This window comes from Dermochelys coriacea, chromosome 11, assembly GCF_009764565.3.
Source record: "Dermochelys coriacea isolate rDerCor1 chromosome 11, rDerCor1.pri.v4, whole genome shotgun sequence".
Lineage (NCBI taxonomy): Eukaryota > Metazoa > Chordata > Testudines > Dermochelyidae > Dermochelys > Dermochelys coriacea.
In genome coordinates, this window is record NC_050078.2 from 73,700,713 (window position 1) to 73,761,660 (window position 60,948).

Sequence of the window (60,948 nt, forward strand, 5' to 3'; positions counted from 1 at the left end):
TCTGCATCAATACTCTTTTTACCATACAGCACCAGAAAGGAGCAAAGAATGCAAAATCATATGGACTGTCATGGCAGGAATGCTAGGGGCATTATGGAAACATCTCAGCACTGGGTGCAAGCTTGAGATGGTCATCCAAGAAAGGGGGGAAGTGTGAAGAAACTCCTAAGTGGGGGGGTTGGAACCTCTAGGCAGTTTGGTCATTGTGACAGCTGGAGATTGGATCTCAAGAGAAAGGGAGATCTAGGTATGGTGACAGAAGGTCCAGCTAGACTTGCCTGGAGAGTAGACTAACTTAAAAAGGGTTAGTAGAGCTTTGAGGAGGGAACCTTAAGAGAGCTCAGCTTGGTGTCCCTAGCCTCAAATGTTCCTCACATAGATAGATCGTGGGACGTTCTGGAGGAGAGAAAGTTTTCGGAAGGAGTGAGGGACTCCCAAAGCCATTCCAGTAACCTACCCCAAGGACAGGTCACAGTACACAGACAAATAGGTCACAGTACAAAACATATGTCTATTTGTAAATAATTCAGAAGCTCAAGCTACTCTTAAAACAGATAGGGTAATATGAGCAGTTTCTATGAATAAAAGAATTTCTTTCATTCTTCCAGTTCCATGGTAGATTATATTTAGCCCTAGTGTAATAAACAAGATCTGTTATTTTCACCTCTAAGACTGGCCTGTGCTGCTAAGTTATTTAGACCCCTGACTGCAGCTTCCAAAGTGACACTACATAATAATTACCACATGCAAGAGTCTATCTCTGGGTTTTCCTGTTCCTGGGGGCAAAAGCCTAAAACCTTTTAACTCTAAAGGAGACCAGGTGTGACTACTGGATGGTAGAAATGGTACCAGATAAGGAGTCATTATATGTGTATGTCTGCTGCTCACTGGAGGGGCAGCAGGTGATCACAAACTCACCTGAGGATATGACACAAAGATAATCTAGCAGCTCCCATTAGGTGTTTGTTTTCATGTTGGATGGTGGATCCTAGATAGACCATGGAAAGAAAGGGTAGTATTCTTAAGGGAAAACTACTGCCCCCACCTCCACACACACAGGATTTTCTGAAGATGACCACACTCCCAGGTAAACAAAGCAGTTCAGATGAGGCCAGTACTGGTGGAATTAGTGAGGGCTTGGTTCTATGAGGAGAGGACATTTCTCCACTGCTCTAGAGAAATTCCCCTAAGAAAATGGTGGGGGTGGGAGAAAAGCATGCATATCATTCTGCCATCATATGGCAGGAAATCAGGAGTCTGGGAGATGAAGGGTTGGTTTGTCTTGGAACAAGTAGAGTTGAAAAGCAGAAAAGGGTATCAGTGAAGATGTACAAAAGACATGATCTCTACCTATGATTATTGTTGAAATGTCCTGCAGGAAACAACATTGTCCAGGTCCCAGGACACCTTCTCTGGGTATGCCCAGAGCTCAGCTCCACATCCTCAGGCTGGAAGGGTATCATTCCATAGCTTCCTTAAAGGACAGGTAGAGATCCACTGTGGCCAAGGCAGCTAGTTCTCCTGGAGTCCCTTTGGAGTCCCAGGTTTCAGGGAAGACCCTTCACTGACAAAGGTTACAAAAGGCTCTAATGGCTCTTTCTGGAGCAGGACTCATTGCAAGGCCCATGCCATATTAGGAATGTATCTGTGTGAGAGCATGCCATGCTCTCAAGTGTAGCTGACAGAGACCATATGGGACTTACCACTGCTCCCAGGAGTGAGATCTCCTGGAGCTCAGTCACTAGAGACCTGGGGCTTTTGGAGATGACAGCCCAAGATTTGAGTGCCCTCCCATGAGTGATTTCTCCAGTAACTGGATCTGGCATCTGCAGCTCATGGGTTTGTTCGACAGGGAATCCAAACTTCAATCTGACAAGGGCAAGGTGACTCTGTCAGGTCCCATTCCCATGAGCCTTTCCTATGGTGCAGTACCATACACTCGGATACCAGCCAGGGAGACAGTGTTGGGACCCGAGTCCCTAGAGGTACAACACTGTGTTAACTCACCCTCCCAGGGACTGTCTTTATGCCACATAGCTGTGAATCCATGTAACACACAAACCTCAGCCATTAGGAAGGCTCCAACTCTGGTACTTCAGCACTAACTTCCTCCCAGGGCTGAAAGAGGAACGCCACAAGCTGGGAATAAGTAGCAGACTCTTGTCCTGAATCTAGGATGCAGCTGCTGCAGAGAGCTCCTGTGCTAAGCTCATGCAATTCCCTGGCTAAGTGCCCTCACCTGCCCCACCTTGCTGTGTTCACGTAGGTCAGGAGCCAGGACTCTTGGGGCCCATCCTTGCTCCACAGCTCTCTGGCCTCTTGGATGCTCAGTCCTCGGGGACAGAAAGACATGGGTCCAACTTGTCATTCCAGTTTTGGTGCTCGTTTCCTTCCATTCCCATTGGTGGCAGTGCAGTGGTCAAGTCTTTTGCTACATCCATGGCCAATGGAAGAGCAGGGCTCCTTCCAGGGGTGAAGTATCCAGGGGGCCCATCACAGGAATCATGTGACCCCTTCAGTCTTTAGGCTCTGGGATTGGCTCCCTATAATGATGGGGCCAAATGCTGAACCCTCCCGCTCCCACTGGGATCAGGCTCTGGCCCTCGGTACCAACTGGCACCACCCCCAGTCTGGTGTCCCTACCCTGTGGCCCATGCTACTGCCCCCCTCCCTTCACTTTGGCTCCTTTCCCTCCATGTCTCCCAGCAGCTCCTCTCCTGTGCCCTGCCCAGCTGGCAGACCCAAGGGGGGGTCATTTCCCCAGGGTGAGGGGACAGAGCTGGGCTCTGGGGTAAGAGACCTGGTTTCATTAGCACTTTCCCTCACATTCGCTCCTAATGGCAGAGGGAAGAGATGAACTCATCATCTAGCTGGGGTCAGTCTCAGATCAGGGGGCTCATGTCTATAGGGTCCCAATGCACTGCTGGGATTGCTTGCTGCTCCAGTGCAGCAGCAGCTGGTACAGCCAGTAGATCTCATCCCTGGCCTGCTGGCTGATATCCTTTGCTGGGTCCGTGATGTAGAGTCCCAGCTGTGCCACGAGGCACCACATCTGGGGGAACTCGGACAGTTCTAGTGGAAGGAAGAGGAGAGGGGAATCCATGAGCATTTCACCTTCAGCTCCCAGTTTCTTCTAGGCCAGGAGTCTCTCTCCTCCCATGCCCTGTGCAGGGGCACATGGGAGAGGAGCTAGAGCCCTAATTCCCTCTGCCTTCAAAGGGAACCGGGAGTAGAGGCACTAGGGTAGGGCTCTGCATGAGGACTCATTCCCCCAGCTGCTCCAGGATGACAAGAAGAGCCCAAGGCCAGGCACAAGCAGGCTGGAGCAGCTGTGGAACACAGTCCTCTACAGACCCAGGGGAAGAGGAGCTTGCCTCAAGTGTATCTGATTCCCAGCTCTGACTGCATCCCCACAGGGCCCAGCCCAGCATACAGCCCCTGCAGCTGCAGATTCCATAGCTTGTTGGAGCCAGCACTGCTTATGCCTGGGGTCAGGAGCCTGGGGCTCAAAGGCCACTTATGTCAAATCCTGGGAGTAGGTTGGTGTATCGGAGGAGGGCGGTGCTGGTCCTCATGGCCCTGACTCTGCTGGGTATCTCTGTACCATACCCAGAAGCCAATGTGCTGTGGGGGAAGGAGGCAGGTCATTGTCAAAAGATAGGCACACATTCTGTACAAATGAGTCCTCATGGGGCTGACATTGCTTTGTTCGGGACTCACTGATCTTAGAGCCTTAGAAGAGGTTTGCAGCACCCAGGACACTGCCTGTGTCCTGCTGGTCACAGTTCATCATTATCTGTAGACTTGCATAATGTTCGCTCTTGGGGCTTGTGCCACCCTCTATGGTCCCCTGACTTGAGAACAGCATGTCAGGAAAGAGAAAGACTCCTGGCCCCCTCCCAGCTCTGAAGTGCTTGGAGGGATGGAGGTAGTGACAGTATGGACAATCCTCCCAGAGTCTCAGTGTCCATGGGAGAAAAGGTCTGATTCCCCAAGGACCCAGGGAGAAGCCAATGACTCTCCTCTTAGGACCATCCCCTGGATCTCACAGGAGTTTGAGGCTCTCACACCCCAACTCAGTCTGGTATGCTGTGAATGGCTACACCACATCAGTGTTATGGGACATGGCCAGCAGGCTCCTCAGCATTATATTCAGGTTCTCTGCCAAGGTCTTGTGCAGAGCCTGCAAAGGAGAGGGAGAGCCGTGGGTCAGCATCATGGAACCCGGGGTACACCTGTCACGGGATGCGGGGGTTCTTTTGGGAGCCTTGGTGAGACCCCACACTCAGCATGGCTGTCCCATTACGATACCTCACTGTGCAGTTAGCAAGAGTTCATGGCAGGATGACAGCTGGCCCCTCAATCCTTGCTCCTAGTAATTCTCTGCTGAGAGCCTGGCACTTAGCAGGATATGGCGGAACCAAGCTGCCGTCAATAGCTCCAAAGCACAGAACGGAAGAAAGGGATTCCCCTCCCTGCCTCTCTGTTAACCCCCCAGCCTCTTCACATCTCTGTCCACCCACCCCCACCCTCTTATCTCAGCAGCTCCAGTAAACTGAGAGAGCAAGGCCCAGAGGCCACTCTGATCCTGGCATGGAGGAGTAGGATGAGGATCTCAGTAGATGTGGGGGTCCTTGTCCATGCCCATGCCCACAGTGAACACACTATGTGTGGTGGCCTGCAGGAGGTACAATTCCAGCTTTGGATGTATTTTTGCTTTCAGCAGACAGGAGCCGGTATTAGGATTTTCAGTGCAGGGCTGAGAATGGCACTAAAAGGGGCATGAAACTGTGAGGAAGTAGGCACCGAGTGGCCAGACTGGAAACTGAGGCACCAAGCAGGGGAGTGACATGGCCAGGGTCAGCAGCCTGTCAGTGGCAGGGCTGGATTAGAGCCTTTTCCCCATTCTCCCCCCAACACACTGGGCCCTACTGCCTCTCATGTGTGAGCCCTATAGTGATCCTCTCCCCAAGGCCATCACAGCATCACTGCAGTGAAATCCCCAACCCAGCCAGGAGAGAGGCACCATCCCCCACTCTGCCAAAAAAGAGAATGGCCATAGTTGGGAGGTGACTTCGGGGATGGGGGTGCACAGGGACTCCCGGCTCTGGGCCTGAGCAGCACAGGGATGGGGGAGCCAAGAGGGAGGCCTGGGTACCTGGGAGCAGGAGAGGATGGAGTTGAGCGCAGAGTCCAAGGGCAGCTCCTCAGTCAGCTCCTGGGAAACCCAAAGGAGACAAAGCAGCATGTAAGATTCAGGTCCCACTGACCCCAGGACACTTCCCAGAAGTGAGGCTGCCCAGCATCCAGTGACAGACAACAGGATCCAGTCCTGCTGGGCCCTGTCCTCCCAATTTCCTTCTTCTCCTCAAACTTGCCACACATCCTTCCGAGCCACCCCATGCCTCCCTACCTGCAGCCTCAGCTGCCCTCCAGCCCCACTATTCCCTACCTGCCCCCTATTAATTATGCCAGAATTTCCCCTTCTCTGCTGCCCAGTCCTCAGCCCTGGAATCCCTGCTTTCTGCTGTCCCGTCCAGCTCCCCAGCCTACAGGGTCCCCTCCTCATCCCATGTCTCCTGTTCTCCCCCCACATGCTCAGAGCTGTGTTTCACTCACTGCAATCTTCTCCACCAGGGCTGCTTTGGAGCAGGGTGGCTCCAGAGTGTCCTGCTCGCTCTTCTGTGTGGTGAAATACATGGGGGAGATGGCATGCAGGAACTGGATCTGCTCAGCCACATCCTGAACCCAGCTGGGTGGGAGAGGAACAGAGAGCCTGTTAGCCAGAGACACTCCCACATTCCATCTAAACTGGCGCTAGGGCTTATGCCCTCCATGGAGAAGGCTAGGAAGAGCCATCTCTCCCCTTTGCTGTAACCAGTGCCTTGTCCGGCACAGACAATGTCAAGAACTGGGATAGGGCCCGTGGGGGGAGGACAACCCAGATTGAGTTGGACAACTGTCCCCTTCTGGGGATCCCACATCCTAGTTGATAAGTGTCCCTATTAGGGACTGTGGCTCATCCCGGACAAACCACTCTGCAGGGATCTAGGATGGAATGAGGGGCAGGACTCAGTTCCTACTTAGCTGGGCAATGTTTGTACCTTGCCTCCACCCTGGAGATGCTCCATGACAACCTTCCTGGCAGCATCCTCCGTGATCAGATCTGTCTCCTCCTCCTGCAACTGGTCACTGGGAGTCATTGCATCGGGGAGAGGGTGATGCCTGTTGCTGCTGGGGGAGAAAGGGGAAGGATAGAGGCACAGCAAAGAGAGAGAATGGTTAAAATGTTCCCCCCTCCCACATAAAGGCCCCATGGCCAGAAACAGCCCCACACTGTCCCTCCAACAGATCCTCTCAGCCCCAGGCTTCCATGGCAGAGAGCCCAGCACTGTCCCAGCCTCCCTGGTAGGTACCCACCCCCAGAGCATCAGGGACTCACTTCCCAGCAGCTCTCCCCCCATACCTGCTGCATGGGGCAGCTATGCAACTCCTGCTGGCATCATTGGGCTCATGTGGCTCACATCAGACCTCTGGGCTGGGATCCCCCCAGGAATTCAAACACTGCCATGGAGCACATGTGAACAGCCCTTTACTCCTCCGCATGCCCAGGGATCTCCTCACCTGCAGCAGAGGAGCACTCAGCCTCCAAGCTCCAGGGAGCTGCTGCTATCTCTTTGGGAGCAAGCAGAGCTGCTGGTGCCACTGCTGGGGCAGGCATTCCCCCATCTCCTGTCCTGGGGAGGTCTCCAGGGAGTGGGCAGAGTGATATTGGCCCACAGGGCTGGGTTCCTGGGGCTGTCTTTCCAGCAAGAGAAGCCTCAGAGATGCATTACCCAGCTCCCATCTTGCACTGGTTCCTGCTTGCTCAGACACAACTTGGGCCACCTCCATCTCAGCCTGGATGCGGCCTCTCCCCCCTCAGACTTGCTCTGGGAGCTGGTCTCCTTCTGGTGAGGAAGATCGGGCTTGTCCATCTCCTGGACTGGCTGGGAGCTGCTTTCCCCCCCCAGTAGGGGCCGAGGGGTCACTGTCTGACTGTGGTCACTGACAGCTGCCTCACTCTGGCTCCAGGGCCACCTGAGGAACTTCCTCCTTAGAATCCTTCTTAGTATGTCCATCCTAGAACTGAGCAGGGAGCAAACATGAGTTGCAATGCATCCTTTCACCAATGGACTTCTCTGCCCCGCAACTGGGCAATTTCCCTTCTCCCCACGCCCACCAAGTGGCCCCTGGACTGGGATCTGCACAGACTGGCAGAAGCTCATAGGACAGGCTGCTCCCAAAGCTCCACTGCCAACCCTGACACTGGGACACCAGGGGAGTCTCACCCATTCAGAGCAGTGGGGTCAGGGACTGAGACCTGCAGTTAACTTGGACAAACAGCTCCCTCCTGCAGCCCTAGACCATGCTCCCTCCCCTGCCTGAGATGGAAGAGAACCCAGGAGTCCAGACTTCCCCTGGGAAACGTCCCTGGCTCAGATTCAGAAGTGGAGTCATGGGGAGTGGAGTGCCTGGGTTCCCATTGATTTCAAAGGGGGTTGTGGGTTATCACCCCCCCCCCCAGGATCTGCCCCCCCCAGAAACTCCCAGCCTGGGGAACAGTCTCCTACATGGGCCCAACCCCCTCAGCTATCCCCAGCCCCTGCCTAGGCAGAATGGGAGTTGGGTAACAGGTCTCTATGGGGTGGTACTGCACTGTACTCGTCTGGCTTAAAACTCACAGGCAAAAAACAACAAACATGGGGATTCTTACAAGATCTTCACCCTGGAAGGGATGGTCTTGAGGCTCCCTGCTCTACAGTCTAGCGGACAATTCGGGTAGCTCTCGGTAGCCTGACCACGAATCACTCCTCAGCCCCCAGGTTGCTGGTCTTTGCTGGGCTGACATATGTGGCCCAGTAGCCACCAGTAGGGTTCAAAGTCTCCTTTTGTATAAGAGTGGGAAAGTCAATGGTGACCTCCCAGGCTGTGATGCTTCACTCTCTGCTCCACTCCATCAACAGCCAACAAACAAATGTAAGACAACCCCTTTGTCTCTGAGTCCTGGCTTCTGATTGGCTCTGGTGATAGCTTCCAGCATGTTCTATCTCCCCCTCCTGCATTCTAGGCCTTCTGGGAAGCGGGATCCTGAGCTCTGCAGCCATCACTGCTGTAGCCCAGGGGCAAGTGCCCTCCAGGCTTAGTGCAATATGTCAGGAACCACCAGCTCCAGAGGGGTTACTTGTAGCATGAGTTATCTGTTACCCAGGGAGAAACTCCAATCCAAGGTGCAGATTCTTGCCCCCATTGGAAGGTGTAGGGGGAGAAAGGCAATGTCTCTGAAGCTGCATGCGATGGCTTTGCAGCCTACTCTCCCAGAACCTTCGAGCCTCCCATCTCAGTTCTGCATCATTCAAAGGGCAGAATCTGGATTGGAGCAGAAGAACACCTGTAGATCACCAAATCCTCCCCTCAGCTCCTGAGGATTTCCTGAGAGGAATTAATGTTTCTCCAAACAGAGCTGCCAAGTGATGTTCAGCTTCTTGCCCCACTACAGAAAATGATCAGCCATTTTGGTCCACCATGTTAGATTTTCTAATTTTAAACCATCATTAATTTTTATTTATTTAAAACCTTAAACTTAGAACTAATTACTGTTTTATGCTAGTCAAAGTGTCCTGATACTGTCACCACCTTAATTACATCAATTGGGAGAAGTAAAATTTTATGGTGTTTTTAAACGCCTCTGAAGTTTTTCTGTAAGCCTCTGTTAAGATGCTGCAAGGTATCTCAGAACATTCAAAGCAAAATCTCTCATTACAGTATGTGGCTCCTGCCCAGTCTCTGTGGCCAGGTATTCCTCCTCCTCTTCCTCCATTGTGGCAAAGTCCTCCTTCGACTGGTCAGTGGGGGGCATTGCATCAGGGACACAAGGGTAGAGGGTGACTCCTGCTGCTGATGGGGGGAGGAAAAAGAAGGACAAGTGTGGCATGAACAGAAGATTTAATGGTTCCCCCTCCCCTGGCAAAGTCCACCCTGGACTGCTCCTCCCACAGAGCCCCTCAGCCTCAGGGCCCCATGGCAGCGAGAGCCCCATATTAACCCTTCCCATAGACCCCTCATCTCCAGTGCCCCATGGAACAGAGAGCCCTACATTAACCCTCACAAACATACCTTAGCTGGTCCCAAGGTCCCCATGACAGAGAGGGCCCTTCACTGTCCTGTCCTCCCAGGGAGGTGCCTAACCATTTGCAAGGAGCTCCCCCCATACCCTGCTGCAGGGGATGGCTGTGCAACTCCAGCTGGTGTCATTGGGCTTGTGTTGTTCAGGCCAGACCCCTTGCCTGTGATCCTCTCAGTAACACTGATAGAGTGATGGAGCAGTTGATGTTAACAGCCCCTTACTCCTCCCCATGCCCGGGGGCTCTCCTCACATGCAGCAAAGAAGCACTCAGCCTTCCTGCCTTAGGAAGACTCCAGGGAGTAGCAACAGTCCTCTCTGACATTGACTGAGCAGTGATCTCCATCTCATGTTCTGGGGAGATGGGGAGGTCTCGAGGGAGTGGGCAGAGTGATGCCTCCTGCTAAGCCACAGGGCTCGGCTCTTGGGGGCTGTCCTTCCAGCAGAAGTAGCCCCAGAGACGTTGCCCAGCTCCCATCCTGAGCTGGGTTCGACCTGCCAGCCAGAACTTGGGCCATCTCCATCTCGACCTGGGTATCATGTCTCTCCTTGGCACCTGCTCTGGGAGCTGGTCTCCTCCTGATGAGGAAGATCGGGCATATCCACCTCCTAGGCTGCCTGAGAGCATGGACAGAGGGACCGCATTGTGCCTGGGGATGTGGCAACTGCCTCCAGGGCTACTTGCAGAGCCTCCCTCCTGAGAATCCTCTTCAGCACATCCATCCTGGAATGCAGCAGGAAGCAGCTGTGAGTCTAGGGCAACGTAATGACAGGTTTCAGAGTAGCAGCCGTGTTAGTCTGTATTCGCAAAAAGAAAAGGAGTACTTGTGGCACTAGTCTCTAAGGTGCCACAAGTACTCCTTTTCTTTTTAGGGCAACATAGCCTCTCACCAATGAACCTGTCTCCCTCCAGCTATAAAATGGGAATCTGATACTTACCTGCTATTATATAAGGTTTATATAAGGTATATATAAGGTTATATAAGATTTACAGAGGGAAAACTGCTCTTCATTCCACACCTAAAGATGTGTTCTTATTGGCTTTGGAAGGTGCCCAGCAGGAAATCAGTAGGGATTCTGTACACCATCAGCAATGTTTTCTTATCTGTCCCCTAATTAGTCCCCTCAAGACTTTTAAGCAGGTTAATACTTCCTGTATATTTATCTTTAATATAGTTTATATGATCTTTCCAAAGTAGTTTAGTCTCAAATATTACCTCTAAGGATTTGAACTTTAGATATATTTCTTCTCCTTCCAGATACAGTTTACATTCCTTTGGAACTTTCCTTATTGTAAATATCTATCATTTGGTTTTAGCAATGAAGAACTTGAAACCCCATGCATTTCCCCACTCAGAGGTCTCTCGTAACACTTTGTTGATTCTCTTAACCTACTGTGAACACCCCTGTATTCACACCCTACACACTATTGTAATGATCTTTATACAAGGCGTGCCTTGTAAGGTATTTGAAAACTCATAATTTGCTGGTCAGCATTGTCCTGGTAAAATATGTGTGGGCAATATTGTATGTAAAGTTATAAGATTTCCCTGTATGATGTTCAAAACACATAAGAACAGCCATATCGGGTCAGACCAAAGGTCCATCTAGCCCAGTATCCTGTCTTTCAACAGTGGCCAATGCCAGGTGCTCCAGAGGGAATGAACAGAACAGTGATCCACTCCCTGTTGTCCATTCCCAGCTTCTGGAAAACAGAGGCTAGGGACACCATCCCTGCCCATCCTGGCAAATAGCTGTTGATGGACCTATCCTCCATGAATTTATCTAGCTCTTTTTTGAACCCTGCTATAGTCTTGGCCTTCACAACATCCTCTGGCAGAGAGTTACATAGGCTGACTGCGTGTTGTGTAAAAAAAAAATTTGTTTGTTTGTTTTAAACCTGAAGCCTATTAATTTCATTTGATGATCCCTACTTCTTCCTTATTTACTTTCTCCACACAAGTCATGATTTTATAGACCTCTATCATATCCTCCCTTAGTCGTCTCATTTCCAAGCTGAAAAGTCCCAACTTTATTAATCTCTCCTCATATGGCAGTCGTTCCATACCCCTAATCATTTTTGTTGCCCTTTTCTGAATCTTTTCCAAGTTCAGAATCTCTTTTTTTGAGATGGGTTGACCACATCTGCATGCAGTATTCAAGATGTGGGCATTCAATGGATTTATATAGAGGCAATATGATATTTTCTGGCTTACCTTTCCCTTTCTTAATGATTACCAACATTATGTTTGCTTTTTTGACTGCTGCTGCACATTGAGTGAATGTTTTCAGAGAACTATCCACAATGACTCCAAGATCTCTCTCTTGAATGGTAACAGCTAATTTAGACCCCATCATTTTATACAGAGAGTTGGGATTATGTTTTCCAGTGTGCATTACTTTGCATTTATCAACATTGAATTTCATCTGCCCTTTTGTTGCCCAGTCACCCAGTTTTGAGAGAGCCTCTTGTAGGTCTTCACAGTCTGCCTGGGACTTAACTATCTTGAGTAGTTTTGTATCAACTGCAAATTTTGCCCCCTCACTGTTTACTCCTTTTTCCAGTACAGACCCCTGGGGGACACCATTATTTACCTCTCTCCATTCTGAGAACTGACCATTTATTCCTACCCTTTGTTTCCTATCTATGAGAGAACCTTCCCTCTTATCCCATGACTGCTTATTTTACTTAAGAGCCTTTGGTGAGGGACCTTGTCAAAGGCTTTCTGACTAAGTTCTTCATGTCAGGACCCCCTTCCCAAAGTCCAACAGCTGTTTCTTTGTCTTAGGTGAGAAGCTAGAGCCTGACAGAGAGGCAGGGGTGTCTCTTGGGGGTGTTTGTCCCTTCTTTATATAGTTTTAGTCCCCCTGGTGAAAAATATTTCCAACTGGGAAGTAGGAGACAAAGTCTGTGTGAAAGGATGTTCCCTACTGTTTCTTTTTAACCTGTTCAAGCTTCCTTCTCCCCCCCCCCTTCCTACTAGATGACTCGGTTTACTGCTTAAATGCAAGTTAAGGCAAACACATTCCTTTGCTCAGAATAGGTATGTTTGACCAGTTTGGTAATGCAGGTCACCAAATTAAATTAATAGGCAGCAGGTTTAAAACGAACAAAAGGAAGCTTGTTGGTTTTTCTTCACAAAACGCACAGTCAACCTGTGGAACTCTTTGCCAGAAGATGCTGTAAAGGCCAAGACTATAACAGGGTTCAAAAGAGAATAGGTGCAGCTGATCAGGTTAATTAGCATAATTTAATTGCCTGGTCCTTGTATGGGGTGGACAAGCCATCATAGATCCACGCTTCTTAGGAATCATAACTGGTGAGGCCCAGGAACTGAGTCCTTATTTATCCCCATTTCCAATATTGTATTGCCTTACAAATTTGCTCCTACATTCCCCCCCACCCCACCTCGAGGTCTGCCGGGGGTGGGCTGGGACCCTATTTTGTCAAAGTTACTGGACAGTTTTATGAGTCAAACCTCACTTGCTGAAAAATGCCTGATGGTGAGACTGCAACACACTTGTAAATCTGCTTTTTAGCCGGGGTTAACTCTTTACTTGGCTCAGTGCTCTCTAGAGTTACTGGAAGATTTGTGTCCAGTTATACTATACCAATGATGTTGCCTAAGAACACTGCTTTAATTTAAAACCTACTTTATAATAATCTAAACCAGTAACCAAGGTTGTGGCCTGCCCTAAAGGAATTGCCAAGGAAGCAAGCTGGCCTTGAAAAGACAGGGATACAGTTCTCCGACCAAGAATAGACAAGCAAGCAGTAAATCTTCAAAAACAAAAATAATATTTATTTAGAAGTGAGGAGTTACAATAAAAGAATAAAAATAGATAGAAGTAGGAACAAATACAATTAAAGTTACAGTTATAGGAATGAAGCGGCACAACAAATAGAAGATGCAGACCTATACCATATAATATAATCATTCACTTAATATTCTATAAGATATAACAATTAAACATTCAATACTAAACACTTAAAGCTAAACATCCAGTAAGCACTGGCTGGGCAGTTACTAGATGGGTAGAGGAAGATCTCACTCAGACCACAGACACCCAGCTTTATTTCCTATCAACACCCACATGCTTTCGGATGGTAAATCAAAGAAGATTAAACGTACAAGGCTTTCTTAAAAGTCTTTCTGAGACCATCTTTGGTCCGTCTGCTCTGTCAAAATTTGTGACCGTTGTCCAGTAAGCGCTGGCCTTACAGTTACTGCACGGGTAGGGAGAATCTCACTCAAACCACAAAAAGAAAAGGAGTACTTGTGGCACCTTAGAGACTAACAAATTTATTAGAGCAAGTGAGCTGTAGCTCACGAAAGCTTATGCTCTAATAAATTTGTTAGTCTCTAAGGTGCCACAAGTACTCCTTTTCTTTTTGCGAATACAGACTAACACGGCTGCTACTCTGAAACTCAAACCACAGGCATCCAGCTTTATTTACATTTGAAACCCATACGCCTCAGTTAGAGATTTTGAATTACAGAAGCTTCTTTAAATTCCCTCTGAATTGTCACAAATGGTCCTTCGGCTCTGTCATGTCTTTTTGAGAGTGGTGTCTGGGGAACATTGTTCAGAGGTTGGCTGTTGGGTTGCCCACTGCCAGCTCCTCAGGTAAGAGACAGAAGCCCATTGGTCGCTGCTGTCATGGTCCTGTGAAGGCCTCCTGCTGGCTGGGTGCCAGGAACAGCCATTGCCAAGTCAATCCTGGAGCCTTGGGGTGGGCTGCTGCTGCTCTGGCCTTTAAGCAGCTCTTCAGTGCAGCTTCTCAGGTGGCTTCTCTTGCACAGGTGTCTTCTTGTAGGTGTCCAGCAGCTTTCCACTCTCTTGCTAGTCCCTATCCCTACAGAGATTTAGCATGCTGGCTGCCGGTCTTATATACTGTTTGGTCACCCAAGTTCAGCCAATCAGCTTTCAGCCCCTCCCCTAGATGCTATCTTTAGAAAGTATTTTTAGCCTGCTAGCTCCACCCTCATGATGCTATCTTTAAAAGGTATTTTTAGCACAGAGGGGCTCCTATTTTTAGATGCTCTCTTTATCCTATGGTTTTTGCTCAGCTGATGGAATTTACCATTGCATCATAAAAAGTAAACTTATTACATCATATGCAATTGACCCCTATGAACCTTAGAGATGGAATTTCCCATTCTATTACATCACCTTATAACTGCTATTACTGGATTTTCTAATTTAAACTATTCTTAATTTGTATTTAATTAAAGCCTTGTTTTTAAAATTAATTACTGTTGTAAGCATGTTAAAGGGTTCTGACACTATCACCACTCATTTTATGTTCAATTAAGAGAATTACAACTTCGTGGTTTTAAACCCCTCCCAAGGTTTTTCAGCAGATTTTCCCATTCAGAGCTTGATAAGGCAACTGAGACAAAATTCTCTTGTCACAGCATCTCTGCTGTGATTGGCTTTCAGCTTGTTCACTTGCAAAGTCTGTGGAGTAACCTTGCCACAGGGCCTCCTCTGATATTAAGAATAATATCATTAACTCTTTCCACTGCCTCCTCTGGCCCCTCCCATGAGTTCTGCATCTTGTGCCTTTCTCAGGGAGTGACTTCAGCAAATGACTAGTCACAAGCATTATGGTTATACTAAGTTTCCTGGGCAGCTTGAGTTTTCAGGAGGTACAGCTGGCCCATTTCCATCATAGACTAAATCTTTCCAAAAATGTAGTACATCTTCAGCCACTGGTTTCCCTTTAGGGACTTCTGGGAGCGTGACACTTAGGCTGATGAGATCCAGGGGACCTTTCTGCCATACAGGAGATCAATTGTGGCCTCTCGGGATAACTCCCTTTAAGCAAAAAGATAGGGTAGCATTACATCCCAGGCACTTTGGTTGCATGCATTCCCAACATAGGTGTAAGGTGAGGCTCTAAAACCTGACAGACATTGGGAACAGAATTCTCTGGAGCCTCATGATGTCCAGGTTTGGAGGCACGTGGCTTCTGCCTACTTAACAGAACTCTTGAGGTGCTTCCCTATCAGAGGCAGCATTAAAAAACAACTCTGCGAGGTGACTCTCACGTCTCTAAATCCTTGGCCTCAAGGATTGTATTCCTCTCTGGAGGCCAGTACACTGAGAGGATAAGAGCCTACTGTGGCAGAGGGCAATTTCCTGCAATATCAGGAAGAAAGCTTACTGCAGTCACTTTAAATATTTGAGGAGCCACCTACATTAAAAATGCCAATGTTTATATCCTATTATGGGCTTGTATGCAGCGTTAGGAAGAAGATGAAATGCAGTATATGAGAAGTATTGTAGCCCTCAAGACTTTGTGGAACAATGTAGGCATTTAGGGGTTATGTAAGAAATGGAGAACTGGGTGGGTGGTTTCCATGGTGGATGAGACCTACAATTTAACAGGTGTAGAGCAAGTCTATAAACTCTGCTCCCCCCACCTGAAATCATGGTATCTATACAAAAGCCCATGTGATGTGACCGGTTTGGAAATGGGCCAATCAATATGCAGATAGTCAGCCTGGGACAAGGGAGATGGTACAAAGCTGACCACAAATCAGGACCCCTACTCCCCCTCACTGGGAGAAGAGGGACTTCCTTGAAAGGAACACTGGGCTGAACACAGAGGTGGGTGGGAGATAACAGCTGGGAGGCTGAAAGCAGGTGCCCTTGCTGGACCACTGAGAGGAAATCCAGGTGCAGTTGCCCTGACCTGTGATATACATGTGGGAATGGGAGGACCAGGTCTCAAGTTGCTGGTTTTGGGGTAAGAAAAGGCATGTGAGAGCTCAGCTGCAGAGGGTCTAAAGAGAAAAATTATATAGGAAGGTTGATAAACACCTCTGCATGGATTTTTGAAGTACATACACTGGCTGCTAGCAGAATGTTGGTTATCTGAACAGGTGAAATGTAACAATATAAAAGGTAATGTAAGAACCACCATTGACAGAATAAACCTGTCCAGGCAATAAGTCAAAGTGTTTCCCTAAGGTGTGAGTCAGCACCTGAGATATACCCACTTTTTTAGGGGGTGTGGATAGGAGGTGACATCTCCCACCTACTGGTTAGGGCCCAAGGCAGCAATCACACCCAGTGGTTCATCTCTGGTGACAGCCTCACCTAGTGAGCACAGCTATTGAGCGGCAGCCCCATGTGATGGGTACCGCTCCCAGGCAGGGTGCAGAATCCAGGCCCTCCCACTCCACCAGGTTCTGACTCAGGTCCCTGGGAGCTGGTCTTGTCCACCCAGTGGTGCCTTGCATCAGCCTCAAGTCAGATTTCCTGGGTCACTTCCTACCTTCCTCTGCATCCTAGGCAACTGCCAGCCATCCCTGGAGAGTGCTGCCTTCTGGGCTGCTAGCCCTGGTCCCAATTTACAAGTACTGTGGCTCTCCCTATTCTTGGGCTTGCTATGGACTCTGCACATGTCCTTCACTGGCACTGCCAGAGCACATCCTTCTCCCTGGCCTACCAGCCCCTGAAGCCTCTGTCTGCCTTTTAAATCCCATCTTCAACCTGAGCATGCTCAGCATGGGGAGCGGGTGGGGCTTCCTTAACCCAAAGTTGCTCCTTAACCCAGAGTTGCTCCTGCTGTCCAGTGAGTGGTTTATACACCCTCTCAGAGGGAGAGATGGGGCAGACAGCAATTTCCTGCAATATTCTGGACAAATCTCATTGAATTAATTTAAACCTAATTGTATTGTTTCAGTATTTTAGGAGCCCATTGTATTAAAAATGTAAATGTTTAGGTACTATTGTGGGATTGTATTCAACTGGTGTAGGAAGAAGCCAGGATTATTGCACTATCTGGGAAACACTGTGAATTTGAAAAGACTCTGTGGAACAATGTGGTAGACACACCTAATGTTTTGGGACAGTATGTGGGAAGTGGAAGTACTTGGAGGACAGGATTGCCACTCATGCACCTACAGACTCAGCCTTTCAAGCTTCGCCTTGGCTGCTGATCCTCTGTTACAAGAGGACAGTTCAAAGATCCAAACTGGAATCACCAGGGACCAATTGACAAAGAAAGGACTTTGGAATCAATAGCCTGAGTTTAAGCTGACTTTGGGCCATCATCCTGATCCAGTAAACAGAGAGCACCTCCAGTCCACACAGGGCCCAAATCTGTAGGGAAGGAATGACACCACCCAGAGCCTTTGTGGTGAGGGAAACTTATTACCAGGCACGTAGGTTCTTTTATTATTTTTAATATGTTCTCCCTAATGCTTTCCCATTCAGAATAAACTAGGCTTGCTCAGGAAGAGCTGCATGGTAACTTAGAACTGTAGGCAGTTACACTGTCTCTGAAGAGAAAGCAAGCAGGCCTAATTAGACAGGCTGTGTTTTGCTGGGAATAACACAGTGAAGGCAGGGACCTGTTCAGCCTGAAAAAAACCTGGTCAGCAGGGAGAGAGAGAGAGATGCAGGTCTCTACCCAAGAAAGGTAATGACTAGGGAGCCAGAACAGAGTAGATGTCATTGCCCTGAACTGTGACGCCTGCTACTGTTGCCATTGAAAGAAACTGTTTGGTTGAGTTCAAATGTAGAACCATGTGCTTGGGGATTGATTCTGACACTTAAAATCCTACAGTGAGTGATTATCTTTCCAGACCCATCCTGAAATTAGAGTAGGATATTTTCAAGTTTAGTGCGACAATCAAGCAACATGTTTTATAAACATCACCACACTGGAGAAAGCCTCCTGATTAATTTCATACTTACTTCTAATGATCTAGCTGCCAAATTTATTTTTCTCAGCACGGTTCCCAGCCACCTGAGAGAGATTCCCATCTTTCTCTTCTGGCTGCAATCCCTTGACTGCAGCCACTCCCCACATGCCCAGCTTTCCTCTTTCGCTTACATCCATCACTTCTTTGGATGGAGCTGTATTTGCCATTGGGCAAATGCAAGGGAGCAGTGGAGTGAGGGAAAGTCTACAATGGCATGTAGCCAACCTGCAACTGGTAGCAGCAATTATCTCGCTGAGACATTAGATGGGGAGGGCTCTGAGTTACTACAGAGAATTCTTTCCCAAGTGTCTGGCTGGGACATGCTCAAGGTCTAACTGATCTTCATATTCGAGGTCAGGAAGGAATTTTCCCCTGGGTCAGACTGTCAGCCCCACATTTCCTCTCTAGTGTATGCCACAATTTAGGGGGGTCCCAGCCCATCTACAGTGGTGTGACCTCCCTTCCATGCCCCTCCTTATGTGAGCCAGGTTCTGGAAGGGACCTTGACTTGCTGAGAGTACCTGAGCCCCACTCCCTAGCCCGTGTGTTTACCGGGGTTTGGGGAAGCCCTGACTCTCTGGGTTGGGAGCTTAGAACAGGCATGCTTAAAGCATGTACTAAGAATACACTCTGTGATGAGCTGAAAACCAGTATGTTTGACACATCAGAAACTCTTCAGAGAACACCCATTGATATGAATGGAACTGTTCACTCATCTCAAAGCTATTGGTTTGGGCTGTATATATCTCCCTTGGGTATTCTCTTTCAGCTGAGTACACCTCATTGAGATGAATGGGCCACTTTATACTTCTCTGCTGATGATGGAGGTGTAAACCTTTCCTCTGCTCCACTCTCCCTCTAATTTCATACAATATTATAAGTGCCAGTTCTGCTCTAAGGTTCAGAAGCCTTTCCTGTTGAAAGAACGACTCTTCTTAGTGATCTAAAATTTAAGTGCTTATATGGATTGTCTTAATATTTGCTATGCTCTAGGGAGTGTAGATAGGGTAAAACCTGGTCTAGAAAATTAGGCTCGCATAACTATCCACACCCCCTGAGCAGCATAGTTAAGCCAACCTAAATCCCATGTAGACATTGACCTAGCTACTGCCTCTCAGTAAAATGGATTAACTATGCCCTATCCTCCGTCGGCATAGGTGGTGTCTACACTGGAGCGCTATAGTGGCGCCCCTGTAGTGTTTTACGTGTAGACATACCCTTAATAATCCAACTGTGCGGTCATTTGAGCAAATGGTTCCCAATATACAACTCTCAGAAAAAACAGCATTTCATTAAATTCAGATTCTAGCAACCTTCAAGTTCGAAACCCACCCTGGGTAGAAATCTGAGAATGAAGTGTAAACATTTGGTGAAAATCTTAATTTAGGCAAATTTTCTTTTAAAGAAATGTAATCTGAGAAGGCACTGAAACTATTTTTAAAAAAGTAAACAAATTACACAGGCAAATGCTCACTGGGAGAAGATGTGATTGGCATGCAAGAATAGGAAGAGGGGTTTGGATCTGCAGCCCAGGATGGGAGTATTGTGGGGATGGGGAATGGGTAGCGGGGGCCAGAGGACTGGGGAGCTCAGTTAAATGGGAGGGGTAGGGTTTAGGGGAAGTGAGAGAGAAGACGACAGGAGGGATTATAGAATGTGAGGGGCAGTACTCGAATCTGGGGGTTTGGGTTGGTGCGGTCAGCTTGGGTTGTGTGTGTGTGTGTGCGCACACGCACACACACATGCACTCTGGGATCTGGGGAGCCCTACCCCTCTGCATGAGTAAATAAGCATTATTAATAGAAGTGACTCAAGGCAAAAACTTGGGTTGTTAGGTAAACATTTTTGTTTTAACTGGCTTTAGCAAGAGTAGTAGGGGAATTTTTGGATGTTTTGTAATAGTGGTAACTGCAGAATTTGCATTAACACAAATGGCAATTAGAATGATATTTATTATTAATAAATTAATAGCCAATTAAAAAGTAGATGATGTTTGGGGGCACAGAAGAGAGGGAAAATTGCTTTTGTAGTGAGCCAGCCACCCAGTCCCTATTCAAGCCCAAATTAATGTTGTTACATTTGCAAATGAATTGTAGCTCTGCAGTTTCTCTTTGATGTCTGTTTTTGAAGGGTTTTTTTTGCTGAAGTATGGCTACTTTTAAATCTGCTATAGAATGTCCAGGGAGACTGAAGTGTTCTCCTACTGGCTTTTGTATGTTACCATTCCTGATGTCTGATTTGTGTCCATTTATTCTTTTACGTAGAGACTGTCAGATTTGGCCAATGTACATACTCTCTTCGTATTGACACCTCCTCATCAATTACTGGGAGCGGACCACATCCACTGTGATAGAATTGGCCCTGTCAACACTGGTTCTCCACTTGTAAGGTAACTCCCTTTTCTTCATGTACCAGTTTATTTACGCTTTTATCTGTAATTTTCACTCCATGCATCTGAAAAAGTGGGGTTTTTACCCATGAAAACTTATGCCCAAATAAATCTGTTACTCTTTAAGGTGCCACGGGACTCCTTGTTGTTTTTCCCCAACTGAGGGAAAGTTCTATGCACCACCAAACACAACTTAAAAGAAGGACCCATCACCATTCTGGCATCAAGGGACTAATCACCCCTTGACATTATTTCATCTTAGGAACAGGAGTATAAATGTAGTATTAAGTAGCTAAACGCTGATTGTTTTATGCATGCTTCCTTTAGTGCTATCATAATAAAATTTTGAATTTCACCACTCGTTGTATTACGCCAGGTTCTTAGACTGAATTAAATAAAGTATCTGGAACCAAATCAAGGACCGAACTTCAGGCTTATTTTATTTTTAAATTTTGCATTTATACATATTAATAGGAATAGTTAAATCAAAGAATACAAAGGGTTTGAGCCCTTTTCCCTATGTGTTCAGGGATCTGGGGGACACTGCTACTCTCAGGGTAACTGAGCTGCTAGCCCTGCCCCTCCATGTTAGCTGGGATCTGGGTTGGAGGAAATGAAGATAACACAAATGTAAACATCAGAAATCCAGAAAACGAAGTTACGATACACATCGCCTATGTGAGGGGTTGGAACGTGTGGAGGGGGAAAAGAGTCTTGTTCGGAGGGGGAGGTTGACTGGACTGGGGCATGGAGTCCCATCTGGGAGTGAGCATATCTTAGCATGCAACTTGGGCTATATAAACAAACCCGTGTGTGGCCTTCCAGTTAACTCCTACCTGTGATCTGTGTACACAGCACCATAAGGAAGGAGACATCAAGGAGCACCTTCTTACATATTAATGGGTTTTACAGTACAGAACAAACAGCTTAATCAGCCAAGAACAGGAGAGGAGCTGGAAATGTTGATGTTGTGGGGGGGGGGGGGGGAGAAGGGGGCTACAAGTCCTGGGAAATGGTGTGGCAGGGGCTGGAGAAGAAGAAAAACACTAATCTTCTCTCACACTTAAAGTTACTGTAACCACCATGTAATTCTGTCACAGTTTTGGGACATAGACCATGGAGGAGATTCATAGATACTAAGGTCAGAAGGGACCATTATGATCATCTAGTCTGACCTCCTGCACAGCGCAGGCCACAGAATCTCACCCACCCACCCTTATGAAAAACCTCACCTATGTCTGAGCTATTGAAGTCCTCAAATCATGGTTTAAAGACTTCAAGGAGCAGAGAAGCCTCCCTCAAGTGACCCGTGCCCCATGCTACAGAGGAAGGCGAAAAAGCTCCAGAGACTCTCCAATCTGCCCTGGAGGAAAATTCCTTCCCGACCCCAAATATGGCAATCAGCTAAACCCTGAGCATATGGGCAAGATTCACCAGCCAGATACTACAGAAAATTCTTTCCTGGGTAACTCAGATCCCATCCATCTAATATCCCATCTCAGGGGATTAGTCCTATTTACCCTGAATATTTAAAGATCAATTACTTACCAAAATCACATTATCCCATCATACCACCTCCTCCATAAACTTATCGAGTAGAATCTTAAAGCCAGATAGATCTTTTGCCCCCACTGCTTCCCTTGGAAGGCTATTCCAAAACTTCACTCCTCTGATGGTTAGAAACCTTCGTCTAATTTCAAGTCTAAACTTCCTGGTGGCCAGTTTATACCCATTTGTTCTTGTGTCCACATTGGTGCTGAGCTTAAATAATTCCTCTCCCTCTCCTGTATTTATCCCTCTGATATATTTATAGAGAGCAATCATATCTCCCCTCAATCTTCTTTTAGTTCGGTTAAACAAGCCAAGCTCCTTAAGTCTCCTTTCATAAGACAGGTTTTCCATTCCTTGGATCATCCTAGTAGCCCTTCTCTGTACCTGCTCCAGTTTGAATTCATCCTTTTTAAACATGGGAGACCAGAACTGCACACAGTATTCTAGGTGAAGTCTCACCAGTGCCTTGTATAATGGTACTAAAATCTCCTTATCCCTACTGGAAATGCCTCTCCTGATGCATCCCAAAACCACATTAGCTTTTTTCACAGCCATATCACATTGGCAGCTCATAGTCATTCTATGATCAACCAATACTCCAAGGTCCTTCTCCTCTTCCATTACTTCTAATTGATGCATCCCCAACTTATAACTAAAATTCTTGTTATTAATCCCTAAATGCATAACCTTACACTTCTCACTATTAAATTTCATCCTATTACTATTACTCCAGTTTACAAGATCATCCAGATCCTCCTGTATAATATCCCGATCCTTCTCCGAATTGGCAATACCTCCCAGCTTTGTATCATCTGCAAACTTTATTAGCACACTCCCACTTTTTGTGCCAAGGTCAGTAATAAAAAGATTAAATAAGATTGGTCCCAAAACCAATCCCTGAGGAACTCCACTGGTAACCTCCCTCCAGCCTTTCAGTTCGCCTTTCAGTAGGACCCGTTGCAGTCTCCCCTTTAACCAATTCCTTATCCACCTTTTGATGTTCATATTGATCCCCATCTTCTCCAATTTAACTATTAATTCCCCATGTGGCACGGTATCAAACGCCTTACTGAAATCTAGGTAAATTAGATCCATTGCATTTCCGTTATCTAAAAAATCTGTTACTTTTTCAAAAAAGGAGATTAGGTTGGTTTGGCACGATCTACCTTTTGTAAAACCATGTTGTATTTTGTCCCATTTACCATTGACTTCAATGTCCTTAACTAATTTCTCCTTCAAAATTTTTTCCAGGACCTTGCATACTACAGATGTCAAACTAACTGGCCTGTAGTTACCTGGATCACTTTTTTTTCCCTTTCTTAAAAATAGGAACTATATTAGCAATTCTCCAATCATTCGGTACAACTCCTGAGTTTACAGATTCATTAAAAATTCTTCCTAATGGGATTGCAATTTCGGGTGCCAATTTCTTTAATATTCTTGGATGAAGATTATCTGGGCCCCCCGATTTAGTCCCATTAAGCTGTTTGAGTTTCGCGTCTACCTCAGATATGGTAGTATCTACCTCCATATCCTCATTCCCATTTGTCATACTACCATTATCCCCAAGATCCTCTTTAGCTTATTAAAGACTGAGGCAAAGTATTTGTTTAGATATTGGGCCATGCCTAGATTATCTTTAACCTCCACTCCATCCTCAGTGTTTAGCGGCCCCACTTTTTCTTTCCTAGTTTTCTTCTTATTTATATGGCTATAGAACCTTTTACTATTGGTTTTAATTCCCTTTGCAAGGTCCAACTCTACTCGACTTTTAGCCTGTCTCACTTTATCCCTACATGTTCTGACCTCAATACGGTAGCTTTCCTTGCTGATCCCTCCCATCTTCCACTTCCTGTACGCTTTCTGCTTCTTAATCACCTCTCCAAGATGCTTGCTCATCCAGCTTGGTCTACAACTCCTTCCTATGAATTTTTCCCTTTCTTGGGATACAGGCTTCCGATAGCTTCTGCAGCTTTGATTTAAAGTAATACCAGGCCTCCTCTACCTTTAGATCCATAAATTCTTCAATCCAATCCACTTCCCTAACTAATTTCCTTAATTTTTGAAAGTCAGCCCTTTTGAAATCAAAAACCCTAGTTGCAGATTTATTTTTGTTAATCCTTCCATTCAGTTTGAACTGAATTAGCTCATGATCACTTGAGCCAAGATTATCCCCTACAACCATTTCTTCTATGAGGTCCTCACTACTCACCAAAATTAAATCTAAAACGGCATCCCCTCTAGTCGGTTCAGCAACTACTTGATGAAGGAATCCATCAGCTATCGCATCTAGGAAAATCTGAGCCCTATTATTATTACTAGCACTGGTTCTCCAGTCTATATCTGGGAAGTTAAAGTCTCCCATGATCATGCAGTTTCCATTAGTATTTACTTTATTAAAAACATTAAAAAGGGCTCTATCCATATCCAAATTAGATCCCGGAGATCTCTAGCACACCCCAAGCACTATCGTAGGAGAGGCTCTACTAGTTATCTTCCCCAATGTAATTTTTGCCCAGACGGACTCTGTCTTATCCATTTCATTGCTTCTTATTTCTTTACATTCTACCTCATCATTGATATACAATGCTACTCCACCACCTTTACCTTTATTTCTGTCTTTTCTAAACAGCACATACCCTTCAATACCTGTAGTCCAGTCATGACTACTATTCCACCATGTTTCTGTTATCCCTACAATATCTGGTTTCACTTCCTGCACCAGTAGCTCTAGTTCCTCCATTTTGTTACCTAGGCTCCTTGCATTGGTATACAAACATCTTAATTTTTGCTGTTTGGCCTCACTCACATTTTGTACTCTATTAGACACAGTCATTCTACAGCCAGTATAACCTATTAGGCTAGTATCCACATTGCCCTCACTCCTTATATACATTCTCCTACCCACGGCTGTAGCCTTTCTTACTTGGTCTTCTTCCCTCTCAATGCTAAAATCTGGCGTGGAGATTAACTGGACATCTCCCAGCCATCTCCCTACAAATACCTTCTCTTCCAACAGAACTCCCACTCAAACTCCCCTGTTTACAGCTCTGTTTGCTAGCTCCTGTGCCGCTGCAGCTGTCTGAGACAGCTACGCATTGCAAACATTTCAAAGCACAACCATTATCCCCATGCACTAGACTAAAATATACAGGAGGGGAGAGGAGCTCTGAGGAATCACATAGCAAGCAGGTGTCCTAGTGGAAAGGCCACTGGACAGGGACTATTTCTAGCTCTGCCACAGGTCTGCTGGGTGATGTTGGACAAGTCACTTCACTTATCTTTGTGCCTCAGTTTCCCATATGTAAAATGGAGATAATGATGTTATGTTCTTTGAGCGCTACTAATGAAAAGCACTATATAAAAGCTAGCTATTTGGATTATTACCTAATCACAGTAGCACATCAATTGCAAACCTAGGTGAGGTCTACAACTGCTTAAATGACTTAATTAACTACCAAAATATTTTCTATTTTGTTTTAAAAAACTAGGAAATTAAAAGGCAAAATGCTTCATAATGCAGAGTTAGGGTTATCTGATGATAGTCATGCCCTTCCAGAACACAGAGTTCAGCAAAACTCAAACTTCAGAAAACCAGGAACTGCCGAGTTCAAATAAACACCCATGCAAATGTAACTCTGCGCTCTTTAAGTAATGTTCAAAATGCCCATAACGTGCACACACTCCCACTAAGGTGCAATTGACTTGAGGTAAGTGCCTGATCCTTTGGTAGTGGGAGTAACCCAAATATTGCCATGATCCTTAGTGAAGGCACCATCTATCACAAAGGTAAGCGCACCTGGGTGGCAAGACAGATCACGGTACCAAAGGGGAGGGCCTAATGACTCCAAGTTAAGGCTGTTATAGCGCTGAGGAGCTTACACATGATAATTTCAACAATCAATGTACATATAAAACTCCAATTTATGGTTGGTGCCTTGGCTCGTCACAATCTGCCCTGAAGTTGGTACTCATGTTCTTGAGCCATTGCAGGACAGTTTGATATTTCTAGGGGTATCTCTAGCTGGTGAGCTAAGAGAGATTGCACCCTTGCATGAGCTAGACTACTGATAACGCATAGAGCCGGCCAGACACTATGAATAAGAATGAAGAATAACAACATCTCACTAATCACAGAATTCTAATTAAAAGCTATTCCCAAAGAATTCATGTTCTTTATTAACAGATGTATTCAAAAGAAATGTAGGAAAGGAAAACAGTAACTGACCCTTTGCATACTTTACCTGTGACATTCTATAGCATTCATAAATATAAAACATTGGAGCAGGTTCACAATCTTGGATCATTTGCATTTTTACATGTTGTGCTGCATTGCACTTATTTTAAAGGAGAATGTACAAAGGTCCTCAGTGCTCTATTTTGACTCTCTATGTACTGCTTCCTCCACTGCTCTTTCCAGAAGTTCCAGTCTTCTGGAGCCTGCTAGTGCTTGGCTGCCGGGGCATTCTTTGAACCGATCCTTCCCGGCTGCAACGTTCTGCCAGGCCTTGGGTCCCGCTGACTGCAGAATTGGTTTTATTTCTCCCTGGACGGACAAATAAATGTGTTAACTTTAAAGTTCTAATCTGACATCATAACTGCACCTAAGCTGCTAGTGTTCCTCGAGAATTCATGTTATAGGTAGGGTTTTATTAGATGATGAAATTTTACTAGCATCCAATATAGACACAAAACTCATGAACTGTAATTTAACAGATGTCAGGTAGCATAAATCCTAAACAAACTGCAGTAGTAGGACTAATCATATTCATCACAATTTGTTCCTCAGATAAATCAAATAGCATAAATCACTTTGTTTTTTAAATGTGTGAACACATTATGTGATTACTTTCATTTAGCATAGGAACACCAGAACTGCAAATTGCAACTAGGGAAGAATTTAAAGAGCATCTAACATGTCATGGCTAGGACAAGCGAACCAATGTGCAAGAGTCTATGCCCCTCACAAGCCACAGTGACAGGGTCCAACCCTGCAGAGCCACTCCTGTTTGTCACTTTGTCAGACTAACAGACCTCTCAACTCTCCTGGGTATTCTGGTCATGCTCTGGAGTTTTCTGGCAGCATTTGGATTCCACACAGGAGCTGCCACTTACAAATTGCCTTGCTGGGTTCAGAAGGGAGATAGAATACTCCTCCTGAGCCATCTTGCTCTTATCCTACCACTGCTAGCTGTGTCTATGATGCAACACAGCCGCAGGTCAAAGCACTGGGTAGCACTAAGCAAGCTGGAGGGGGAGAGGGCAGGAAGTGTGATGCACACAGCTAGCAAGAGACCTGGAGGGGACCCCCTCCACGTTCAGCAGGAGAAAGGGGACAAACTGAGACTTGTTTCAGGTAGGGCAGGTGAAGGGAGAAAGAGACCAAGTGAGGTGTGTGAAGAGCAGGGCCTGACACACCTCCCTGCATTGGGAGAGAGCTGTCTTAGAGGAGGAACATCATGTAGGGTGAAGAAAAAGGGTAAGGAAAAAATTACACAAGTGAAAGGTCAAAAAAAAAAAAAAAGGGCGAGAACAATCTACCTTAGAAAGGGATGAGAAGGACGGAGCTAAACAAACAAACAGGCGCCAATGCTTTAAAGAGTTTTAGAAATACACACACCATAAAGAGATCAGAGCAAAAGGCAGGCATTTGGTCACAAATTTAAATAATTTTTCTGCACAAATTAGTTACATTAATTACCTGATTAGGATGTTGAGATATTTTGTAAGACAACTGACTGATGGCTATACAATAATTAGTAGCATCCCACTTACGTTGTTTAGAATCTATCATCTCCGCAATTTGCGTGGCCAATAGAATAGTGAACTGTAGAAACTTTATTCCATTATTAGAACATAAGAATGACCCTACTGGGTCAGACCAAAGGTCCATCTACCCCAGTATCCTGTCTTCTGACAGTGGCCAGTGCCAGGTGCCCCAGAGGAAATGAACAGAACAGGTCACCATCAAGCGATCCATCCCCTGTCGCTCATTCCTAGCTTCCTCATTCCTATGTAGTGCCATTCCTGCCCCCTGAAAGCCACTACTGCCAACATCACAAATTTACAGCTTAGTGCACTAGAGAAACATTCAAATGGCTTCCAAAGAATAAAAACGTAAGAGGTTCATTTGCATTTGTAAATAGTTTGACAAACTCGAGCAATAAACAGCAAACGAATTCATTTGCCTCAGACATGTCAGTTGCTCTTTAAGAAAAATCTACTAGTGTAGATTTCTCATCCGTCAGCCAAAGCCAGCCAGCCAGCCAGCTTTCTAATTCTCCTTTGCTGAAGCTCAGAATCACTCAAGCAACTTTACTAATGCAAGTGCCATCAATGAAAGCACACAAATTGCAGAGAGCGGAAATTTAACTTTACGTCATGAAAGACGGCAACAAAATCATCCCCAAAGGTTATCTGACTTTTTTAGCAAGCAAGTAGGTGCATGTTTGTGTATGTAAATACCTTCCTCTCTTGAATGCACATGTCCAGTTACAATGCAAATCCTTCATTTTTTGTGGGCACAAAGTAATGTACGTCTCTCTCACAAAAAGGGGCTCTGGGCCCACAGGATAGGCACACAAATGCCCAACTATTTGGCTACTGGACATCTGGCCCTCTATCCTCTAAATGATCCGAGGAATGGAAAACCTGTCTTATGAAAGGAGACTCAAGGAGCTTGGCTTGTTTAGCCTAACTAAAAGAAGGTTGAGGGGAGATATGATTGCTCTCTATAAATATATCAGAGGGATAAATGCCGGAGAGGGAGAGGAATTATTTAAGCTCAGTACCAATGTGGACACAAGAACAAATGGATATAATCTGGCCATCATGAAGTTTAAACTTGAAATTAGACAAAGGTTTGTAACCATCAGAGGAGTGAAGTTTTGGAATAGCCTTCCAAGGAAAGCAGTGGGGGCAAAAGACCTATCTGGCTTTAAGATTAAACTCGATAAGTTTATGGAAGAGATGGTATGATGGAATAACATGATTTTGGTAATTAATTGATCTTTAAATATTCATGCTAAATAGGCCCGATGGGATGTTAGATTGGGTGGGATCTGAGTTACTACAGAAAATTCTTTCCTGGGTATCTGGCTGGTGAATCTTGCCCATATGCTCAGGGTTTAGCTGACCGCCATATTTGGGGTCGGGAAGGAATTTTCCTCCAGGGCAGATTGGAAGAGGCCCTGGAAGTTTTTCACCTTCCTCTGTAGCATGGGGCACTTGCTGGAGGATTCTCTGCTCCTTGAAGTCTTTAAACCACGACTTCAATAGCTCAGACGTAGGTGAGGTTTTTTGTAGGAGTGGGTGGGTGAGATTCTGTGGCCTGCATTGTGCAGGAGGTCGGACTAGATGATCAGAATGGTCCCTTCGGACCTTAGTATCTATGAATCCTCTAAATTATATTAAAACTCATCAGAACAAAAGAATGATCACTCTAAAGACCATTTTATGTATATATAAATAAATAAATAAAAGGTATGACATCAGTCCTCCCATCAATGGCAAAGCTCCCATTGATTTCAATAGGGTAGGATCAGACCATGTGTTTGGAAGCAACACCACAAGGCCCAACAATCAGAGTGGGTATGCTGTGTGCACTTCTGCCTCAATACTTGTATTAAACAATATTGAACATTAGGGAAATCAATACTCATTAGTGCAACCCATGAAAGGAGTGGATTTCAAGAGACTTCCCCATACAGTAAAGAAACTAATACTGATGCTAACAAAAGACTCCCCCACTTAATTGAATTGACACATGATGTCCTGTTATTTTGAGGTGCATACCTGGTTGTTTTTCAGAGAGACCCAGTGTTCTGTAAAGATGCAACATGATACAAATACACATGAGAGATCAGACTTCATTTGAGTACCTCAAAAGACAAGAGATGATGACGGGAGTAGGAGCAGTCAAGTATGTGTCCTACAAATGGGCTGAGGTAGGTTCATAAGACCAGGTGCCTACAACTACATGCAAGGATACATACACCAGCTTGCAATGTTCATTCTTCCCTTCAAACAATACTGAGACGGGTTTAAAACCTAGGTGGTTCAATAGATAAATGTATTCAGGAGGCAGAAAAGGCTGCACGGTGGCACTACGGAGTGCACACTGGCAGCAGACAGGATGCTGCAGTGGCATAGAAGCAGGGTCACAAAGGTGAATCAGACCTCAGGGAATGCTTCCTGTAGTCCTCAGGTGTTTTTAGAAGCAGCCACCTATAGCACTGTTCTCTTTGCCTGCTCCCTGCCCAGACTGAAGTTGCTGCCCCCTTCATTCCTCAGTAGCAGAAAGGACCGTGGAGGTTCCCCATCCCCAATGAAGCAGTGTTTTCTTCCCACAGGGAGAGACCCAAGGCTCAGACCCTGCCTTTAAGCCTCCAACTGCTCTTCTTACCATTTCTGTTTGTAACACAGTGACGGCAGTGCTTCAAACCAGGCTCCAGTCAGTAAGTGGACATGAGGACTGGGAGAAACTAGTCAATTTGAAAACCAGACTTAAAAGCTCACGGCTGCTGCCCAGTCCTGAGCCCCTGCAAGGATCAGGGGGGTGTACGTACGTACGCACGCGCACACACCCCTATTTTTAATTTTTTTCCCCTCTCTTTTGTTGTGTGAGAGTCAAACAAATAACCGGGGAAAGCAACAGACTGGCCTTAGTGGGAGAACAGTAACACTGACTCTACACATAGGCCCTGCAGAGACGCAGAAGCCATTTTTTTCATTCCCTTCTTTCAGTTATAATATTGTTTCTGGTAACAATAAGAGGTAGTGGGTGATTTCACAGGGATGGTTTACCCTTTATGCAATCTACATGTTAACGTAAAAAGGTGTACTCCAGTTAGCGGCTCCTTATAATTCATGCAAAGAAAGAAAATTAGCATAAACCTTGCTTGAATCATTGGCAGGTTTTGAAAAATCAAATGTGTCCTAAGCAGAGAGTTTAATTCCTGTGGCCTGGCTGAAAAGCACCGAGGGCTGAGTTCCTCTCCTGTCCCTGGTCCCACAAGCAGACTACTAAGGCTATGCCATTCTGCTCCCCTGGCTTTCTCTTCCAGTAGATGCTTTACAACCCACTCCACGCACAGCTGTAGCAAAACTCATCCTAGGCTCCTTAACTGGGAACACATGCCTCTAGCCCTGGCCCTTGTGCAGTGCAACCCCTGGTGGAGTGCTTGGGCATATGTAGAGAAGCCCTGAAAGGGAAGTGGCTGGGTAACAGAGAGGGAGGGAGTGGGAAGGATCCAGCTCTCCCTTACCTCCTTTCCTTAACTCAATGACTCATAAGAGGTCAGAGAGCACTCCAACAAACCACCCTGTCAGCTGACACAGGATGTTCTGACAATGAGTGTTTTTAACTGTAGCATGGAAAGAATCATAGAATCGTAGGACTGTAAGGGACCTCAATGGATCACCTAGTCCAGTCCCCTACACTCAACGCAGGACTAAGTATTACCTTGACCAGCTCTGACACGTGTTTGTCTAACCTGCTCTTAAAAACCTCCAATGACAGATTACACAACCTCCCCAGGAATTTGGTCCAGTGCTTAACTGCCCTTACCATTAGGGATTTTTTCCCCAATGTCCAACCTAAATCTCCTGTGGTGTAATTTAAGCCCATTACTTCTTGTCTTGCCCTCAGTGGATAAGCAGAACAATTTATTACCCTTCTCTTCATGTATCTTTTATATACATGAAGGCTGTTATGTGACCCCAGTCTTCTCTTCTCCAGACTAACAAACCCAATTTTTTCAATCTTTCATCATAGGTCATGTTTTTTAGACCTTTAATCGTTTTTAATGCTCTCCTCTGGACTTTCTCCAATTTGTCCACATCTGTAACAAAATGGGGTGCCCAGAACTGGACACAGAACTCTGGCAGAGAGACCTTCTTAGTGCTGAGTAGAGCAGAATTATTTCTTGTCTTGCTTTCAACACTTCTACTAATACATCCTAGAATGATGTTTCCTTTTTTTGCAACAGCACTATATTGTTGACTCATATTTAGTTTGTGATCCACTATAACCCCCAGATCCTTTTCTCCCATACTCCTTCCAGTCATTTTCCATTTTGTATTTGTGAAACTGATTATTCCTTCTGAAGCGCAGTACTTTGCATTTGTTCTTATTGAAGTTCATCCTATTTAATTCAGACCATTTCTCAACTTTGTACAGATCATTTTGAATTTTAATCCTGTCCTCCGAAGTGCCTGCAACCCCTCCCAGGCTGGTACCATCCATAAACTTCATAAGTGTACTCTCCAAGCCATTATCCAAATCATTTATGAAGATACTGAATAGAAACAGACCTAGGTCAGACCCCATGTGTTGCTGAGGAGATATGCTGCCCCATTCTGTAATAGCTGGAGTTTTCTAAGAGCTGAAGTTTTCATGCCCAGGTGTATTGCATTGCTGCAATTCGACTGGGTGACAAAGGCATCAGTATCTGAGGCCAGATCATTGGCTGCCAGGATGGGACAGTGTCTCCTAGACAACTGGAGATGTTAGCAATAGTTAAGAGTAATGCTTTCTATGTGAGAGATCAGCATCAGCTCTACCATTTGATAGGCTTCTGAAGTCGACCACTAAATGATGGTTCATATCAGCACTACTGCCACTGCATCACTGAATAACTAAAACAACAGATGACTTCAGGAAACTCAGATGTGCTGAGGAAGAATGTCCAAACAATCTTCTCTGAGATAATTTCTGGTTTACAAGTAAAGGAAGGCAGAAGATTGTGGAAGTGAATGACTGACTAGGTAAGTGGTGGAGGGGTTTGAGTCTGTGGAACACTAGTCCAAACTCTGGGAGAAAAGGAGGCTGTATAGTTTGGATGGCCTCCAGTACAGTAGAAGGGGAACCAATCTCCTTGGGGACAGGCTGTCTAGAATTATTCGGGGGGGGGGGAAATACACTATTTATAAAAGAGGAGGGTAAAGGGAGGGAAGAAATGAGCATTAAGCACAAAAACTGAGAGGTTGAGAACACAATTAATCAAGGAATCAAAGGATACGAAGAGAAGAAATTCCTGAATTGCTTATACACCAATGCTAAGAACACGGTTAACACCAAGACGAATTGGAATTGCTCATTTGAGTGTAAATTCAATATAGTTGGTATTATTGAAATCTGGGAGGAAGATTTGCACTACCTGAATGCTAAAATCAATGGTTATAACTAGGGTTGTTAAGCGATTAAAAAAATTAATCGTAAACCACTGCACGATTAAAAAAATTAAACATGATTAATCACACTGTTAAATAATAATAGAATACCATTTATTTAAATATTCTTGGATGTTTTCTACATTTTCAAATATATTGATTTCAATTACAACATAGAATACAAATTGTACAGTGCTCACTTCATATTTATATTTGATTAAAATATGTGCATTGTAAAAGAACAAAAAAAATAGTATATTTCAATTCACCTAATACAAGTACTGTAGTGCAATCTCTATCATGAAAGTTAAACTTACAAATGTGGAATTATGTACAGAAAATAACAGCATTCAAAAATAAAACAATGTAAAACATTAGAGCCTACAAGTCCACTCAGTCCTACTTCAGCCAATCGCTCAGACAAACAAGTTTGGTTATAATTTGCAAGAGATAATATTGCCCACTTCTTGTTTACAATGTCACCTGAAAGTGAGAACAGGTGTTGGCCTGGCACTGTTGTAGCCGGCGTCGTAAGATATTTACATGCCAGATGCGCCAAAGATTCATATGTCCATTCATGCTTCAGCCACCATTCCAGAGGACATCCATCCATGCCAATGACGTGTTCTGCTCAATAACGACCCAAAGCAGAGCGGACTGACGCATGTTCATTTTCATCATCTGAGTCAGAAGGCACCAGCAGAAGGCTGATTTTCTTTTTTCGTGGTTCGGGTTCTGTAGTTTCCACATCGGAGTGTTGCTCTTTTAAGACTTCTGAAAGCGTGCACCACACCTCGTCCCTCTCAGATTTTGGACGGCACTTCAAATTCTTAAACCTTGGGTCAATTGCTGTAAATTGCTGAAGCTATTTTTAGAAATCTCACATTGATACCTTCTTTGTGTTTCATCAAATCTGCAGTGAAAGTGTTCTTAAAATGATCATGTGTTTGGTCATCATCTGAGACTGCTGTAACTTGAAATATATGGCAGAATGTGGGTAAAACAGAACAGGAGACGTTCAATTTTCCCCAAGGAGTTCAGTCACAAATTTAATTAACGCATTTTTTTTTTTTTTTTTTTAAAACAAGCATCAGCAGCATGGAAGCATATCCTCTGGAATGGTGGATGAAGCATGAAGGAGCATACGAATGTTCAATATATCTGGCACGTAAATACCTTGCAACGCCGGCTACAAAAGTGCCATATGAATGCCTGTTCTCACTTTCAGGTGACATTGTAAACAATAAGCAGACAGCAGTATCTCATGTAAATATAAACAAATTTATTTGTCTTAGCGATTGGCTGAACACGAAGTAGGACTGAGTGGACTTGTAGGTTCTAAAGTTTTACATTGTTTGTTACATAACTGCACTCAAAAACTAAAACAAAAAAAAAATCTACATTTGTAAGTTATATTTTCACAATAAAATGAGTACACTACAGTACTTGTATGAGGTAAACTGAAAAATACTATTTCTTTTATCATTTTACAGTGCAAACATTTGTAATAAAAAAAAGTGAGCACTGTACTCTTTGTATTCTGTGTTATAATAGAAATTAATATATTTGAAAATGTAGAAAACCATAAAAAAAATCTGTAATAAATTTCAATTGGTATTCTATTGTTTATCTGCGATTAATCATGATTATTTTTTTTTAATCACGTCTTGTAGTGATACGTTCAAAGAGCTCAATGTATTTAGCTTAACAAAGTGAAGGTGAAGGGGTGACTTTACAGTCTACAGGTATCTGGATGGGGAACAAATTATTTAATAATGGGCTACTCAACATAGCAGAGAAAGATATAACACGATCCAATAGCTGGAAGATGAAGCTAGACAAATTCAGACTGGAAATAAGACTTAAAATTTATAACAATGAGAGTAATTAACCATTGGAACAATTTACCAAGGGTCACGATGGGTTCTCCATCACTGACAATTTTTAAATCAAAACTGGATGTATTTCTAAAAAGATCTGCTCTAGGAATTATTTTGGGGCAGTTCTATGGCCTGTGTCACACAGGAGGTCAGACTAGATGATCACAATGGTCCCTTTTGGCCTTGGAATCTATGAACCTTTCCTAAATTGACATTTACTTAAGCTAGACAAATTTACCTCCTTTTATCTTTTGTAAAAAGTCAGTCTCTCCAGTCCCCTAATAATTTCTGGTTTCAGAGTAGCAGCCGTGTTAGTCTGTATTCGCAAAAAGAAAAGGAGTACCTGTGGCACCTTAGAGACTAACAAATTTATTAGAGCATAAGCTTTCGTGAGCTACAGCTCACTTCATCCGATGCATCCGATGAAGTGAGCTGTAGCTCACGAAAGCTTATGCTCTAATAAATTTGTTAGTCTCTAAGGTGCCACGGGTACTCCTTTTCTAATAATTTCTGCTACTTCAAACTCTCTCTCTGATATGTTAATATATTTCCGGTAATGTAGTGCCCAGAGCTGTACAGAGAAGCACCTTTCTTAGCGCCATACTCTGTGAAACAACTGTTTTGCATTTGAAAAGAAATTATTTATCTTTAATAATTGGGAGTTCAAGATGTATTGTTTTTGTGTGCTCTACTTCTGGTGTCAACTTGCCCTATGTGCTGGAGATCAGAAAGCTTTAGCCAACAGTATATGTTGGAGCACCAAGTTCACTAGGGAGCAGAGATCCTCCTCCCCTAGAGGCCATAAAAGAGGCAGAGTGACTAGCTGAACCCCAGTTCCTGCACCACTATCAAGTCCAGGTCATTAGACTTGGCAATAGTGAGGAAGAGAGGGTGGGGCACGGAACACACAAAAACACACCTCAAAGAACTCCATTTTCTATCGGTAAGTAACTTTCCTTTCTTCTGTACATCAACAGAACCATTCTTCCCCAAATCTGTTAGCCAGACAGTTTCCATGCTGTGAGGTGAAGTGACAACACATCCAGATGATACCTTGTCCTGTTGTTCTGAGAAATTAAGTCTGGTAGAAGATGTAGAGATATCGGAGAGGTCAGTCAGAGTTCTGATTTTTGTGAACCAGTTTATTCTGAGAAAAACATCTGCTTAGATGGTCTGCCAGAGTGTTGTATAGGCAGGTGAATTGCAGTTACTGTTACACTGTGCTGGATACACCAATCCCATGCAAAGATTGCTTCCCTGCACAATTGCATTGATCTGGTTCCTCCCTGTTTATTTACATAAAACACTGTGTGGCACTGTTGGTTCTTATCTGTATACTCTGATCTTTGAAATGAGGTAGGACAGAAAATTTCCTACCGAAAATTTCCTTTCACCTCACACGTCTCCCACAATTCTGAATGTGTGGGCTGCTCTCCTCTCTGAGGCTTGTGAGGGCAGATCAGTGTTTTGGCTCTACGTGGTCTGGCTATGTCCCCTCTGCTCCTACTTGCTGCCCAATAAACTATTCCCAAGATGTAAAATTTGCATAACATCACTAACAAATATTCCAGAGATAACATAACTATGTACGTTAGACCACAGAATATAGACATATGGTATGATTCCATTTAATATCTGACCTTGAGTCATGAGCCATGCAGGGTGGATAGAACTGCAGAAGACGCTGCTAGCAGAAAGGAAGTTATTGTTAAGAAATGTTCTGTTCTGCAGTCCAGTGTCTTCCACAATTCTAGACATCTGGAAGTAGCAAACAGTGAACAGATGTAGGGAGGGTTATGGAACAAAAGTTCTGTAGGCAAGAGAATTACCCGCCCTTGTATTATTACTGGGCCATTGCCTGCAGCAACTTCCTTCCAAAGGAGGCCTCTGCAGAAGACAGAAGTTCCATCTTGTAGTGCTTAATGAAGGGGTTAGCTGTAGACCAAGAGGCCACTTTGAAAATTTCCAAAGTGAATACACTTGTTCAACCCAAGAGGTTGCTCAGGATCTCACGCGATGCGCCTTAATCCCTTCTGGGACAGGAGGCTCTGACGATTTATAGTTTTCCACAATACATAATCTAATCCATCTACAGATTGAGGATTTAGAAAATCTGAGCCCCTTGCATTTCAGGTGGATGGACACAAATAGGGAGCCCAATCTTCTCATGGATTCTGTCTGCTTGAGATAGGTGTCAGGTGAGCAATGAAAATTTAAGATGTGGTGAGCTGGATATTGTTGTTTTGGGCAGAACAAAGAAAGTACAGCTTCTTGGGAAGTGTGGAAGGACAAATCTACCTTAGGAAGTAAGGATTCCAGTGTCCCAAGCATGACTTTGTCCTTGTGGAACAGGCAGTAAGGCTCCAATATAGATAAGGCTGCCAGTTCTAACACACACCTGGTGGCCCCAACAGCTGCTAAGAAACAAGTCTTAACGGATGAATAAAAGGCCAACGCTGAAATCAGAATCTCAAAGGGATAGCTTTTCAGAGCCATGAAAACTAGCAGAAAGTCCCATTTTGGGAAGAGAGGCCTGATCACTGGTCTGGCTAATCGGACTGCCTGAAGGAATCTGGCTACCTATGGGTTGTCTGTCAGGGAACCTGAGGATCCTGAGAATAGCACGCTACTAAGAGTGGACACCTGACATATGATGATAGTGGATTGAAGGCTTCTGTCTATGCCTTCTTGGAGAAAGTCCAAAATGATTAGAATTCCAGGATTTCTCGGATCTGCATTGTGCTCTTAGCGCTAGTTGTTGAATCTGGACCAGATAGAGGAGTATGCTTTTAGTGTAGATATTCTCCTAGATAAAAGCAATCACTCTGGAGTACAGACTAAGACCTTCTAGTGCTTCCCTCTCAATAAGCAGACTGTCAGTTGGAGCCACTTCGGATCCGGACAAAAGATGACCTTGTAAAAGGATGTCCCGTCTCCACAGAAGCTGGAGCAGTGACTCCAGTGTCAGCTCTATCAGGTCTGAAAACCAAGGTCTTCTCAGACAATTGGTATCACCATTGTCCGTTCTCATTTTATTTTCTAGACCACCTTCCCCAGTAGTGGAAATGCAAAAAGTAGGCCCTGTGGCCAACAGTGTGAGAAGGCATCTGTCCTCACGAATCTGCCTCCCTTGCAATATATTTTGGCCTCTTTGCATTTAAACAGGTCAGTAGAAGGGAGACCGAACCTCTGAATAATGAGGTTGAAAACCACCTAATTAGGTGCCACTTGGAGCTGTTGACCACCCCTGTGCCTGCGGAGGAAGTCTGCTGTTTGGCTCAGATACCCATTGATGGGGATTGTTCTGAGGGAAAAGAGCAACTGTTCCCCCCACCTCTTATTTCCATTGCTTCACAGTGGAGAACTGAAGACTCCTTGTTCCCCCTTGGTTGTTTAAATATGTGACCATAATCATACTGTCCGATTGGTTCTCCCCTTAAGGTGGGATGGAACCTTCACAGAGCAAAACTTGACCACACTCAGCTCTAGGAGGTTTATGCCGTAAGCCTTTTCCCTCCTGGCTCCAGAGTTGGCACCGGGTTGTTTGGGTCTCCAAGTGAGCACCCCATCTCTCCATCAGTTGCAAGGAATAAAGGATCTGGAAGATCGATGGATATGCCTTTGTTGTCATTGTTGTGGACTGACCACCACTGTAAGGAGCTGAACACCTGTGTTAGAACTAAGGTTGCCAATTGTGGTTGGATGTATTCCTGGAGATTTCATCACAACGTAACCTTTAATTAAAGATTAATCTTTAATTCCTGGGGACTCCCGGCCAATCCTGGAGGATTGGCAGCCCTAGTTAGAACCTATACTTGATCTTTCATACGTTCCAGGGAGCGTCCCACACCTTTAGTGTGAAGACTTGAAAACAGGTGATTGTGCCCATGGACTGATCCCTATGCATGACACCAGGAATCCTGGAAGTTGGAGGCACAGTGCTATGGTAGACCTCCTGTGGCTCTGCAACAAGAAAATAAATTCCTGGATGGAATCAGAAAACTCTTCTTGGCACTGATCCATATGCCTGGAGGAGATTCAATGTCTGAGACGTGGTCATGTGTGCTGCTGACTGTGATAGTACTCTGATCAGAATGTTGTCCAGGAAGGGATACAGGTGAGCTCCCTGCAACCCAAGTCTGGCTATTATCTGGCCATTACCAACACCACCTTTTAAAAACACTGGGGGCCTAGGACAGGCTGTATGGGAGTGTTCAGTAGTGATGTTTCCTGCCATAGGCAAACCTCAGAAGTCTGCAGTGGCCTGGTCTGATAAGCATATAGAGATATGGATCTGCTAGATCTACTGAAGTCAAGAAGTTCCCCTGGGACAGGGATAACACCATAGAGACTGGGGTCTCCCTCAAACTTTGTTTTCTTCACAGTTTATTGAGCCTTTTAAGGCTGAGAATGACTTTGATAGCACCAGTGTACTTCCTACAATCAAGAACATGGAGTCAAACCCGAAGAACCTTTTTTTCTGAAGGAACATCATCACTCCCATATCTGGAAAATGAGATTTCTGGATCAGATTGCATTTTATGGGGGTCACTGGAGCTGGATGATTGGATGAAGAATGGACAGGGTGGAGCCTGCAGGTCAAGCAAATATCCCTAGCTCGCTATTTCCCTGACCCACTTGTCTGTGGTTGATGAATCCCATTTCCTAGAGGAATGGTTAATTCTGCTCCATATCTTCAGCTCTGGGCAGAGGCCTATGCAATCTTTGTCATAAAGTGGATTGGGTGGGAGGGAGAGGTCACTCTGGATTTTCTTCCTGGACCTCAATTCCACTGTGTTCTCTTGAGCAATCTGTTGTCCCTTCACTGGTATCTCTGTGGTGACAGGGAGTGAAAGGAGCACGTCTGTCTGACGTCCAGTCTATATTCTCTTCCAAGGGCACTCAGTGGAGAAGGGGTAGACTGTTTGCATTTGCCACCTTACTAGCCAAGTTTTCTCTAAAGAGGAGAGCACCTGTAAATATGACCAAGCACAAGTCCTGCTTAGAATGAAGATCCACCTTCCAGAGTTGGAACCACACGTGGCTCCTGGCTACTGAGCTGGAAGCTATGGCTCAGGCTGAGAATCTCATCACATCCATTGAAGCATCAGCTACAAACACTAATGCTAGGGAGACTCTCTTTAAAGTGGAGCCAAAGTCAGCATGATCTCTGTGCTTAAACGCTTTGAGATTTTCCAGCCAGGAAAGAGATGCTCCTGCAAAGAAGGCAGCTGCCAGGGATGCTCAGAAGGTGCTGCAGGAGTCTTCAGAGATCTTTTTGAGAGTGGCCTCCATCTTTCCATAGAGTCCTTACAGTAGAACTCTACCATATCCCTGGCAAGGGATGCTAGAGTGGCACCAACCTTCGGTATCTCAGCAACAGAGCTTTTTGGTCCTTGACTATTTACAGAGCCTAAGATCACTCTTGTTGCAATGCTTGCATTTACCAGGCTTGTTCCACTGAGTAATAAATCACTTTCTCGAACGAGGCATGAAGGAGTATCAGAGCTTAAGGGAGGATTTTAAAGGGAGAAATTTACTCCAAGGCTTATTCACAGGAGCCTGCTCAGGTTTCAGAGCCAGACAGCTTGTCTCCCACACTGGAGGAGACAGAGAAGGATGGGGAGTTAGAGGACTTCTATCTCCTGGATTTTTTGTACTTTTTCTTTCCTTTTTTAGATTTTTTTTAAACCTTTTTTGTGCACTTTGGGAGCACAGCAATTCTGCTGAGACTTTGGTGAGGCCTTTTGCACCTTGCCTTCCTTAAGGCCTGGAGCCCTCTCGAGAAATCCGTCTCAGATCTCTGGGTCCCATTTCCTCTGGGAAGTGGGGGCGCATTGTCAGAGCCCTCCTGGTTGATTTGGGAGGAAGGGAGTGTTGATCAGAAGCCCTGTTTCCTTCCCCAGGGCACTTGAGATCCACTTTAAGATTTGGAGGGGAGGAAGAGTACCTGTTGTCCCACAAGCCTTCTTTGTTCTGCAGGGGCCCCTAGAAACTTACCACTGGAGTTGAGTGGTCAGGGTCCACTTCATTTTTGGAGCCTCTTCCTGCTCTGTACTGGGGCTCCTGGTCCATTTTTTCCTTTGGAGTCACTGCTGCCTCCGTGGGTACGGGACTCTACCTGCCTGACTTCTAGCCTCAGTACCTAATGGAATTAGGATTGGTTAGCTGGGTACAACTAATCCTCTGCCAAGCCTGGGAAAGCTACCTCATACACATATAGAAAGCATCGCTTGGATTGAACCCAGTGCTTTTTTTGGCTGCTCTGCTCTGTAAGGCAAAGGAGCTGGCAGGGAGATGCTGCAGCAAAGGCTCAGAGAGGGTTAAACCTCTGAAGGATTAATCAATCCAGGAAGGAGGAGAAGAAATGCCGAGGAGGGAGACTACTGCTCCCCAGTGCCCAGCCGGTCCATCTTGTGAACAGCAGGGCCATAGACCATCTGTAGCCTCCCCTGGAGAAGACTGGCAAATGGGGTCACCAGAGTATATGAAGCCAAGTGACCTAAAAGCCAGAGACATGGTTCTTGCTGTAGTACATGGATTGTTTTGCGATTGATTTACCAACGCTAGCATGCGGTCAAATCTGATTTGCTGCAAGTATGCTCAAGCCGTGGAATCAATAGAGCTCCCTCACCCCCCAGAAATTCTCTCTTTTGTGTTGGCCTTAAAATTAGACTTTTTCATGTTCACTCAGTTCCAGGCTGGAGAATACGTATGACGTACTTGTGACAGCCTGACAATTTCCCGCAATACCCTGAAAGAAGTTCACTGAATTAAGTTAAACCTTACTGAACTGGAATTAATCCTTTGGGGAGTGGGGATGTTTGTGTCACTTGTATTAAAAATGCAATTGTGTATGTGTTATTGTGGAATTGTATGTACCTTCTCTAGTAGGAGAGGGATGTTAATGTACTTTTTCTGTTACCATCCTTTGAAGCCATCCCCTGGAGAGGTGCCCATATACTAGTTCAAACTAGATTCTCCAGGCACCACCAGATAAACAAGATTTCTTGAATAAATAAACTGGCTCGGGGCCTTCTTCCTGAACCAGCAAACAGACAGAAGCCCTGGTCCATAGAAGGCCCCAATCTTTAGAGAAGTGTTGGAAGGACTGGACCTGCTGAAACCCCACAAGACTACATTTTTCTTCTGAACTGAAGCTGTGATTAACTTGTAACCCCAAGGAACACTCATGGGTAAGAATCTGAAGGACTGTTCCTGCAGAATCCAGGTTGAGGTTGAGATGAACCCTGGAAAGCTTATTAGCATGCATATAGGTTCTTTTATTGCTTTAAATTTGTTTTTGTTCTGTAGTGTTTTAACCTAAAGAATACAATTGGCTTGCATAGAAAGAACTGTTTGGTAGTTTACTTCTGTTGACAATCACTCATCAGTTGCTGAAGAGATAGCAAGCAGATGCACTTGGGCAGCCTGTCTCTTCTGGGAATAACACAAGGAAGGCAGGGAACTGTGAAGCCTGGAAATACCCCAGTCCGAAAGGAGAGAAATGCAGGTCTGCACCCAAAAAGGCAATGGCTGGAAGCCTGACAATTGGTGTTTTTGCTAGACCACTGAGAGGAAATACAGGGACAGTTGCCCTGACCCGTGACATTTATGGTAGCATCGGTGGGATCTGCAGCAGGGTGAACTGCATAGGTGTCAACAGCAGTGAAAGCAAGTTATCTAGAAAGGAAAACCACAGAGCAAAAAGTCTCAATAGTCTTTTTGGGAAAGGAATAGTGACGAGAGAGAGAGAGAGAAAAATGAATTATGAACAGCTGAAGAAAAATCATCTGGTTGAGGTATGCAGAGAAAGGCAGCTTAACACTGAATAGACAAAATGACAGCTAGTAGATCTGCAATATTCTAAATGACCAGTCAAGAAACGATGGTCCAGGTTTACAGAAAACCTCCAGCTTGCTGGCAAAAGGTCCACCACCCTGGAGAGAAATAGAGAACAAACAGACTGACAGAGGAAACAACTATGTTCTGTCCTGACCAGCACACCACTGTAACAGGAGCAGCAGACAGCCCAACAGGAAAGGCAGGAAAGGCACAGAGTGAATCTGGAAACCCAGCACCTTGGAGACCAGGAACAAAAGAGAGCAGACCAACAGCAGCAGCATCAGTGCAAGACAGAAGGTCAAGGAGTGTCAGGAGCAGCTTCAGATGGAGAAACTACGCAAGCAGAACTGTAGTTTGGCTGCCGTTGCTTCCAGGAACAAGCATAGCAAGAGGCCACTTGATCCTTGCAGGCTCTGGGATCGAAAGCCCAACAGACATCGCATGTGTCCAGCAGACATGCTTCTCTCAAGCAGAGATGCTGGGCATATGACTTGAGACTACCCTGGGACAGGAGACAAACTGTTTCAGGGATGCAGCAGCACTGACCTGGATGGATCCAGAAGGCAATTTAACTAAGGCCCCAAAGGGCAAAAGAAAGATTCTGGAAGCTCATGGTGCAGATGTGTGGGAATATGCAAAGGCCATCTCAAAGAGTAACCTCATGCTTCGGGGCTTATACCAATCTTGGGGACAGCTTATCCTTACCATGGGGTTTCTTACACCTTCCTTGTAGCATCTAGTGCTGGCCACTGACACCCTTGAGTCTGATCCAGTCCAGAAAATCCTATGACTTGAAGTGAAATCAACAGATCAAAAGGGAAGTCCTTGTGTACTGGAAATAGTTGATGCTATGCAGAATCTCAAATAGTTTTGATAGGGAGCTCGGGTACTGAAACGAAAATATGCACAACTCCAAAGCAGTCTAGAAGTGATAAGTAAGGGATACTGGAGACCAAAAACAGGGGGAATGGGAAACAAATTGTGTCTAAAACTGGGTTGTGGCTCTCGAGCATACCATCACATTTGAGGCCCCAAAGATGAGGAGGTAGGATTACAGCAACAGGTAGAAGAGTTTTCAGTGTCTCTCTCTTCTGCTATTGGTGTTGCGGCTAAGTTTTTATTTAAAGCTGAATTTTGCTTCCTCTCTAAAACCTACCAAAAAAAGTCAGATCAGCATGCAAACAGGCAAACACTGGGGCCACAGTGGAGTTTGTGGAGAAAATTTGAAGTTATTTTGACCAAGGTGAGCGTAGCTTTATTGAGGGCTCTGCTTCCTAGAAAGCTTCAGGGTAATCGACTTCAGAATTGCAAGCATGGTAAATATTGGTCTGACAGCCAAGAGGACTCATCAGCTTGGCAGTGCTAGTACCTAGGAGAAGCTTATGAGGAGAGGCTGAAGGAACTGGGATTGTTTAGTCCGCAGAAGAGAAGAATGAGCGTGGCTTTGATAACTACCTGAAAGGGGGTTCCAAAGAGGATGGATCTAGACTGTTCTCAGTGGTAGCAGATGACAGAACAAGGAGTAATGGTCTCAAGTTGCAGTGGGGGAGGTTTAGGTTGTATATTAGGAAAAACTTTTTCAGTAGGAGGGTGGTGAAGCACTGGAATGCGTTACCTAGGGAGGTGGTGGAATCTCCTTCCTTTGAGGTTTTTAAGGTTAGGCTTGACAAAGCCCTGGCTGGGATGATTTAGTTGGGGACTGGTCCGGCTTTAAGCAGGGGGTTGGACTAGATGACCTACCGAAGTCCCTTCCAACCCTGATATTCTATGGTAAGTTTCTTCACCAGGTACAGAGGAAATTATAGAACTGGAGGGAGGGCAGGTATGGCTCTCCTCTCTCCTCCATGCCATTGGAGGCAGTGAGGAAGCATGAGTATTGAATGGGGAGGTAGCTGACAGGCAGAGATCCTTTATGGCATTCCCCCCTCCACTCCTAGCACAAGCCTCCTTTTTCCCCTGCCTCCAACCCCATATCTCCTCCTGCTCAAGGGCTGCCCCACTGTCTTCCATAGAATCACAGAAATCAGGATTGGAAGGGACCTCAGAAGGTCATCTAGTCCACTCCCCTGCTCAAAGCAGGACCAACCTCCAACTAAATCATCCCAGCCAGGGCTTGGTCAAGCCTGACCTTAAAAACCTCTAAGGAAGGAGATTCTACTACCTCCCTAGGTAGCCCATTCCAGTGCTTCATTGTTGCAGGGTCCTGAGCCACCAAGGAAGCAGCACCCAACAATTATTGGAGTATTAGGCACTGCAGGAAATACCGTTGTTAGTTTCTAAGGTGCCACAAGTACTCCTTTTCTTTTTGCCTGAAAAGGGTTAGGAACTGCAGGAAATACTGCCTGAAGAGGCCAGAGAGACAGAATCCTGCAGCCTCCTGGGTTAGTCCACACCAACTATTTAAATTAGGACATTGTCCCAAAGAGCTGTCCAAGCACAAATGAAGACTCTTTCTTGCTACAGATCTCATCTTTGCCCTATCTCGCTCCTGACTTGTGCCATTGATCCCAGCTTGGCTTGACGTTGGTATTCATCTCCTGCCTCCCCTTGATCTCTAGTCTCGACTCCTGCCTTTGACCCCAGCCCAGTGAAAAGTACCGGCCCAGCTGCTTCTGCCCCAGCCATTGTGCAAGGGGGAGACAAACAGCATCCAGATCTACGTGGCACAAGTTGGAGTAACGGGGTGACTTCTGCACCCAGAAATATCTCACTCATCATAAGTAATTCAATGGGCTGGTGATCAACTCCTTTGCAACTAGAAACAGAAAATAAAGTGCCCTGGAGCCTTTCTGTGCATCAGGGCTCAGGATCTTAGGCAGTGAATGGCATCTTGCAAAGCTGGGCAAGGTCCCTGCTACATCTTCTCACCTTTTCCACTGCTCCACAGGACAATAAGAATGAGATACAGCTTATGCCTTTTTGGATGTAGAGACTATGATACTCAGGCTTGATTAGCTTGGCCCTGGATCTTCAGATGCCTGTCTTACAGAGCTCTGCTACTGCAGGATCAGCGAGGTTTAAAATGGATACTTAGATGAAGTGGTGATTACTCTCATGGAGCCCAACAGAGAAATCAACATATAGAATTTATTCTATTGGCTGGTGCAAAGTCCATGGTTTAACTACCACATTAAGACAGTGAAACATATCCTTGAGTGACCCCAGCCCAGGAAGGCTTGGTTATGGGTATGTTACAGTGTCCAAGCAAAAAGATCAAGTCTCCATAGTATAAAGTTCTTAGCATGTTCAAGAAAAGGAAGTTTTTTGTACAAATGCCAACATCAAATGCTTTCTTGATCATCAATCTTATTCCAGCCCCAGGACGAGAACATGTCCTTAGAACCTCATTCTTCTCTTTGCAGAATTACCTAGGTTTAACCCCTGCAGGAGCTGTTATGTTCTCTATCCAATGAAGTAGGCCTTTCAAGGGCTTCAATTTTCATTCTGATTTTTTTTTTAATTTGAAATTGGGAGCTCTCTCTAATGAGGCCCCGTATTGTACTTTTAATTCAGATTAAATTAAATTAAATTCAGGTGGTCCTCACAACTATCATAACATTTATTCCTTAAATAAATCCAAGAAATATTTCTTCTGTTCAGCATTGAAGTCCAGTCTTTAGGAGCACACTGACAATCTCAGGGCAGAGTAGTAGTTTCTCCTGTATTGAGATCTGCTAGATGGCCGTTTGTTCACCAAATTCTGAAAATTGGTCATCCAGTCTTAGCCAGCGTCATTTTTTTTTTAACCTTTTGGCAGAGTTTTTCTCCATGCATGGTATCCATATTTAAAGAATAATTTTGCTTCCCACTCTTGAAGCACATTGGCACAAAAAATAATTGTAATGGCTCCAAGAATAGGAAAAATTATCCATACTTATCTGAAAATTGCCTTTTTTTCCAGGTAATAAGGTCCACAGATCCGGCCCATCCTGGAGTCTAGTGGATTATGCAGAATAGAGATGAAAACTGCCATCTTCCATGCCTTAGGGAAGATAATTCCTCTTCCCAGAAAGCCAGCCAGTGTCATCAGATCTCCATCAGCACAGTAACCCCTCCATCCAAGACCAGAATCTTCATACCTTACACCCTTTCCCTCAGTGCACACTGCAACTCCAAATCAGGACTTCTCTTGATATATGTCAGTAGGATCCTCACTGGCCTTGGGAGCCTTTGCTGCTCAATGACAGATCACAGGAGGGGTTAAGTGCTATAATGTTCCCGGTTCCTCTTGTCATCTCTACAGGGAATGTGTTACAGCCAGATTGGTATCAACATAGTTCTGCTTTCCCCATTCCTATAGTCTTTTTATTTTAATGCTAGCACTCCTGTAGGGGACAGATGTTCTTAACTGAGTTTTCTGATTTTCCACTGTTTTGGAAATTCTTGTACTGATGAGGACAAGGTAGCGTTGAGTGCATATAACCATAACTCCACACTACCAGACTTTTGAAAGTAGGGTAATGAGGTATTTTGATAGTTTTTGAAAAATGCTTGTATTCTTCGGGGTGTTTTCCCTTGAAAACTAGGATGGGTACAATGTTATCATTGGAAGCTATTTATTAACTGACTCCTGCAGTATAATTTCATTTTTTAAAAACTCAAAGAGAAACAGAGACCTCACAAAAGTTTCAAGTAAGAGTAATTTTTTTGATCTTTCAACTGGAGAAGCGCTGCTCAATTTCATGCAATTCTCACGAAGGCGGGGGAGGGCGAATCTATTTCAGTCTGAGTTACTTTTTTTGGTAAATTACAAATTTCCAATTTGTCTTTATAATGCAATCCTGGCTGTAATCTTAGCTAGGGTGTGACTATCCCCTTTCCATAATTACACAGCTTTCTGAAGTACAACAATAGTCATACACTGATCAAAACTTGCAGTTTAATCCTCCACAATTTCTTGAAAATCCAACCCAGTTTGTCCCAATAGTTAATAAAAACATCCATGCCCTAAGAATCACCTCTGACCTTCCAGACCCCCACATTGTTCATCTTCCAGTTTGTCTAAAACTACCTTTGATAACCAATCTGACCATGTCATTCTTTGCCTTGAATCCTTCAACTGGCTCCCCCACTTGTCCTGTCCATCCCATCAAGTTTCAGCTTCAAAACCCTGCAACGCTGCCCCAGGTCTCCACCTCAGATGCATATCATCATGTGTCCCCTGCTTTCAGACAGGGATGCCCGACTTTGCTACCCCATTTGGCTGCTTTTTCAACACTCCCATCTCTACCACTTTTTCTATACTACCGTAATGCCAAAAAACCACATGACTTTTCAGTGCTCTAGGTCTTGCATGCGTTTCCTAGGTCTTTGGGGTTTTTTAAAAAAGAAAAAAGCACCTTTCAGCTCTGTGTGTGTTCAGGTTACTGCTTTAGTTCACAAACTTTCCCCAAGAAATACTTATACAACAGAGTGTATTCAATTGTTTCAGCTTATTTGTACTGTTCATCTGAGACTCAGCTATCTCAAGCTATTTTGAGTTCAAATATTTTCATGAAGTACTTGATGCAATTGGTTTATTATGCCTTATATTTTTAACTGCACAAGTTTAACTCCAATTGACTTGCCGCCATCCCCATTTGGCAAATGGCTGTAGTATATACGTGACATACCAGTAGGGGGAACAGTAAGATGTACTCAGACAAATCTGATAGTCATGCAGTTTTGTCCTGTGTAACTAAACATTGCATATGAAATCTGGAGTTGTTTTCTGCTATTACTCCATTTTACTATACTGGTTCTGTGCTCTATTGTTTAAATTGTATTGAATACTGCTCGTTATCACTCAAGTTGTGTACTATTTATAACTTTGCCACAGTACAACAACACATTACCCATGTATCTAAGATTGTACACAATTATATGGTGTATTATAGCTGGAAGTGTCCATTGCATTAAAGTTGCCAAGCACTTTCCATTATAACATTGTTTTCAGTTGCTTGCACTGGGCCTCAGTGAGCCTCCTGCAGTATTCTGCAGGGTCCACACAGAGCTATAAATGCATCTGAGAAATGGGCAAGATGAGAATCCATCAGCCATCTCCCCCACCACCCCAAATACTTTGGAGCCAGACACAGAATGATGAGGATAAAAGGAGTATTGAACTGCCCTATTCATTATAATGCCATCCATCTTGTGCACTGATGGAGGCAGGTGTCATGTGGGGAAAAAGGTATGACCGCATGAAATTGGAGACTACTGTAACACATACACAGAGGAGCAGAATTAAGGTTGAATGGGATACCTTCACTCCGGCAGTTCCTGACTTGAGTGCATTTTTAAAAAGTTAACGTTCTTGTAATGTACTTTTAAAAAGTGGAATTGGACATTATCTCTGGGACCTGTAGCACTAGTGCTTCATTCAGGAAGTTTCTGCTTGCATAATTTTAAGAACTATGGAAGACAGAAATCTCAACCCTATGCTGTTCTGTTGCAATTTTCAAGATGTGCATGTTTAAAATGAAATTGGTCTGTGAGAGTTTTAAGCTCTAAAGGTTTATTGTGGTCATGTTTTTCCTCCAAGATATCCCAGCTCAAAAGCAAGCAGGCATTTCTCACCCATGTATGCACAGCAGCATATACTGAAATGGCTACACTATAACTTGTTTGGAAATTGATTTTAAAATGTACAAAAATCACACAATGGCCATAGAGGCTTGTGCACATGCCATATTTAAGTGTGTTGGCTTCCCTACCTCAACCACAATCTTTAAAGTTTAGTTTTTAAGACAGAGTGACAGAACTTACCCCATCCCCACTCAAAAACAGCTAAAGGGATTTTACTCAAGCTTCCAAAGACAATTTACTAGAAACAGAAGAATGGAAGACTTCAACCCAAAAAGATAACTTTCTGAAACACACATAGAAATCAGAAAACACAGGCCTTAAATGGAAACAGGGGTTTGCAAGCCTTAAGCCTAATGGCCAATGCATATGACAGATATAAATTCGAACATTATTTGTCTTTATAGTGAGTCATCTCCACACAAGCTCTCCTGTAGAGTGCATGCACCAGTTTGAGTTTATAAAAAGTCACTGATAAAAACCTTGACAAAAATATCCACCATGCACAGGAAGTTCTTAAAAAGGAGTACTTGTGGCACCTTAGAGACTAACAAATTTATTAGAGCATTAGCTTTCGTGAGCTACAGCTCACTTCATCGGATGCAAGGAAGTTCTTAGGTTCCAATCCTGCAATTCAAGAAGAATGGACAGCCTTCAGGGAAGCTCTGAGTGGGCAAAGCAGCCCACCCTCACACAATGGTCTGCAGGTTCTGGGCCACAATATGTAATTCCTAAACTATCTTCTCTTGGTTGTTTATGCATATGGCATTTAGTCTAAGACAGAGAAAGAATTTTTCACAATAGATTTCAGTCTCTTAATTCAACAGCAAAGTGAACCAGTTTTTGTTTTTAAAATAAAATTTACATTTTATTTTTAACCTGTAAGTTTTAATTACTTTTAAAATTACCCATTCCTGACAGTTTGTTAACATTAGTATGTATTGTTTAGAGGGTACACCAGTTCTTTTAGTCTAAACTTCAAGGACTCACAATGCAAGTGTGATTCTTAATGTCCTAACAGACTGCACCAACCCCAGTAGGTAAACTAATAAACACAACCTGCAAAAGGAGAGAACAGGCAGCAAGAAAACTGGAAGGAACGAGGGGGACCTTGAGAGAAAGGCGAGCAAGCATCAGCAGGACTGTAGACCACAATCTTAGGGGCTGTTAGTCTTGGAGATCGAAGGGCAGAGGAAAAGGAGAGTGGTGCAGGGATTTTACTGTTCTTGGCAGAGAGAAATGAGACCTCTAATTCAAAGAGAGACATAGAAACACATTAAACACACCATATGTCTATTGAAAAAAAGAACAGAGTAGTGAATATGAATGAATGTTCAATACCCTTAGAGAAAGAAGAAAAGTTGTCTCTTGAACAATGGTAACATCTCACATGCTTTGTTAAATACATCAATTTCATAATCTTGTCATCTTAACAGTGTACTTTTATGTTTCCCCTCTAAAATTTTGAAGTCCCTAGATGAACAGTTTAGACTTGAATAGTTATTACATTAAAATGTGCTGTTAAACAAAAATCATTTCATAGTAATAAATGTACCAATATTTTTCTCAAATGTTTTCAAATATAATTTCATTATTGTACTTTCCACATTGCTTGCCAGCCATTAATACAGTAAAACAAGTCTTAAGCATACAGTGCATTTTCCTGAAGTACTTAATTGATATTTTGAGTTAATAAACCCCAACATTAAACAAATGTTGTACATAAATGTACAAGTGTACATCATTTCCTAGGTAGTATCTAAAAGTAACTGTGATGCTTTTCTTTTCTTTGAAGGAAGTACACATCAAAGATGAAAAAAAGTTACTTTAAATGCACCAAAAGACTGTTTTACTATTGTTTAAAATAGCTAAAATGTGATCCTTTATTCTGGTACTGAGATCTCTTCATATTCATTTCCATTCTGGCCAAAGCCAAGCAATGTGGAGTCCTGCAGAGCCACGCCACAATTGTGTCTCCTTTATACAATCACCCACAGCCGCTCACTGCAGCCAGGTGGGGTGAACTGGAATTGCACTTTGGCATCTTTTAGTTTTGATCAGGTGTCACATCCCATCCCAAACTAAGCATGCCACTTACACAGAACTTTTAACTGCTAACAATTCAGAGTAGGAATAAAGGCATTGCCAGAAACATAAAAGTCTGCATCATTTGCATGATAAACAGCTCTCATTTTCACTTTCAGCATCAACTGCAATTTTGTTTTCCTATGATTTAATATACTTTGTTTCCAATATTAAAGACTTCCAGACAGCTACTTCTGAACCAGTTTAAATTTGGCATGCTCAGTTTTTGTAATCCTTCAGAAGCAATGCAAGGGAGGCTCAGCCGCTCTTCCCTAGCAAGGCCAAGAGAAGCAACAGACTGCTTTGCTAGCGATACTGCGGGTATGATCAAGAGGGATACAACAGAAGGAAAACCAAGGAAAGAAGGGAAGAAACACTAAAAAGCAGAGGATGAAAATTGCACACCATAAGGCCCTGCACCTAGAGTACAGTTTTTGGTCCCAGATAACCATAAATAGGTATGAACATTTGCTTGTATTTACAGTGGACTAACTAATATTAACTGGTTTCAGAGTAGCAGCCATGTTAGTCTGTATCCACAAAAAGAAAAGGAGTACTTGTGGCACCTTAGAGACTAACAAATTTATTTGCGCATAAGCTTTCGTGAGCTACAGCTCACTTCATCGGATGGTAACTGATTAACCCAAATTACAACATGTTAAGAACCTCTTGTCTAGACAGGACCTTGGCAAGAACACATCAGAGAACAGACTAAAGCTAAGGGGCCCAGATGAACCAGTGCTATGACAGTACATACTGGCTTGGTACAGACCCCTTGCTGGCCAACTAGAGCTTTGAACTGTCAGTCCCAGGCTTCTGATGGGGAACTCCTCTCTAACATGCTCCTTCTGCTTGTCACAGTATCTATACCACACTTATCACTATAAAATGAGTGCCTGCTGAAATCATGGTAGGACTAATGGAAAGACCATTCACTAGATATAGAGGAAGATGCATCCAGCCCTTGCATCCAGCCCTCCCGAGCAGGAAAGAACGTCACCTCCACCTGAGACAGGGGAAACTGAGATACAATAATATACTTCCAAAAAAGAATGGAAAGGAAGACGTACGTACATTCTGTTGCTGCTCTTTTAAAAAGATAAATAGGTCTGGTGCCTTTTGCTTTATTGTGAAAAACTAGAGCCTGATGTTTTATCAAAAAAGGTCTCTTCCTACTTCTTACAGTGTTAAAAATTAGACTGACTAGTACGATGGTGATGAAACTGGAGAGTTGGAGTAAGGCCTGGTCTACGCTTAAAAGTATTACTGGCATTGAGTTCTCAGGTTTGTGATTTTTTTGTTGGGTTTTTTTTTGGCCAACAAAACTACACTAGTTAAAGCCATAGCGTAGGTACAGTTATATGAGCAAATGAGACCACACTCAGTTTAGGTTGTTTGGTTTTGACATTTTCAATATGCTAGTGTGGCTCAAGCGGCTTAAACTCAGGCTTAAGTGGTGACATCATAGGCAACAAGAGAACGTCAAAGGAGCTAGGAAGAGGGCAAGATTTTTATCCTGCCTGTTTAAAAATCCTTTCATTTTGCTAACATACAACGTGCATGTCTAATTGGCATCTTGTATCAATGAAGGCTCCCGGCAAGACATCTCCTCCGTCCCTCTAGTCCTGCAGCAAAACTAGCTGTGGCAGCCCCGAGATTCCGAAGCGGGAGGGATTTGCCCGCTTGTCTGCATACCGCCCTTTCTCTCCGCCTTGCGCCAGCAGAAAGCAGCAGCCACGGGCCTAAACCCGGGCACCTCCCTGCAGGGAGAGGGACGTGAGCCGGGCCTGGGCTCGCCCCCCCCCCCCATAACCCGCAGCTCCTGACCTCTCGTCTCGGGGCCGGTCTCGGCGGGGCCGCTGGGAGCCGGTCTCTGCCCGGCGCACATGGACTTCAGCATCTGGAACACGGCCAGGGGCGCCACGTTCATCCGCAGCAGGTCGAGCAGGAGCCTGAGGGGAGGGCGCAGGGGTCAGCAGCTCGGTCAGCCCGCGCCAGCCGTCGCCCCCCCCCCCCCCGCGCCCGCGCCCGCGCCTCACCTGAACACTTCCGGGTCGAGGCCGATCCCCGCCGCCTGCGCCAGCTCGAACAGCTCCGCCTCCTCCGCCGTGGGCAGCTTCCGCCGGGACCGCACCGCGGCCCCCACTTTGCCCAGGGTCGCCTCGAGCCCCGAGTCCGCCCCGCCAACGGCCAGGCCCTGGTCGGACATTCCCGGCGCCGGCCAAAGCGCGCCCCGCTTCCGGTCCCACTGCGCACGCGCGCTCTTGCCAGCCCTCCCCGGGGCGCGGCCTCGCAGCGAAGCGCGCGTGCGCCCGCTCGCCCTAGCGGGGGCGGCCGGTGGCTCCGGGCTCTCCGCGGGGCCAGCTCCCGCCAAGCCGGCTGCTCCGTGCCGCACGGGCTACGGCAAACGGTCCCCACGGCGCCCCGCTCTCCTGCTCTGCAGGGCCCATGCTGCCTCCCTGAGCGCTTGGTGCGCACGGAAAGAGGTGCTGGAGAGCAGCAGCCCCACGCCAAGGAGGTCCTGGCTGGGGGCCGGGGGGGGGCCCTGCTCTGAAGGCAGCACCGCCAGCAGCGGGGCAGAGGTAAGGGAGGCAATACACCACCGAGCCTACCACTGCTCTCCAGCCACCCGGCCCTCAGGGCAAAAACCATTGAGAACCACTAAGTTACAAAAAGAACAGGAGGACTTGTGGCACCTTAGAGACTATAAGTTCATGAAGTTGACGGATTTCCACTCTATACGGCTAAATTCAGTGCCTTGCATACTGACAGGTTTCAGAGTAGCAGCCGTGTTAGTCTGTATTCGCAAAAAGAAAAGGAGGACGTGCGGCACCTTAGAGATAGCCGTATAGAGTGGAAATCTGTCAACTTCATGAAATTATAGTCTCTAAGGTGCCACAAGTCCTCCTGTTCTTTTTGCGAGTACAGACTAACACGGCTGCTACTCTGAAAAAAGAACAGGAGGACTTGTGGCACAGTAGAGACTCACAAATGTATTTGAGCATCAGCTTTCGTGAGCTAGGGCTCACTTCATGGGCTGCATAGAATGGAACATAGCGCAAGAAGCTAGATATAGGTACAGAGAACATGAAAAGGTGGAAGTTGCCACAGCAACGCTCAGAGGCTAATTAATGAAGGTGAGCTATTATCAGCAGGAGGAAAAAAAAAACAAAAAACAACTTTTGTGGTCATAAATCAAGATGGCACATTTCACACAGTTGACAAGAAGGTTTGAGGATACTTAACAGGGGGAAATAGATTACATTTGTGTAATGAACCAGCCACTCCCAGTCTCTATGCAAGCCCAAGTTAATGGGTTATCGAGTTTGCAAATTAATTGCAGTTTCTCATTGGAGTCTGTTTTTGAAGCTTTTCCGTTGCAAAATTGCCACCTTTAAGTCTGTTACTGAGTGACCACAGAGGTTGAAGTGTTCTCCTACTGGATTTTGAATGTTATGATTCCTGATGTCAGATTTGTGTCCATTTATTCTTTTGTGTAGAGACTGTCCGGTTTAGCAGAGGGGCATTGCTGGCCCATGATGGTATATATCACATTAGTAGATATGCAGGTGAATGACCCCTGATGGCATGGCTGATGTGATAGGTCCTATAATGGTGTCACTTGAATAGATATGTGGACAGAGTGGGCATCGGGCTTTGTTGCAAGCATAGGTTCCTGTGTTAGTGGTTCTGGTATGTGGTTGCTGGTGAGTATTTGCTTCAGGTTGGGGGGCTGTCTGTAAGCAAGGACTGGTTTGTCTCCCAAGATCTGTGAGAGTGAGGGATCGTCTTTCAGAATAGGTTGTAGATCTTTGATGATGTGGTGGAGAGAGAATTTGTCACACTGTGTGAGTTAGGCCCAAAAAAAAAAAAAAAAAAACCCCTACAAACATACACCCAAATGCTATACCGAACAACAGATCTGTCTGTACGTTGTAAAAGACGCCATTTCCTAGACCTTGTCTCTTACATCTGCTCAGTCTGGCTGGTTTAATACAATGCCATGAGAAAAGATCATTTATAGATCAGCTTTCCTTCATGCTGGTCTGTTAGTGCAGCATTAATATTTTCAAACAAACAGGATACAGACTTAGTTTACCGATTTTGTATTTCTAATTTTTTTTTTTAAAGTAGGGGATAAGTAATCTCTTTCACACATTCCAGTAAAATAAGAGGGATACTGCATCATCTACTACAGGAATGCCATAATGCATAGCTGTGGAAATAGAGTTTCATTTACAGTAACCTGTCAAATAGAATACAGAACACATAGTGCTTGCTTCGCCAGGATTCTGTTATAATTGCATAATTTAGCAACCAGGGTTGGGGGCAGGCAAGCACCTGGGACACCAGGCTCAGCGTCCTCTTTTTGTTGCCACAAAAGGGAAAATAGAACGTTTGAAGTAAAATGTTTCAGGTATTCCATATGTGGATTCATTTTTCACTAAGCTAGAATTTTTGGACCTTTGTAGAATCTCATGGAACCTTGCAAACTTTCTGAGAACTATATTTTCCTTGAACCTCCTAGAATTTTGTCAGCTATGCCATTGCAGTTATATAAGGGGCGGGACCTCACAGGTCACAGTGAGATATAAGAACGAAGTGAAGTGAGCCCAGCTGCAATATTGTGAACCTTGTTTTATTGTGAAATTGTGAAAGTGTACTTGTGTTTTAAGACTTGAAGACTGTAAGTATTGACTAATAAAGGACATATCTAATGAGACGCCAGAGATATCAAACTCTATCTACGCAACAATATAAAAGAAATACTGTTTTTGTATTACCTTAGTAAACTTCTGGCAGACAGGAAAACTCTCTTGAAAAATAGTATGGACCTTCACAGGACGCTGACGCATGGGAATGTTTGGACGTCAATGATAAAGACCTCAATGTCAAATTGGACCACATCCATCACATTTTGCAACACAAGAAGCACTCTCCACTCCAAGATCTCCAATTCGTTCATGATGCAGAGCTGAAGGACACTTTTCCAATGTATGGATAGCTTTGAAGGTTCTGCTCACACTGCCAGTCACAGCAATTATACCTGCAAATTGTTCATCAAAGTTGTGAAATGGGCTACAAATGTAATACAAAATAAAGGTATTCAAAAGTTTTAAGAAATGGAGGCAGTGGTGCCAAAAATACTCCTCAGGTGGGATTCCATTTGGTCTAGGGCTGTCCCTGTTAGCAGCTTCTATGTTCACTAAAAATAAAAATATATAAACAAGTGCAAAAACTGGCATAAAGAGTATACATTTTGGACTTGGACATACATTATCTGCTATTAAACAGTCTACAAAAAATAATAATTTGATTAGGCTAATCAATATTGCAAAAGTTGATTCCAGTGCATATGCTGAAGAAAATCTCTTAGGAATTAATTTATAGGGAAATTCCTCCTGTGCAAACCCATACATTCTAGCTTTAACAACACTACACATCTGCAATGTCTGTCTCAGAATCAGCAAGAAAACAGGCTTTATCTCTCACAACATGTGCTATATATAGCCAACAGGAGTCTGTCATATGTGATTTTACTTCAGGATACAAAGACTGTATGGTTTCAGAGTGGTTAGTGTTGTGGAGGAAAAATTCAGTGGACCCAAGTAGGCCTAAACTTCCCAAAGTAGTAAACTTTGGTCAAGCTAACTGTATATATGAAGCATAAGAAAAGAGTGGAAAATTCCATTGTAAGGCAATGGCAGCAGCATAGCTTAAGAAACGTTAACTGCAGAAGAACATCTGTCAATAACAGGAAAAGCTTGTTTTGCCATATTCCAAATATAGCCCCTTCGAAAAGGTAAGAGACCTTTTGAAATCTCTGTATTGGGTTTCTGGTGGAGGACCGCCCATAGGCTCTGGGCTTGGGTAAGTTGTACGGTCTATCTGGACTTTTGCTGCCAGACATGCCTGATGCCCTTGGGGTGGGTCAGAGTCCCATCCAGGTTTGGTTTCCCCGGGAAGAGCCACTGAGTGTGGCTGGGTAGGTCGTGGATAGATCTGGTTCCATGTGCCAGTGTGAAAGTGAAGGTCGATAGAGCGGTGTGAATTGAGTCAGGTACTGGGGGCTGGAGGGTCCTGACCTCAGCAGTCTCCCTCTGCATGGCATGACCAGCGAGGGGCTTGTCTGGGTCTAGGAGTGTGTGATTCCATCCTTTCCATCCTCAGATGGTCTGTTTCCGTACCCTCTTTTCTCCCCTGTCTCTGGCTTCTGCCTGAAGGCGGTTTGGCAAGCCACTGACTGGTCTGATCACCTCTCCTGAAGCAACAGAGTATGCGGCGCTAGCTGACGCTCTTTGCTGAAGGGGTCTGTAAGACAGTCATGGAGACCCTAAACAAAAACCTTCCCTGTGTGAGTGTGACGAGTAAAACATCTGTAGGGATTCTAGGAGTCGGGGGTCCAAAAGGGATTCCTGCATTCGCCAGCAAAAGATGGGGGCTGGTGGGTCAAGAAGGATCACTGTCCTGCCAAAAGGCACACACTAGTTCACTTGCAACTTTCTGGAAAAATTTGAATTGGTATATCAGAGATAGGGATAATTTAAAATTATGATTTCCCTTAGGGGGAAGTTTCGACCTTGACAACATTGTGCACCTCAGAAGTGCCAATGTCAGTGTGAGGCATATTTCTACTCTCATAAAGAAACAAACAAAAAACCGCCATGAATCTCAAATAAGGGGTCTCAAGGACTCCCAGGAGAAACTTACAACACAATTAAAATAGAGAAAGAAAATTGGCAAAGAATTTAAATCCAACTAAGCCAGCAAGAAATATTAAGCAACAGAAGCCCCTTACATTCACCCCTCAGACAGTGACTCTCTGTACTGAGGAAATGCTCCCCTTGCGCCAATTCCCAGGCGTTGGTGCTTCTGGTCATAGGACCTTGGTGTCTGCACATGCACCTTCGTCTCCTATAAAATTGTATAATTTACTTAAACGTTTTCCAAAAATAAGAGGACCCTGAGAAATTGCAAATTGTTACAAACTGTTATAACCCTACATGGGCAAATTTAAACCAATTCTACGAGGGGTCATGTTAGGGAAACACTGAATTGCCTTTGTAAAAAAGATCAGTGGCCCAAGCAAAATCCAGGCCCTAACCAAAAAAAAAAAGGGGGTTAAATAAAATCAGAAAAAGCTGCTAAATAAAATTCTCACAGTCTACCCAAAGAAAGCTGACTGGAGCAAAAATTAGCACCTGTAAACAAAAGTAGAAATAAGAATTTGAATAAAACCCAATACTCTCACCGCCAGATTAAAACTATGTTAATGACCTTCCAGCTCCAGAATAAACAGGGACCCCGTAATAGCCACCCATTGCAGGGGAAGAAGGGGAAGGTCAAACCTAGGTCCCCACCTTTTACCTCACCTAGAAATCCAGTGATGGCGCGTGTTACTATTGCAAGCAAATGGGCCATTGGATACAGTAAGTGTCCCTACTGCCTGGTCGATCCAAAAGCGGTAGGGGTGGGCAATACTCTTATTCCCCGCCCCATCTCTTCACCTCTGTCCGTTTCTATCAGTCCTTTGTTTGACCATCAAGTTTTCCTCCTCAGTCCTTTTGGGAAAAGACTTGCTGAGTAAGTTAAATTGTATAATCTGCTGTACCCCAAATGGTGTGTATCTGGACGTGCCTGATCCCGCTTACAATAAGGTCCTGGTAGTTTACAGGAGAAGACTGACCCTAGCCCTTCCTCGTTGCAACAGGAACTGCTGGCTAAGGTCTCTCCCTCCTTGTAAGCTGATCATGCCAACCAGGTTGGGTGCATTGGGTCTGCCCAACCCATTAAGATTCACCTAAACCCAGCAAGACCCCTTCCCGAGGTGCAGCAGTACCCTCTATCAAAATAGGCCAAGAAAAAAATCCAACCTGTTCTTACCTCCTGCATTCAGCAAGGAGGTCATTATTCCTACGGTCACCGAGTATAACTCCCCCATTTTACTGTGCTGTTAATGCTGCTGTACCTTTCCTGTTGTTCCTAGCCCTGCTACTATCCTTTCCTACAAAGCACTGGTGTTGAGGGGTTGTTACCGCTGCAAATAAGGAAAAGGCTGTATTAAGTCCAAACATAAAAGGATTAAGGTTATTGTTAAATAAGATGCATCTAAATATAAAAAAATAAGTGTGTGTGTAAATAGGTGTGTATAAATAAATAAAGGGGGGGGGTTAGTCAAAAAAGCCCACCCTCCTTGCTAAATTGGTAGTAAAACAATGCCTGTGCCCATGAAAAAATAATGCAACCAAAAAAAAAAAAAAAAGGATCGGGCCCAGACAAGCAGGCAACCACAGTTTGAAAAAGTTAAAAGAAAAGAAAGTGAGAGGTTTACTCTGTAGTTACTGGAGAAAATTAAGCAGTGAAACTCTGTACAAATGTTAAAAGAAGGTGTTATGAAAAGAAACACCTTGGTTTCTTTGCAGCCACTCCTTTGAAAAAGGGCTTATTTCTCTGGAAAAATTTCTGTAAATAATCCAGGCAAAAAGTAAGATTATTTAACTATAAACAAGTTAGGCAAATTAGCTAAAACACTCCTGGTGTGTACAATCTTTGTTTTATAAGTTTAAAATAAATTGGTGTTGTTTTAAAATTGTAAAACCAAAAAAAAATACTTTTGCCAAACAAAAGAAACTAGTGTTTAATTTTGGTAGTTAGCATTTAATACTTAAAGGTGACTTAATGCTTTACAAGATTGAAAATGTTTTTAAATAAAAACCAAAATTGTGGGTGCAGCAGGGCAGTCAAAGCCAGGAAAATAAAAAAAATAAAATAAAAAAAGTTTTTAAATCTGTTTTGGTAACAAATAGCAAATAAAAGCTGTAGTCAGTGCCCCACCCTAAGTCTTAAGTTCCTCAGCCTTTCCTTCTTAACAAACTTAGGGTGGGAATGGAAAAGTAATATTTTTTCTAGATGTTAACCAATCGGTAGCCTCACTAGTAAATAATCAAACGTATACCCAAAAAATTTGTTCTGCCACCGGAAATTTTGCCTGTACTAAAATTATCCCAGGAACTGATCATTTTACCCATACCCTATTGTAATATGCACCTTCTTATGCCATTGATGCTGATGCCTCTCCGTCTTTTTGTGAAGGTGTTTAACCCATCTCTTCTTGATGAAGTATTGTACCACATTTGATGGCTAAAGTTTCAATGGACTGTAACTAATGCTACACTAAAAACTGTAAAATTTACACTACCCTTATTTAGTTTTTAAATTACCTCTACATATCCAAATTGCTCTAAAGGGGCTGCCATCAGGTTAGCACAGCAAAGGGCCTAAGTTTCCCCTAGAAAGAAAAGGAATTTGGCTGAACACCTATGAAATGTTGCAAGTGTAGCGGCAATCTGGGATATCCATAAAAGTCAAGAACATGAGGGAAAAAAATTGGGACACTTAGAAAAAGCCACAGACTTTATTAGTGGAGCACAATGGACCCAGACACAAGTGGGAGTAGGTAAATTATGTATTTTTTCCCCACCCTTAGTGCAATAACCCAGAAGCTTGTAACAGATATGGTGCTTAGTATCACTGGGGATGGACAGGCATGGCAGTGGGAATCAGGCTTGTTCAAAT

The 60,948-nt window shown here is 44.5% G+C and overlaps 1 protein-coding gene and 2 long non-coding RNA genes across 4 annotated transcripts in view; 1 reads left to right on the forward strand and 2 right to left on the reverse strand.

Moving 5' to 3' along the window:
• Window positions 1-8,481, reverse strand: part of LOC122458210 — a 14,022-nt gene extending 5,541 nt beyond the window's left edge. Inside the window, exons 1-6 of the long non-coding RNA XR_006278125.1 lie at window positions 7,757-8,481; window positions 6,837-7,128; window positions 6,105-6,231; window positions 5,620-5,752; window positions 5,159-5,218; window positions 1-3,072 (exon numbers count right to left, since the gene is read on the reverse strand). The exon at window positions 1-3,072 is cut by the window's left edge and continues 5,541 nt beyond it. This is a non-coding gene — a long non-coding RNA (uncharacterized LOC122458210). The remainder of the gene's footprint in view (window positions 3,073-5,158; window positions 5,219-5,619; window positions 5,753-6,104; window positions 6,232-6,836; window positions 7,129-7,756) is intronic.
• Window positions 8,482-25,979: 17,498 nt separating this feature from the next.
• LOC119863365 (mitotic-spindle organizing protein 2B-like) lies at window positions 25,980-53,633 on the reverse strand. Of its 2 annotated transcripts, XM_043505755.1 has the most exons (4): window positions 53,412-53,627; window positions 53,200-53,324; window positions 50,347-50,535; window positions 25,980-26,372 (listed from the first exon to the last, which is right to left on the reverse strand). In XM_043505755.1, the coding sequence occupies exons 1-4, from the start codon at window positions 53,579-53,581 to the stop codon at window positions 26,215-26,217; spliced, it is 642 nt and encodes a 213-aa protein (XP_043361690.1). In that variant the 5' UTR covers window positions 53,582-53,627; the 3' UTR covers window positions 25,980-26,214. The 2 variants fall into 2 exon arrangements, with proteins under 2 accessions (XP_043361690.1, XP_038277644.1); XM_038421716.2 differs by lacking the exon at window positions 50,347-50,535 and having other exon boundaries at window positions 53,412-53,633.
• Window positions 53,582-59,728, forward strand: LOC119863366. Its single transcript, XR_005295585.2, has 2 exons — window positions 53,582-53,954; window positions 56,162-59,728. It is a non-coding gene; the product is annotated as an uncharacterized LOC119863366 (long non-coding RNA).
• The last annotated feature ends 1,220 nt before the right edge of the window (window positions 59,729-60,948 follow it).

What these genes read in the sequence shown, in the direction of transcription:
- LOC119863365 (XM_043505755.1), bottom strand. Translation starts at nt 53,581, where the DNA reads ATGTCCGACCAGGGCCTGGCCGTTGGCGGGGCGGACTCGGGGCTCGAG. An exon ending in CTCGACCCGGAAGTGTTCAG is followed by an intron (nt 53,325 to 53,411) that starts GTGAGGCGCGGG and finishes CCCTCCCCTCAG; the next exon opens with GCTCCTGCTCGACCTGCTGC. An exon ending in GACCGGCCCCGAGACGAGAG is followed by an intron (nt 50,536 to 53,199) that starts GTCAGGAGCTGC and finishes TCTTTGAATTAG; the next exon opens with AGGTCTCATTTCTCTCTGCC.